Genomic DNA, 72,089 nt, shown 5'->3' on the forward strand with positions numbered 1-72,089 from the left:
TGATTCTAATTGCAGCATGCTGGTTGTTAAATCTTCCTTGACAGTGCTGCTGTCTGCTGATCTACTGTTCCCAGTTCTTTAACACATACCTGGAGTGGGCTTAGACTGCCCCCAGAGGAGTATTTCTGGCTCATGCTAGTGGCTGTTTGGTGCATCATTGCACTATTTTCCATCTAAAAAATATACTGAATCATCACACATTAAATTCATTCTCTTGTGTATGCATTCTACACAGAATGCAATTTTTGCTTGGGTTGTTTTCCACTGTAGAATTGTCTTTTAATGATTCAATCTGGACTCAAAATGCAATCCGGAACAATTGGCTTTACCACTGCTTGTTTGGCATTAGCTTACAAATGTCAAAAGTCGTAAAGGGCCTTCTACTGTTTAAACAGACTAAAAGAGCCAAGAGCCACAAACAACCAGTTCTGAGAAGCAAATTGAACTATTCTCCACGACAGTAACTCATGAGTCTACTCTAAAATCCAGTTCACAGGCAAGCGGACCCAGCTCGAAGCAGTCACAAGGAAGTCCCTCTTGGGCTGCTGCATCCAGATCCCATAAAAGCAATGGAGGGGATGGGGGAGCTGCAGGTTAGGATTGAGGTGTATGAGAGGTGCTGTGGGGCTGCAGCTCTGAGCGTGCACTATTTAACTTACATTGATCCATTCCTGCATGCCCTTTTGACACAAAGCAGCACTTCCCTTGTGCTGCTGTTATGCAGGCTGCCATGCATGCTTGTGCTTATGTCTAGGTACAATCCATGACAGAAACATCTGTCTTAATTCAGAGGAAAACCTGCATGGCCCAATGTCATGTTGGCATGCAAGTCCTACAAATGAAAAGTCTTTCACTCATGTGAAAGATGCGCGTGTCATTCTTGCCAGTTCTGCCTACCTACGGGAATGCCCCTGCCAGCCCTTCCTACTCATGCCGGGCTTTTTCTAACTGATGCCAGGTCTGCACATGTATGCGAGTTCTACCAGTGACAGTTCTGCCCACCTGTGCAATTTCTACCTGATCATAGCTGCTGTGCCCACCCATGCTGGATCTGTGTATTCCTCCTTGTTGTTCATATCTATAAGTTTGCTTACCCAGCTGTTACTGGTAGACAGAGCGAGCTCTACTTTAAGATTCCAGTTCTTTCTTTTCTATGCTTGCTGTAGTTTTTTTTAATGTCAGTTACATGCATCACTCATAGTTTGTTAATTAGTAGAGCAAATGTCTGAGCTTTTCACGCTGTTTCTCATCCATTTGTGCTTCATGGGGGCAGTCGAGTCTAGTGCCATCTGCCATACGACTTGAACTTACCTAAAACTCTCCAGGGACACAGTCGACTGAAAGAAAAAAGACAAGTAGTGTTAGGAATGTTCTGTCTCAATCATCCTCTTCATGGCTCAAACAAACATTTAATACTTTAGATAATTCCACCAAGAGGATGGCTGTGTGTGTGGGAGCAGGACTGGGAAGTTTCCTAAGCATGGGTGGGGGGAAGGGCCGAGTGTGAGGCACGTGCAGTCATGTGTTGCAAATCAGGCATACAATATGAGGCAAATAGTACTCCACTACTACACCAATATTACTACATCATGGGACACTACATCATCGGACGTTATATAGTTAAAAGCAAGTAACATACATAAGGGGTAAATAATTATAAAATAAGGGAAGACCATCTCCAGTAAATTCACTTGTTTTTTAAAAGCGGGTGTGGTGTTGGTCTACCCCCCCAAAAAAGATGTAATGTCTCACAATGTTAAAGTGACAATATGGTTGGCTACAATGTAGGGGAACTCAATATATTGACATTCAACCCTCCCCCTCTGGGGTAAACATAAGGAGTATGGATTCGAAGAGGCAATCTTTTGGAACCTCCCTTCATAACTGCAGAAAGTGGGGAAGTTCAAGCACCCACACTAAGGTGCCAGCCACCGTGGGGAATAGAGAACGTGAACCAAGGGTACCAGCATGCAGAATCTAGGTTGGCAGAGTGTGGGCTGGAGCAGGCACTCGCGAAGGTCCTTCCACACACTATGGTATGGCTTGTGTGCCTGTGATCTACTATTATCTGGCAAAGTAATCAATAATGGTGCCTGTGTCACAATGACAGCTCCACCTACTGGTAAACAAACTTTATGAGCACAGACTCTTTTCCATTTTAATGAAATATAGCACTGCATCAAGCACCATAACCTGCATAAGGAGCTGCTCTGTAGTGTCCGTGTCCCACCTTGAAGGCGTTTTGTGTATCCTAATGAAAAAATATAGGTCTAATTGGGAAAGGGTAGAAATATATAGAGAGGAGGCTCCTGTCATAAAATACTCAATTGAATAATGGGCCAGGACAATTCTGTGAACCAGCCCCTACCCTACTTGCCTTCTTCATAGCAGATTTACCTCAGACTCTCTTGAAGACTGTATTGTTCCTAATGAAAATAAGTGCATTCCTCTCTATGCAGTTGATTTGGAGATAATGGACCATACACAAATCAGCTTGCAGAGGAATATGCTTAGGGGGCATATTGCGAGGGTGTGGTGGAGCACGGCGTTAGCATCCTTGGCTTAATGCTGCACTTCGCCACTTCTGAAAAGCAGGGCTGCACCATATTTACAAGGATACAGTGCAGCCCTGTGTCTTTCACAGTGCCGGGACTCATTTAGCCACCTGGTGCCCACAAAGACACCCTTGCACCATTGTGCAGGGGTGCCTGTGTTGAGGGAAGGTTGTTTATGTGCAGAAAGGTGTCTCTTGTGGTGGAGATAGTGGCTTGCAAATATGCCCCTAGATATGTTTAATAACTACTGTGAGTCCAACCAATAAATAATAAATATGAAAATAAAACTAAAATCTTAGCATTTGGGTCTAAAGATAAGCCATTTAGTGGTACATCTGTAAATTAAAAGTTCATGAAGTAGCCACATACAAATAATTGGGTATGAAATTCCAGAAAACTTTCAACTGGAATACTCAGGTTGAAAAAGCTAGGCCCTGTTTTCACAGTATCCGCACTTAAGATGTTTAATGGAAATGCCACTGGACTTTCTTTCGCACATCTTTTAAAGGTGTATGACGCGAAGGCTCAATCTCAAAATGTATATAATCAGAAGTCTCCTGTCTAAATGGCAAAAATCCTTGAAACAAATAGAGGAATGCTTCCTTAAATCTATGTTGTCTCTTCGTAAATTCTCTATTGGACAAGCTGTAGTAATGGAATTTAAATTAACTTCCTGGTAACACAGAGCCATGCTTCTACCATTGAGTTATGGGAAAGAGCTACTTGTTTGTGGCCAATAAATAATGCTAATAATTGCAATAATGAGGATTTAAATTGCGAACTAAAATAGGATCAAGGTAGAAGAAAACAGATTATGAGAGTAAGAGGTTATGTGGAGACCACTCAATATTTAGCAGGGCTGTGCAAAATTCACTTATTTTGCTTTTGCGTTATTATGAAAAAATTACAGAAAAATGGCAGTTATATTAAATGAAATGCAAATCCATCACTATGGGCTAAATTTTACTGTGAAATGAATCCTCACATCAATTTTTGGCATTAGAATGCAAATAGGGAATCGCAATTTAATCTATTTATTACTTGTTAAGTGTTTATGTACTATTTTTAGAGACCTACGGTCTAAATAAACTATTTTCTGAATGTGAATCTGTAATGCCTGATTGGTATCACAGAAGCAAACCTTAGCTATGTGAGTCCTTCTTTCATCTCAGAGACTTTGAATGAGTAAACTCAGTATCTATCCTTTGCAAAAAACATCCTTGGGCTATAGCTTTCCACAGAGGACCGTTCTCACACCAATTTGTTACATGTATGTAAGTATCGATTGGCCCAGTTACTGTAAGGAAGTGGTCTGCAGAGTTATATACATGGAAACAATTCCAAACTCTTCATCTTGGGTCAAACTTTGTTGATGGCAGTGTCCAAGAGCACGGCACAGGTACCACACAGCGCTGCCTCAAAGACAGGTACTTCTCCTTTATGGCTAACTGGAGAACTGGATCTATGCCTTAAGGTTGCATGAAGGTCACCTAACTGGTTTAAGCATGACTGGCAGTAAGCTGGCTGTACCTTGGGGCTGCACGGAGGACAGCTAGCTGTGCCTTAAGGCTGCCTAGAGGTCAGCTAGCTTTTCCTTAGGACTGAGGATGCTTGGAAGGCAGCTAGCTGTCCCTTAACGATGAGAGTGCTTGCAGGACAGCTAACTGTGCCTTAAGGCATGTAGAACTGACGTTTTCTTTCTTGTTCTATTCTTTTCATTGGCTGTTCCATTTTACATATTGTCTGCAAAGGACCATAGCCCACCCTTTTCTCCATTGCAGAATCTGCAGATTATCTTTGATACAGAGTTCTTATTTTGTTATACTCTTCAGATATTTCAGATCCACACGTGGGGTAAAACTAATTTGTTGCAAATGGAAGCTTTCTAATTGTTTGGCTGAAGATACTTTGTGATCTGTGATCTACCTCCACAGCAGACATCTGCTCACCTGGCATCTATTGGTTTAAAATACATGTGTAAGATAACATGCATTTGTGGTCACTTGAGCTGCATTATCTCTATCATAAGTGAATTTGTTTTATATAAAACTGTTGTCTGGTCTTCTTGCTATGTTTGCCTTACCCAACAGTCTTTTTGTTGTATGACGCAGTTGTTTTCTGTGCCTTAAACCTGTATTTTAATGAAATGTTTCATAGTGCTGCTATGTCTAAGCATATGAAACAGTAAGTTATTATTAATCAATTTAATAGAGCTCAATTCATCGCCTTCAAAAGAATGAGTGGTGCTGCCCTCAAAAGAGCCATCTTTCCTCATTGTACAGCATTTTGTCACCTAACTAGTACAAGTGCTTGCATCCTTTGTATGCAGGATTGTGAGGCTGCCATTGGCTTCCTATGAATCATGCAATGGCTGTATGGAATTGACCAGCATGCATTATGCTTACTGTCTCTTGGCAGGTGTGTGACATCATTCATTGAGAGCCCAACTACCGGTATGAACATCTTGAAGTGTCCAATGGCTAAAGCAGGGATTTCAGCGACTTCTGGCTGTCTGGCTGCAAACAGAAATCAGGAAGACAAACAAAACAAACTTTATAATGGGTTCATTCACGACTTCACATGTCACGTAGCATACTAGTATAACTTACCTGCACAAAGAAAGTCATCTGAAGTTTTACATTTCACATTCTTACTACCAGTTAGAATTAGGATATTTGTATCTAATAGTGTGGAAAATGTGCAAATATTTAGGGTTTTCTATACTCCTGGATTTAGGGTCTTGGACGGTAATGGGATAGCATTCTGGGAGGAGAGTGAGTAATCAAAAAAAAATGTGTGGGTAGTTTACTACGCTACTAAGCAAACAAAACTACTCCTGTAAAATTCAGGATTAAGTGCATTCTCAAGTCGAGCGAGGATATTGTAAACCCTATATATGCACATTTCGGATATGCATTGTCAAAGTGGAATTCATAGCAAATGGAAAATCCATTTGAATATACCTAGTAGTGGGGGTTACAGGATTAGGTTTCGTTAAATTTCACAAATGCCTGATAATTTTGAAATTATGAAAGACGCAGCTGTGAGAAGACAATATGCAAGAACCAAAAAAACTAATTTGTTGAAAGAAACTAAGGCATGATGGACATGCCAGTCGAGCGCAGTTTTGGGAGCTTACACCTTTACAAGGAAATTAAATATGAAACCTAGGATTGCTTTACCGGGCCTTAATATTGTTAAAGAGAGAAAATTGTTTAAACCTCTTCGGTAATGAGAGCTACTGTTCATCAAGGACAATCATTCTCAGCTACTAACAAATATAGTACCTGTTACAAAATCACTCTTTCTCTTGCTCTGAGACTGACAGTGCCAGGGCCTGTTTGAGCAGGTAGTGTTACAGGAAGGCGATTGGTTATATTGCAGGCTTCATGCTGCCAGTCTTACTGAGTGTTATTGGATAGAGGGCTTTGCCATTGGTTGGGCTGACTGCCAATTGAAGAGTCTGCCACTCAGCAGTGCTGCCTTCTGTGCCATGCAGGAGGCCGCACTGCTAAGTACCAGACCTTGGTATCATTTACTAGGTATTACCTCATGTGCAAGAGATACTTACCAGCAGCTGGCTCCTGTGGTACCTGGTGGAGATCAATTGCTTAAAGCCTTGTGCAGTAAAAATGAATTGCTTGTTTGCTTATAGAAGTCAAAAGTCATCATTAGGATTGTCTCTTTCTTTAGATTGTTTCCAGCGAAATTAAGAAATGCTGTGGTTTTAAAAAAAGTATTTATTTGAAATGTTTGTAATATTACGGCGATTAATTATAGGGTGGTAGTAACTATGTGATCACAGCAGTGAAGGCATGTGGGGTAAGATGAAAGGTAGCTCTGAGTATGAGCGGGGTGTATTTTATGCTTCTGAAATTAATATCTAAAATGCTTTCCTCAAAGTAATGACAAAGTCTGAATACTGGATCACTCAACAAAGAGATAGGGATAGAACAGAAGTAGCAATGTGATTGTGGAAAATGGTGACGACCAGATTAGAGAGAGGTTCTTAAAAACGAAGCGGTCAGAATAAAGAATCTGTATGAAGGAATGTGGAGAGAAAGCGCATTCCCAAACTAAGGACTTAGGAATAGTCTAAAAGAACAGAAAAAGGATGAGGTCATGGAATGACTAAGCTGAGAAGTGATTCCTAGACAGTGTGCAAATTTGAACAAGAAAGGAGAAGCACTAAAGAGCAAGTTGCAAAGTGTTTTCCTTGTGACCATCTCATATTAATCACAAAAACTGCAAAAATACACAAAGGTCATGAGATTCAGTATGATTTGACTTATGCTTGAAAATGAGTACTATGTTTATGATGCTGTTAAGATTTCCAGCATCACATTGTCCCCATTGTGTATCCACATGTAATTTGACAGATCGGCCCCTGGTTAACTGTGAGGAGAAACTATGGCTGCTGTTACTATACCTGAAAGTATCAGCATAAAGTTCTATGCTATGGTACTGACGAAAGTAATGTGGGAAAATCCATTGACTGTGTGAAGGATAGTAATCAGGAACTGCACGCTACTTCACTGAAGCGAAAAAAACTTTGCACACTCCAAGCAGATAAACCTACAAATTATAAAAATTACGAAACAGGTACGAAACATTAACCTGGGGATGCGTTAGCCAGAGAGATCTCTTGCAGAATTAATAATGGATTAAAGGTACTAGAGGGCACAGGAAAGGATGCATGTACTCCAGCAGAGAGAAAATAGAATTTGGGTTCTGTTTAAGGAAGATATGGGAAGATTTTATTGATATGAAAACCTTTGAAGCATAGAGAAGATGTGCATAAGGGCAACCTTAAATGATCAAAAGTGATCTCTAGATGCTCGTGGGTGAGGAAAGAGATAGACAACACGGATGAAAAAATAAAGTGGGCTGGGTTGAAACAACAGGTCTTTTGAGCATGATAAGAGGAAAGGAAAGTGGGGAATGACCATTCAAGGTAAGGGACATGGTAATAGAAAAGTATTCAGATTGGGTTGAGTCTAGAGGATAAAAGGAAGATTCAGTGAAAAGAGAGGAGAATAGGAGTCAATGTAATGATAGGGCTTATTGTGAACTTCTTATTTGAGATACAGCAAAACCATGTTCAGAAGAGACAAAGAATGACAGTTAGGAGAAGAAGCGTCCAGAGAAAGTTTCATCAGTACAGGTAGTAAGATGGCACACTTGTAATATTCAGGAAAGATACCAGACAAGAGTAATAGGTGCTGTGAAACAGGCAATTAGCAAGAGAGAGACTGAGAGATTAGGATGGGAGGGAAGAAGACAGTTGAAGCTGCTGTAGGGTTTTTATAACATATGAAGAGGAGATTGAGCCCAAGAGAAATTTATTTGGCAAATAAAGAAAGGCGGACCTGCCTTTTGCCTACATGGACATACCATGACAAATACAGTGTTTTCTCTTTCCCCAGGAAACATGTTTTCCTAATTTCTAGGTATTCCTAACTTATGAGTCATCCCTGGCCTAACATATTCTTCTGACAGGCCTAGATGTGCGAGTTGAAATAAGACTGTTGATTGTAATGAACCCTCGGTGCGGGAGGGGACAGAGAGGCTATCAGTTGGTGTAAACGTATGATGGACAGAAAACTGAGGGGCAGATTTACTGGCACTTTACACCGAGTTCGCTTCACAAATGGCACTCAGACCAATGCAAAGTGTTGTACTGGAATTTACTTTCCAATACAAATGCTGATTTGTGTTGGAAAGTATCCCTTAAGTATGCAAAGCAGTTCTTTGTGCTACTTTGCTTCAATGGGTCAATGGGTCAAGATTTTAAAAGTATTAATCTACGACTAAGAAATAGTATGTAGTGCTGGAAGGATATCAGTCTAGTACAAAATCTAGGCTTGACATTAGGCACACACCCTTGCACTATGGTGCATGGATGTGTGCATTGGCACATGGCATCCAACAGTGTGCCACCACTAGGAGACTAGCCACGGTGTTGTTCTTGTCTCTCCTATTAATGCAACGCAGTGCCACAATTTAGTAAATCTCCCCCTGAATTTCACAACAAACTGCAGGAAGGCAAAAACATGCCCAGCACCATGAACATGCCTGTAGGGTGCATGGACTTTGACATTTGTTTGTATATCATGGCTGGTCATCATCATGTGTTCATTTAGAGCTGTCTGATTGTTCTGTGAGTGTTCAAGGATGCTCTCCTGAGATGCTTCAAATAGATACATACCAAACAGTTTCACCATCTTGCAGGCCTCACCGCTTTCTGAGACATTTTGGGTGTATTCCAGGACACTATGATCAAAGTCCCCATCAACAAATCGGATGTCACTGGTGTCGAGATCTGAAAATAAAACAACAGCAACTGCTTACTCACACTGTAGGAAATGTGGAGGAAAGGTTTACATATTACATGAAATGTATTAAACAAAATGTAAATGTATTGTAAAAAACATCTGAAAAATAGGTTAGCTAAAAATAATCACTATATCGGTACTCAAAACAAGCTAAAAACAGTGCCATTCTTCTTCCACTAGATAAAGATAATTAAGACAGTTGACAGCACCTTTTGGTATAGTCTTAAAATGATGTTCCCCATAGAAACTGCTGCGTTTTAACAATAGCCTCAAATAAGTATTTACTCATAACTTATTTAACTGTTTTATTAATCTGCATGTATCTGAATTAAAAAGTGGGAAATATATTAACTGTTGCAACCAAAATAGCATCTGACAATTTCTTATAATGGTATCAAAGTTTGTGTTGGAAGGACACTGATAGAGTTTATTATGGAAACGTATTAGCCTTTTGGCTCTGACTAACAATGACTGAGCATGAACAAGGCAGTGCTGGCTGAATGCTTGGCTGGCATCTGCTTTTGATGTTGGCATGGAGTATGTTTAAGCGTGGTAGTAATGGGCAGGAAAGTGTCTATCAACCTTCATTTTTGAACTGTTCTTAGTGCAATCTACAAATGTTTCTAATGTAATGGGAAGAACAATCTGAAAAACACGTTTAAGATCAATTTATAAAGTATATAAGTGGGAGGCCAAACATTAAACCATATGATTTTCACAATATATTAGGCAAAATAATGTGCCTCGAGTCAATAGTACTTGTATTTCACTTTTTAAGATGGAATCTGCGGCTCTTTCCACACCATAGTGCTTTTTGCTGTATACACAGGCAAAGTTGCAGGGGTGCTGGGGAGGCGTGTTGCAGCGACCCCTAAATGATGTCCACAATAGAATTGTGGACAGATACTGGTTTTGTTATTATCCACTTTAAGAATCCAGCAGAGCCAGTCATAGGTTTCTTCACTTTACTTCATGTTTCAGGTCAGGGCTGACACAACGGTTGAGTAGCTGACAGTGGCGGCTCAGCCATTAAGGCAGAGGAGCATTGCCCCACTGCAGGCAGCGGAGAAAACATGAAAAATAAAATGGTAATATAAAAATGTTATTATAATTTTATTTCTTGTCCTGCCAGCAGAGCCGAGCTTATCGGCGGGCGGTGACATTATTGGTGATGGACAGCAGCGGGGAGGAGGAGTGGTGGGCACTGTACGTGTGCATGCCGGTTTGGCTGACTGTCTTGAAACGTGTTGTACAGACAGGAGGGGAATAGGCACAGGCTCCCTGTCATGAGTGAGTGCCAAGGAAGCCCTCTGCAACCAATCCAGGCACTTCTCTCATTCTGGTTAATAGTATTGCCAGCATGAGAGCAGCGTCTGCACTGGTTAGGGGAGTTTATTAGACTCTGGGAACCTGTGCTGGAGCCATGGACTGCAGGCACCGGAGGAGAGGACCAGGCAGCTGGTAAGTACACTTTTAAATTTGTTTGTTTTCATTAAATGTTTCTTTTGACTCACTGACAGGCACTGTGGGAAACTCGCAATTCCAGAACTCTCAATCGTAGTCCGTTATAACCACTGGTTGAAATGAACCACAATTGAAAGTATTCTTCTGGGTCAAAATATTCTGCCTGCGCTGCTCCTCCACTTTAATTTGACAGCAGCCGCCTCTGGCATCTAAGGCTGTTTTACCTTTACCTGCTCTTTTCAGGGCTCTGCATGGTCATTGCTAAAGATATGTATTACATAAGCATACCCAGCCTGCTCTTGTGATATATGCTTAATAAAGTAGGCAAAGTTAGCTGCCACTAGATGGCACTGTAAACCAGGGCCCTGAATGTTTATGACTCAGGCTGCACAAAAGCTTTTGACAAGCCTGTATAAGGTTATGGGCAAAGGAACCACAGAAACTAGGCATGTTGCTCAGTCTCTAGTTTAAAATGCTTCAACGAAGGGCCTCGTTTAGACCTCGACGTGCAGGTTACCCAGTCACAACGGTGACGAATATCCAGTCTGCAAAAATACAAATCCCATTATATTTCCATGGGGATTTATATTTCGGCAGATGGGTTATCTGTCCCAATGAACCCGTCTGTCGAGATCTAAATCGGGCCCGCCAAGCACAAGCTCACTCATGGAGGGAGAAGGGAAGCACAGGATTCCACAGTTATGTTTGAGTTTCCATTGATATTTGTGCCATTGCTTTTTGACATGATAACAGGTCATTCAGGTGGGTAAAAAAGTGTATGGAGTAGACCTGGGTGAAATTTAAATTAGGCTGGCATAATTTGCATAACATTTTGAATTTTGCCAAATGCTTTATGTGAATTTGGCAAAATTATGCCATTTCACAATTTCGCAAAATTATGCTGCTACTTGCGGCACAAATATAGTACAGGGACAACTCGAGGAACCAGAATGTGGGTGGCTGTTGTTTGTTGCTGTTCTGTTTGTTGCACTTTTTAGTCCAGAAGGCATCCTCATGTCAAAAATTCATGCACAAATGCATTTTTTACTAAAATATAGTGCTAAATGACGGCTTTACATTTTGCATATTTATGTGCAATTTTTCCAATTTTACCCCTCAATATGCAAAAGCAAATTACACAAATTTCTCACACCCTTATTGTGGAATAGACACCCCTTACGGTTGATACTCACCACTTAGAGTGTATTGACCGTCTTTGACGGTATGGTATACCATATCCATCTTCATGCATCCTGAAGGTCTGGAAAAGAACACAAATAAGCTTGCATATTATTTAGTAATCCATTGTGCTGTAGACAAAGAACACATATGTACCTTGATATTTATTTTATCACATAAGTATTCATCAGCTCACTAGACTTAATGAATAAGATACTGTAGCAACATGCCAATGTTTTCAATAGTCATGGTGGAGATGCATCAAACTACCAATTAGGCCCAGTGATTAAATGTATACCAGATATCCCAGTTCACAAGTCATGATGTACTTTTTCAGTCCTCCTGAAAGGTATCAGTGTACTCGTTAGGGGTGGGCAGAGCTCGTGGAGTTGTACCACGTGGAATTTTGCAGAGTTGCATTAAAACTCTGTGGAATTCTGAGGAGTTCTGCTCTGCTCTACCCAACCTCAGAATAAAGACTGGAGGCCATCCGTTGCCCCTCAAACATGAGCCAGCGGCCTGTCATACCCTCATAGACCACAGCGAGATACACGGGCCAGTGCAATATCTTCCTAGCCCCCCCAAAAATGGGGCTGTAAAGTCGTGGCCCACCGACACATCTCTGGTGATAGTGCCCAGAACAAGCTAAAACATGAGCTTGAAAATCCAGCCCCTTCCCTCTTGGCTTGTTGTTGCTGCTGCCGCTGCTCAAAACTCCTGCGAACCCACCACGACAACATAGACGATGATCAGCCAGACAACACTACTGTGAAACACAATCTTAGAGGATGTGCGGTTGTTTTTAGAGGAGATCAGCCAGTAGTGAAATGAAAGGTGAGATAAGTTAGAATAACAGGCCTGTTAAAACAGTTTTTTAGGCACAGACCATTTTGGGCACTTGTAATATGGGGATCAGGTGAAATAATATAGGAGTAGTGAGGATGAAATATATATGTGGAACACTATCTTCCTATGTATGTGGGGCTTCAGATCACAGTGAATGAATGGGTCACAGAGCACTGCAGAAAACACAAACACTTCTGAGCTTATCTCATAACACCAGCGGAAATCGCATTAGTTGGTAATCAGCCCTTTTTCTTTTTCTTTCTTCCTTGCAGCAATGGTGGGTTACCTGATTAGCGCTGAGACGTTTTAAGGTTTGCGCAAAGTGGGCAATAGGGCAGGGTTCCCACCTGCCAAGAGGTCCTTTGGGAAATGAACTTTCTCTCTAGCTCACTTCTGTGTAGTTCTGCGTCTCAGCCTTCAACATATTATTCAATATTGCTAGGCACTATAGAACTTGAATTAGCAGAAATTGCATTAAAAAACTCAGAGTTGTTGCAAAAAGGGGTCCCGAAAATATTTCTTGGCCATGACCACAAAATCCTTAGGATTAAACTTGATTAGCACTGAGAAGGGCCTTCTAATGGTACGTCAGCACAAAACCCTTCCAGGTAATCATAACCTGAGACCATTTAAAATTACCTTTAATCGAATCTCATGTTGTCTTATATGTTGAGAAAAGTTCCAACTTGCCTCTTACATTGTTTTTGTTTCCTATTTTGGTTAGCTCACGCTTTGCACATTATTCTTTTAGTTTGTATTATTCATGTTAGTTTATATTTGTTGCTGTTCATTTAACTTGTTTTTCTCACCTAGTATTTTTCACAGAATTGGATGGTTCACCTGGTTTGTCATCTAGTCCCCACACCTCAGTCTTATTACTTTGTCTTTCTCACTTATACCGGACACAGATCAACTGACTCGTGCCATTACTTACAGGCTGCTTAATATTCCTACCAGAATGGCTGCACAGCAGATGCGAACCGTGGCTGATCTGGCAATGTGCTAAAGGCCAGCCCGTCCGCACTCATCCACACCAGGATAACGCGTTCCACGGGTCATGCTGCCAGTTCTTGTGTTCCTAACCATTGCCTAAGGCAAGCGCACTATTCTAAGTGAATCCCTCTGCATTCTCACTAACAGGTGGTAAGTCCATGTATAGACATTGCAGCATCTTTTCTTTCTGTGATGGGAACCTAAGTTAACCTATCAGATGAATTGCATTGACTTTACTGAAACCTAACAGACTCGCCCACTGACAAAGCATTAGCCATTCAGACTGGTTTTGAATTAAGACATAGCAACCATTCTTCAGCCTTGGGTGGTGGCATTTCTCTTCTTGTGCACTACTCATTTAAAGTATCTAGTACAACACTCTCTGCTTTTACTATGATTAATTTGCCAGCTTTTTCTATGCAACCCTCATCTCACTGCAGTATCCTGTGAGTCTTGCTTCATCAGTCCTAAAATTAAACTTTGGAGAAATCGTGTCCAATGTATTGGTTTCTAATAAGCATTCCAGGTGATGTTATTAGGAGAAGGAGATTGTAATATTTGAGTGTTGGTCAATGGCTTCAGATCAATACAACGTAAGGGTTTAAAAAATCACTCAGTGTGAGCAATTGGGCTGTTGATTGAGTGGGGTGTTATCCCTGCTCAAGCAAAGCCACAATCCCTGTCAGGGTGAACCACAAAAGTTACTAAATTAACCTGTGTTTAACCCTCTGGTAGCTTGGCACAAATGCAGTCAGGCTTAGCTTAGAGGCAATGAGTAAAGTATTTCTGCAGTTCACAAACAGTACTAACATAAAACTCAGATCATTAAAAGCCTCATAACAATTTAGAAACATAGAGGATGTTTTAATAAATTGACACCAAGACAACAAGGATCCAATCAGTAGAACCGGAGTTATGAATTTTTAAAGTTTAAGGTAAAAAATAGCACGCCAAAGATTAAAGGGATAACCGCGGACATAAAACCGCGCAAGACAGGATCAAAGTAAAAAAATATGGCCGACGGCGATGGAGCGCAAATCACATAAAGTAAGCGCTCACCTTTGGACTTAAAATACATTTTAAAGGAATGTTCTGAGAAAGTAAAGTTAAGAGGGCAAGGCTGCAGGCTGTGTCCAAGATGGAGACGTCTTCATGGGAGAGCCGCTGGACAAAGTTGCAGTCAAGATTTCTATGTGCGGACTTAGTATCTGTTTTGGAAGTCAAAAATCTTCAGCGGGATGCGGCAGGAGGCTCTAGCCGATGAGAGTTCAGGAGGTTGGATACCCCTTTAGCCAAAAACCGTTGAACAGAATTTGCTGGTGCTGAGAAGAAGGTAGCAGGACCTACTGCGAAGTCAGGCCGACCGGCTATGCACATTGGCAAATAAACATGCAGGTTGGCCTGTCCTTCCCTCAGTTGCCAGAGCAGTTTTTAGCCAAACAGTTTCCAAATCCCCAATTGTTAGATGTTGGCAATCTGGGCACCATTAGCAGCACAACCGTGGGGCAAGGATTGGAAGGGCCTGGAGGGGCACCACCTGGGGGCTTAGGACTCACTCAGGCTGTGTCCAGGTACAGGTTCCATATGGTTGGAGCCTTTGCTGTCCCTGAGGCTCTGATTAGGAGGCCAGCCCCCAAGGCCTTAGAGTGACTCTGGTAGGCCTGGCTTCAAGTGATGAGGCAGGGCTCAAGCAGTGGAGCTGGACTATGAGGCTTGAAGGCAGGCTCCAGGCAGCAAAACAGTCCATACAGGTGCAGAGAAACAGCCTTCTGGAGTACATAGCAGCAGACAGTCCTCTGAGAGCCCTTCCGCAGGTCCAAAAGGTGAACTGAAGAGTGGTTCTGAGGGTCCCATCTTTACACCTGGTGTCTTCTTTGAAGTAGAACAAGTTTCTAAAGTAATCCTTTTGAAGTGCTTGAATTTTCCTGACTCCTCTGCCCTGGCTCCAAGCTGGCTGCATGAACAATGCAAACAATGCAAGGATGACAAATCCTTTTGTGTGAGCACAATCTATTCAGTTGCAAGTTGGGCTGTGCCATCAAAGAGGAATTGTTTATTACAATCTCTCCGGCACCAAACATGAAATGCTTACTTGTTCTCAAATAAAATATAGCATCTATTACATTTAATAAGTCAACCCAATGCTATCTTACTGGAGAAGTAGGCCTCACAGTAGTGAAGAATGAATGTAGTAGTTTTTCACTAGCAGAACATGCAAATCTTAAACGTGCACGTCCAGCCTCCTAATTATAGTGCACCCTGCCCTGTGGGCTGCATAGGGCTTAACTTAGGAATGTCATATCTGCAATATAAGGGGAGTGTAAGGCTCGGCAAAGGGGTTATATTACCAGGTCCATTTGGCAGTTTGAAACTGCATTCAGACTACAATGTCAAGCCTGGGGCATGTTTTGAGGTGCTACTTAAGTGGGTGGCACAATACCTGCTGCAGGCCCACTAGTAGCATTTAGTATACAGGCCCTGGTAATATGGTGCCCCACTCTATAAGGGACTTATAAGTAAATTAAATAAGCTAATAATGTGTAAGCCAATTTTACCAGATTTAAAGGAGAGAGCACAAGCTCTTTAGACAGGTTAGCAGTGATAAAGTACACAGAGTCATAAGACAAACAAAAATGTATTCAGCTAAAATGGGGGGGGTGAATGCAAAAAGTTTGGGGGAAGGTCCCCCTAAGGCTGACAGGTCAAACACTTTGGTGAAAAATTGAGCAAGTCTAAACAACAAAGGCTAATCTCTTCAGCTGATGAGTGTGGAGAAAGGACTTCTCCTTAAGACTAGAGGTGTGTGGAATTTGTAATACTGCCTGTGGAATTGGAAGAATTTAGCAATTCCGCATTACTCTGTTACTCCTGTAATGAGGATTACTAATAAATTCCTCCACTTATTCTAACGGGTGAATTAATCAGCACCAGCACCATTTCCAACTTGAGCAATGGCTTCTTGCTTGACTCTGCCATGGACGCTACGATTGAAGGCATTCTTGCATATCTATCGAAACCATGCACAGTGAGTTGTTGTGCTCAGCAACCACAAAGCCAGCTTGGTTATTGGAGAGGGTGCAGCTATTGACAGAAGGCATCAACAGCAAGGCTGGGATTAACATTGGTGTTAACAATCAGAAGCTAGAAAATTCATACTGGAAGCCCTACAGCAAACAATAAAGTGTCTAGATTCTTCCTTCCCTAGTCAGCCTATCGAGTGATTCCCAAAGTCTGCCACACTTGCACCGCAGCCAATCGGCAGCTGTTGGTTTAGTTGGCGCGCAGGTTTTGTGTAAGTGTATTTGGCACTGGAGAAGTAGGGCAGACTGTGGCACCAGGTGAGATGAAAGGAGTAAGCTCAGCTGTGGAGACAAGACAGCTGATCCATGTTTGCAGCAATAGTGAAGTGAGTGTCAGCTACCGGTTGGCATTGGCCCTTGACCCTCCCCACAGATTCCAATAAAATCCAGTGTAGCGGTGTAGGAACGAAACCTCGCCATGCCACACCAAAGTGCATAAAATGGATCAACTCGTTTGACTCTGCCAAACAGAAGCTTCTGTTCTTGGAAGAATTGAACAGAGGGCTGTTTTTGAAATCTCTGAATGTGCATTGTGTGCAACAGAGGTGTCCAAAAACAAGTCATTGTCAAGGAAATGTTATACCTTTAACGGACAGATTTGCATCAAATGAGGCCTTACATGCAGGAACGTGCCATGAAGGGAAACACACCCATCCATAGTGACATTTTTAAAACATTAACTGCTTTGAGCTGAATTATGATTTTCATGTTCTCTCATTTTTTAATCGTATCAGAAACAAAAAAGTCTCTCTCTCTAAAGACTCTGTAATGTATCACAGCGTTGATGCTTGTTATTTTTTATAACAAAGATAAATTCAGCTCCGCTTAAATTTGGCTTCTTATCATCTGCAGTTGATGTCTCACCTTCATGTTGCGTGCACTTGTGTGACAAATGCTCATGTCATGAAATTGCAAAAGGGAGAAAACTTCTTGTTGTTTCTTCTCCCTGCCTGCTGAAAAACACCTAAGATTACCTGCGAACGAAACAAGGTAGCATGCAAAGAAATCTCTTAGTTTCCAATGTAGTGTACAGGATATTTCACCTTTGGTCCTCTCTACAAACCAGGGGTGGGCAGAACTCCACAAAATCTCACAGAGTTTTTGTGTAACTCAGTGAATTTCATGGAGTGAAACTCCACGAGTTCCACCCATGCCTACTTCAGAGATTGTTCTAATAGTAGGACCCCCGCAATAGCTCACCAATAGAGAAAGATCTGTTCTACTGGGTCTGTAAACTAAAGGTAAATACACCACTTTATTTTCATATTTTTATCTTCAAACTTTATCTAGCATAGGAAGCCCTGCCTTTCTGGTCTACTATGTGTACCAATATATCTATTGCTAATGGCATAGCTGTGAAGATATCATGTTTGCAGAACACCATTGTGAAAAATCCAGTTTTCAAACAACTTATGAAAAAATTAGGAATGTTCATTAAAATACTTCATACCTTTTTTATACTTACAAATTTTAAAAACGAGAAACTAGAGCACAGGAGAGAGTTCTTTGTTGATGAGGTTGAACAGAGGCTGAATATGTAGATGAGGTTAGTGTAAAATGCAGATGTGTCTACTACAGTTTTAAGTGTATTGTGTGTTCTTTTGTAGGCCTGCAGATGATGGAGAGTGTAGTATTTTCTCCATTTGCCAAAGTAAGGAATGGATAGGATTGGATAGTATTTATAAAGCGCATTTCTACCCACGGGTGTCAAGGCGCTAAGCAAACGTTTGAGGAGAAAAAGGACCAGCTTCCAGCTAAAAAGCAAATAACCAAGTTTTCAGAAGTTTCCTGAAGCCCGGAAGAGAGCCCGCCTTTGAAATAGAATGGGGCGGGGAGTTCCATAGCTTGGTCGTTGCCACATAGAAGGAGCAACCATCCCATCTGGACCTGTGAAATCTGGAAGAAACCAGTCTTCTTAGTGAGGAGGATCTCAAGGTCCTCCCTGGATTGTACCACTGAAATACGTTTTTTACGTGTGAGGAGCCATTGCTGTGCATAGCCTTGTCCACCATACTCAGGACCTTAAAGGAAATGCGCTTTGTTATGGGGGCCAGTGCAAGGCTTGAATTCCTCCTTGGCTGACTGATACTTCAGGATGTTAACAATCAGCCTTGCCGCTGCATTCTGTACCACCTGAAGCATGTTTAGGGCCTCTGTGCTGATGTTAAGGTACAGAGCGTTGCAGTAGTTCAGCCTGGATGGAACTAGTGCGATGATAGTAGGCCAATGTAGTTCATAGTATATATACGGCAGGACTTTCCGCAGGGCTTTTAAGATGAAGTAACAGGTGCTGACTGTCCAGCTGACCTGGGCATCGAAGGTCAGACCCTCATCTGACCAGATGGAGTTTGGTGATCCAAAGACTAGCACCTCAGTTTTGTCCGCATTGACCTTTAATAAATTGTCATGCATCCAGCATATAATGCTGGACATACATTGATTAAAATTTTGGGCAACTGATTGCAAACCATTTGTTATGGAAACTCTGCAAGTGGGGTAACAAAGAGGTTAAAAAGATTAGGGCTAAGCGAACATCCATGGGGGACCCAACAGAGAAGGCAGAAGGCCTTTGCTCTAAAGCACTATAGCTAACGATGTGAGTTCTGCTGGTCATAAAAGAGTGGAGAAGCTGTAGGGCCCTACCAGTAACTCCTGCTTCCAGCAGTCGCTGAATCATGCGCACTGGGGCAATGGTATGGAATGCCACTGAAAGGTCAAGCAAAATCAGCACTGCAGATCCGCCTTGGTCAACCTGCATGCGGATACAGTCGGTGGCTGCTACCAGTGCGGTTTCGGTGCTGGGACTGGCACGAAAACCATTCTGGGAGCTGTCAAGGATTTCCTGGGATTCAATGTGTTTCATTGGCTCAACATTGATGAATGAAAGTAACAAGGCGTTTGTCTGTAAAGACCAGCTAGGCTAGTGATTCTGTCTTAAGAACACTTTCTCATGGCCCCTTCATTGTTTCCCATGAGGAAAATAAGATTCCAGCTCAGATGTTTACAATAGACTACTGCGCTTTTGTGTCACAAGAATCATGCATCATTCCAATAAAGTGGTAAAGATACTTACCATTAAGGTAGAGGGAAGTAGCAGATTACTACTAAGAGTAAAACCAGATTGGATATGGCCTGATGCAATAAGTTAAACAAATAACAATTTCTGAAGCTGTGCTCAGAGCAAAAGGTTGAATCGATAGTCAAGTGATGGGGTAAAAAGGGTTTCCAAAAAATGTCTAAAAATTGACCCTAAAGTGAAAAATGTTGGCCAAAGTATGGAGAGTGAAATAATTTTCTAAATGTATGCACATACCTTAAAGTAAAAAAATAAGCTCTAATAGAAATCATTGCTGTATCTTCTGTATATTTCATGCTCATTGAATACTGCCTAGTAAATAGGCTACTAGCTTTGTTGAGTGCTTTGTCTAACACTTACCCGGCGACGCCTGTGGCAGCATATAGGGATCCGTCGTCAAGTAAGCTAAATATGGTGATGGGCATCTTCATCACTGACTTCATCTGAACAAATTCCGGACAGTTTGATGCAACTGCCACAGCATACCACTTCCCTAGAATCTGGAAGAGAAGGGACAATCAAAAGACTCCAGAATGCTGACACGCCTGTTGTATATAGAGTTACTGCCACGAGCCAGCTATCATATGGCGCGTGACAGTACTGGCATGTGAATCACCTGCACAAGAGCAGGCATTATGGTGTAGTACCCTTTTCTCCCTTTCCACAATGCCAGAGCTGGCAGATGAGAACCACCTCTACCGGTGGCCGTAAGACAGTATAAAACTGCTTCTAAATCAGAGCATGGGAGTATTCTGAAGAGACAGTACTCAAAAGACTGGCCCAACAGTTTAGTACAAGAAGAACCTGCATTGTTTTCAGAGTTCCTGTAAATGCTCCCCCATTGATAAACATTGCTTTTCTAGAGTTTAATGCAGATTTGTCAAGCTGTCATCAAAGGTGTTGAATGTTAGACATAATAATAACTACAGATGGGCTATCTATCGCTGCCACTGTATTGTCTATATAGAGAGAGAAAGGGAGATAAAGAGAAAGGATACATATTGGGTAATTATTTATTGTGGTCCAATACTCCCATTGTGGGGTTCTAATGAGAGCATATCAGTTACTCTTAACTTTTGAGTAACTTTAATACTTTTGACTATTCACCGAATCCGACTGTAAAGTTACTCAAATGTGTAAGAGTAAATAACAAATGTAAATTACTCAAAAGTTTAAGTTACCTTTGTGAATAAACCCTGCAGTTCATGAATAGCCCCAGGCCCTTCAGTTTGGTGGAGACATGTATGTTACACTCTTGAAGTAAATATAGACTCAGATTTTGTGAATACCCAAAAAAGTATTAAACCTACACAAAGGGGTAAATTATTCAAAAGTGTAAGGAACCTTTGTGAATCTGGCCCTAGGTTTCTAACTGAAACTGATGAAAGTAATACTGGTAGAGATTGTGTCACTTAAGCTGCATTTTTAACACATATTTTAAATAACTTTGTCACATAATATGATTATCCATGATACACATCATACTAGCCATGACAATTGTAAAGCTCTGCAGAGTGGTTTGTGACTGGCATTATGATGATGAGATCCATTTTTCTCTACGAATGGTAACATTTGTTTCATATTTCATGGTTCCTTGTGAAATATGGTTGTTGATACCACAGCATTTTGCGGAATAAAAACACTCAAACACGCAGTGCATAGTATTTATGCAGATGCAAATAATGTATTATCATATTATTAACACATTTGAATATGGGGAGGAACGAGAACTCATGAGAGGCAGCTTTAAATAAATCATGATTCCTGACCTTCCCTCAACAATGGCAATAAACAGCATGTTACGCTCTGTGCATCTGCATGTACAGATAATTCCATGCTATTTTTGATGTATATGCAAAACTAACAGATGTAATTGATTTCCCAAAAATATTTAAGAGAACTCATAGGTGAAAGTGATATCCTGCCACAGGAAATTGGGCATTTCAGCTATACCATTGATCTATTGTTAATCCCCATTATCTTATTAAAGACAGTGGGTGGGGTGGGGTTAATGGCCCAGTTGTTTTCTCTGTAAAGTGTCTGCAGCATTGTATCCATGAGAGTCAGCTGTGTCTTCATTATTTCATTTGCCTTCTGCTTTGAGCACTTTTTGTTTAGATGTTAAAACTTCTCTTATTCTCTAGAACTTAAAGTCTGTGGACAGTTGGGTAGAATATTCTTTAGATTTAGGGTGATTTTTATACTTCGAAAAAAATCACCTGAGTGTCAGGAGTTCATATGATTCTGCATCTAATTTTTTCCTGAAATAAATACATAACTGATGATAACTGTCTAGCAGCTGTGGTCACAGTGTAAGGAGCGCTCATAGGCTGAGACTTCAGAAAAATGCAGCAGTATGAACATCCTGTTTTGTTTTAAGAACTGTCTTTCGGTTTTTATTTTACCTTGCTGCCTTGGAGAAGTGAAATGAACTCTTTATTAGGCTCTGAACTGTGTTCGGTTTAGCTTTTTCTTTCACATTTATTTCCACTTCTTGTGTCATGACACTGTTATCCACTTCAGATAATTCTAGCATGGCTTGTATTTCCTTGTCATGTATATCATTTTTTTCTGAAGCAGTTAAATTGTCTGAAATCTGCCCTTGCCAGAGCAATTGGAGGATTAGTATGGGTATTTTTATTGATGACTATTTCGCTTGGGATTAAGAACAGCAGGGTAGATCTCAAGTTATTTAGGCCCGATTTAGAGTTTGGTGGACATAATACTCTCTCATGAATGCAACAGAGTTCCATGCCCGCACCTGCTTTTCACTGCTTCGAAGCCACAAGCCTTTGGCAGTAAGCGCTACATAAATACTGCAATCTCAATCCGTCATTTTAGGAGAGCCATGATACAGGCCGCTGGTGATCTCTCACAATCCTGGGCACCCCAGGCACCAGAATGCAGCTTTCAATGCTACTGCCCCTGTCAGAGTGTTGCAGCAGTTATTGACAATGCATGTAGGGCACGCCAGCACCCATGGGTGTGTGTGTGGGGTTGTGTGTGTGTGTGTGTGTGTGGGTGGGTGGGTGGGTGGTTGTGTGTGTGGGTGGCTGTGTGTGTGTGTGGGTGGCTGTGTGTGTGGCTCAGTGTGTTTGGGTGGCTGTGTGGGTGGCTCTGTGTGTGTGTGTGTGTGGGTGGCTGTGTGGGTGGCTCTGTGTGTGTGTGTGTGGGGGTGGGTGGGTGGGGGTGTGTGGCTCTGTGTGTGTGGCTCTGTGTGTGGGGGTGGGTGGCTCTGTGTGTGGGGGTGGGTGGCTCTGTGTGTGTGGGCGTGGCTCTGTGTGTGGGGGTGGGTGGCTGTGTGTGTGTGGGGGTGGGTTGCTCTGTGTGTGTGGGGGTGGGTGGCTCTGTGTGGGTGCAAATGCAATAGGTCTCGCATTTGAGTGATTAAGCTATTGACATTGTAAATAACAATGCTGTTTCTTTAAATGTTTTAAAAACAAAAACATAAACAAAAATAATGTCATGAGCAATGCCAATAGCTCTAACTTTAACAATGCCTAAACCATTGCATTGTAAATGCTTGTTTTGTTTTCCTGAAACAATCTCTTGCTTTGGAAGGTTGGTTCTTACAAAAAAATGTAAAAACCTCGTTGAATGACTGTCAAAACCGGCGGAGGCCAATCACTATACTTTTTGTACAGTGAAAGGCATCACTAGTGTCTTTCAGTGTACACAAGAGAGCAAAAGTGACCACTGGGCCAGCAGCAGTTAACTCCAAACTTGGCATACTGTGCCTTCTGATCAGAGGCATCTTTAATCTGCTCAAATGTAACCCTTGGCATCATGGTTTTAGTTGAATACATTTTCTTTAAACAAATATAACTGGAAAATATACCACAGTATAAACCATATGTGCAGATGTGCATATTGCCTCTCGTGAGTTATAGACTCCGTCCCACACACAACAAGGGGAGAGGATATAGCCTGACGGCTAGAGCGGTCAACTGCAAAGCTGGGGAAACGTGTTTGAGTCTCGGCAAGGGATGCACAACATCCTGCGATTCTGGGCAAATCACTTAATCTCCCCGTGCCTAACAAAATGAATGTGTCCCTCTGAAACGCAACTAGTGCTCGTATGGAGTGCTCTGATACCTTAGGGTCAAGTTTGTGCTATATAAAACTCTGAAGCAAAAAAAATGGAAATAAATTACATTTAATTTTCTCTGTGTATATAATATAAGACTATTCGCAGTCGAAATGCGGTAATGAAATACATTTTCAACTGCCATGCATATTCCCCCTGATTGTGCGCTTTATTTTGCTTGGGGGAAGAATATTAGCCAGCCGCTGAATCCAGATTGAGGACTCCAAAACTACAAAACTACCAAGGATATTGGTCGCTACTCCAGAGGTAAGCTTGGCCCACGGGGACGTTGCTCTGGTTGGGGGGCATGCATGCACTTGTGCTCGGGCGTACTCCCTCGTGGGTGTGGCGCTAGGGGTTCAAGTACTTACGTCTCTGGTTACCGGCTAACTAAGGGGAATTTATTATTTGAATAAGCATGTGCTGGATTGACAGCAAATTTAACCTGTGCTTCACGACTACATACTTGCCCCAAAAACGTTTACTGAACAACATAAAGAGTACAATGGCACCCTTGTAATGTACTCGTATTCTTCCACATATCTTTGCAACGCTCCAAATTTCTCAATGCAAAAACACCAATTGATGGACAGAATGCAGAACAATGTCATACATTCACCCCAGTATAGAGATCTGGGCCTAAATCCATCGTTTTTTTGCTCACCATGCTGTTCCAGTTTGAACCCAACCATATGCAAATCAGTCTTGACCCTGTGCCTCATGGGTACAGTCCAGCCTGAACTGCCAAGCCAGGTCCTCCCTGGACTGGAAACAAGCATCCTAGGACTGGTTTCGGGGTTTCACCCCTCTTCAGCCAGGATAGCTTGATTCCAGTGGCATGAAGAGCACGGGACCCACGTCTGGGCATACCCTTCCCACTCGGGGTGACAAATGCAAAAACACCAATTGATGGACAGAATGCAGAACAATGTCATACATTCACCCCAGTACAGAGATCTGGGCCTAAATCCATCGTTTTTTTGCTCACCATGCCGTTCCAGTTTGAACCCAGCCATATGCAAATCAGTCTTGACCCTGTGCCTCATTGGCATCGCTATTTGATTGTCTTTGGTGAATGTGGTGATGACAGCCCATATGGGTCGAATTGGTTTGCACTACAATTCCCAGAAATCACGGCGGTTGCCGTCCAGATTTTCCGAAGTATGGCAATTAAAGCGGTGCATTTGTTGTAAGTGCGATTGTAATTTGCCCCACATGATGCCTCTGATGAGGGCAGTGACCCGAAACGCGTCACGCGTCACGCGTCAGGCATGGTATGGCAGGGTAATGGATTCCTAACTACCGTTTTCTTTGAGGATCAACCGTTGAACTAACTATAACGGGAGAATTTCTATGGTTTTGTACGAGTGAAATGTCCAACTAACTATAACGCCCCTGAAACCTATGTTTTTTTCAGTGAATTTCGAAGGTTTTTTAAATGCTAATTCCTAACTATAACGAACCTGATGGTTTTTTTCAGTGAATTTCAAAGGTTTTTTAAATGCTAATTTGTAACTATAACGTGTCTGAAACCTATGATTTTTTCAGTTAATTTTTAAGGTTTTTGAAATGCTAGTTTCTAACTATGCCTACAGTGGTAGGACATGTAAAGAAAGAAGAAAAAACACACAGAAAGAAGAAAAAGAAATGCAGAAAGAAGCAACAGAAGTCCTCAAAGACAAAGAAAAGTGCAGGAAGAAGGAAGACGTGCAGAAAGAACAAACAGAGGAGCAGAAAGAGGCCTTGTTACAAAATCATCCTGTACCCTCAACTTTTTCAGATGGGTACTGGTGGTAACTGACTAATCAGTCCTAGAGCCAGTGCTATGCTAAAAGACACTTAGAATACCGTTAAAACACCTACATACACTAGGGAACACTATGCGTTGGGGTACCCCTGTGATTACCATGGCCTCCTCTGTAAGACCCTAGTACATGATAGGGCAGGGGGATTAAAACTACCGCTTAAAACACGCCACAGGGCACGTTTGCACACTGGTGAAGGGAGGGGCGAGCTGAGCTGTGGCCGTTTTAATTTGGTGGATAAAGTCCCCATGAATCCTGAGTGTCCCTTGGGTACAACTAGCCCACTAGGTACCTCCAGTAAGCGCCACATAGCTATGTTGCAGAGAGGTGTAAAAAGGGGCACGACCTGGACCACCTCTCTGCAACGCAGCGCAGTGGCGCTTACTGGAAGCACCTGGTGGGCTAGTTAGCCCCCAGGGGCCCTCAGGATTGAAGGGGAATTATTTCCCCAACTTAAAACGTGCCACAGGGCGTGTTTGCTCACGTCACCTCAGGCCCCGTCCCCTCCCTTCACCACTGTGTATACACGCTCTGTGGACGTTTTAAGTTGGGAGATTAAGTCTCCTTCAATCCTGAGGGTCCCTGGGGTCCAACTAGCCCACTAGGTACCTCCAGTAAGCACCACAGAGCTGCGTTGCAGAGAGGTGTAAAAAGGGGCACAGCCTAGACCACCTCTCTGCAACGCAGCGCAGTGGCACCTACTGGAAGCACCTGGTGGGCTAGTTGGCCCCCAGGGGCCCTCACGATTGAAGGGGAATTATTTCCCCAACTTAAAACGTGCCACAGGGCGTGTTTGCTCACGTCACCTCAGGCCCCGTCCCCTCCCTTCACCACTGTGTATACACGCTCTGTGGACGTTTTAAGTTGGGAGATTAAGACCCCTTGAATCCTGAGGGTCCCTAGGGTCCAACTAGCCCACTAGGTACCTCCAGTAAGGGGCACAGAGCTGCGTTGCAGAGAGGTGTAAAAAGGGGCACAGCCTAGACCACCTCTCTGCAACGCAGCGCAGTGGCACTTACTGGAATCACCTGGTTGGCTAGTTGGCCCCAGGGGTAGGGTGACCAGATGTCCCCGTTTTCCCAGAACGGTCCCTGTTTTTGGAGAAGTGTCCCGACACAGTGTCCAGGTTAAACACAGAAATGTCCCTGTTTTTCATTGTTACGGCTGAGCATGCGCGCGCATACTCTCTTTGCACTGTTTACAGCATGTGTTGTCAGTGGGCCTCGCTGTGCATGGTTCGTGCAAGATCCGTAGGCTGCTGCCCCACGATATCGGCCCGATGATAAGGCCGCGTGGCCCCCACTTCTCTAGGGTGGTGCTCCTCCCGCGGCTGGGTCGCCGCGTAAAAATCAAAGCTACCAAGTACCCAACGTACGAGGAGCACTCGGGCCTCAGCTGCACACAAGGAGCCAATCATAGGTAAGCACGCCTCCATCACAACGATTCCTTTCACTGTTCAAACTGCCCTGGATGCCTGACGCGTTTCGAAGTGTCCCCACTTCTCTTCAGAGGCTTTGGCAGTTCAAGAAGAGCGCGTAAGGCACCACCCCCTTAAATACATGGATGCACGCCCTGGATGGGCTTATGGGACTTGTAGTGCCTTACAATGCGCAAATGTTCAGCTGGCAACTTGTTCGAGCCCACAGATGGGCCTCGCTGTGCATGGTTCGTGCAAGATCCGTAGGCTGCTGCCCCACGATATCGGCCCGATGATAAGGCCGCGTGGCCCCCACTTCTCTAGGGTGGTGCTCCTCCCGCGGCTGGGTCGCCGCGTAAAAATCAAAGCTACCAAGTACCCAACGTACGAGGAGCACTCGGGCCTCAGCTGCACACAAGGAGCCAATCATAGGTAAGCACGCCTCCATCACAACGATTCCTTTCACTGTTCAAACTGCCCTGGATGCCTGACGCGTTTCGAAGTGTCCCCACTTCTCTTCAGAGGCTTTGGCAGTTCAAGAAGAGCGCGTAAGGCACCACCCCCTTAAATACATGGATGCACGCCCTGGATGGGCTTATGGGACTTGTAGTGCCTTACAATGCGCAAATGTTCAGCTGGCAACTTCTTCGAGCCCACAGATGGGCCTCGCTGTGCATGGTTCGTGCAAGATCCGTAGGCTGCTGCCCCACGATATCGGCCCGATGATAAGGCCGCGTGGCCCCCACTTCTCTAGGGTGGTGCTCCTCCCGCGGCTGGGTCGCCGCGTAAAAATCAAAGCTACCAAGTACCCAACGTACGAGGAGCACTCGGGCCTCAGCTGCACACAAGGAGCCAATCATAGGTAAGCACGCCTCCATCACAACGATTCCTTTCACTGTTCAAACTGCCCTGGATGCCTGACGCGTTTCGAAGTGTCCCCACTTCTCTTCAGAGGCTTTGGCAGTTCAAGAAGAGCGCGTAAGGCACCACCCCCTTAAATACATGGATGCACGCCCTGGATGGGCTTATGGGACTTGTAGTGCCTTACAATGCGCAAATGTTCAGCTGGCAACTTCTTCGAGCCCACAGATGGGCCTCGCTGTGCATGGTTCGTGCAAGATCCGTAGGCTGCTGCCCCACGATATCGGCCCGATGATAAGGCCGCGTGGCCCCCACTTCTCAGCCGCGGGAGGAGCACCACCCTAGAGAAGGGCTCGAAGAAGTTGCCAGCTGAACATTTGCGCATTGTAAGGCACTACAAGTCCCATAAGCCCATCCAGGGCGTGCATCCATGTATTTAAGGGGGTGGTGCCTTACGCGCTCTTCTTGAACTGCCAAAGCCTCTGAAGAGAAGTGGGGACACTTCGAAACGCGTCAGGCATCCAGGGCAGTTTGAACAGTGAAAGGAATCGTTGTGATGGAGGCGTGCTTACCTATGATTGGCTCCTTGTGTGCAGCTGAGGCCCGAGTGCTCCTCGTACGTTGGGTACTTGGTAGCTTTGATTTTTACGCGGCGACCCAGCCGCGGGAGGAGCACCACCCTAGAGAAGTGGGGGCCACGCGGCCTTATCATCGGGCCGATATCGTGGGGCAGCAGCCTACGGATCTTGCACGAACCATGCACAGCGAGGCCCATCTGTGGGCTCGAAGAAGTTGCCAGCTGAACATTTGCGCATTGTAAGGCACTACAAGTCCCATAAGCCCATCCAGGGCGTGCATCCATGTATTTAAGGGGGTGGTGCCTTACGCGCTCTTCTTGAACTGCCAAAGCCTCTGAAGAGAAGTGGGGACACTTCGAAACGCGTCAGGCATCCAGGGCAGTTTGAACAGTGAAAGGAATCGTTGTGATGGAGGCGTGCTTACCTATGATTGGCTCCTTGTGTGCAGCTGAGGCCCGAGTGCTCCTCGTACGTTGGGTACTTGGTAGCTTTGATATATATATATATATATATATATATATATATATTACCTACTGGCGATAGCCAGTAGGTAGTTATAGTTAGGACCACGTTTCCATAGGAAAACCTCAACATTCTATTTTGAATAACTTTGGCGCCGGTCGACGAATCCTCGCAAATGTTTCAAAATAGGTGGGGCGCTACGCTCCGCTCCTACCCTGAAAGTCTCGGGGGGATCCGTCAAGCGGGGGCTGAGATAAAAGGGGGGTCCCAAAACGCGTTTTTCCCATGCATTTTTCCATAGGACCTTTAGAACGAGCTACAGCCCGAACGGCTGAACAGAATTACTCAAAATTTGGCAGAGAGGTAGTCCCTAGGTCAAGGAAGTGCCTTTTGTAGGTTTGGTGTAAATCTGTTCAGTAGATTCTGAGAAAATAGCCTTTAAATCAATATATATATCTGAGCCAGCTTACGGTACGCTTACCGTACGCTTACGGTAAGCGTACGGTGGCGTGCGCGAGCGCGATTCTGATTGGCTCTTAGATCTTAGTAAACATTCGAATCGGCCGAAACCAGGAAGCGGCGGCCGCCATTTTGTCTCTCGCACTGAGAGTGATTTTTAAAATATCAAGCCCAAAAACATGTAAAGGGGCTGTTTTGACAACTCCCTCCCACATAGTCATGTTGAGGGAGTCCCCAAACATCCCCCAAGTGCAAAAACGGTTTTATTTTTTTTTCGGCAATTTCGCGGGGTACGCTTACCGTACGCTTACCGTAAGCGTACGGTAAAAAAATAAAAATAAAAAAAACACTATCCACACTTACCCCACCCCCTGTGCTTTTGGTGGCCGAAGGCCACCAAATGTACAGGGCTTATGTTAAGGGCAAAAAACACTATCCACACTTACCCCACCCCCTGTGCTTTTGGTGGCCGAAGGCCACCAAATGTACAGGGCTTATTATAAGGGAAAAAAACTTAGCATTTAAAAAACCTTGCAAATTCACTGAAAAAACCATAGGTTTCACACATGTTATAGTTAGCGGAAATTTTACTGATAAAAAACCAGTGAAATTCCCCCGTTATAGTTAGCGCAGGCAACTATAACTCACGCGACTGCAATCTTCTGCTGATGACATATGTGTCTTTATGAAAAAAAAATATTTGTAATATATGTATAGCTAAAAATGTATGGAAGAAGACATGGGCAAATAAGTGTCTAAATACAGTATTAGCATCAGCAGAGGATTGCGGTCGCGTGAGTTATAGTTGCCTGCGCTAACTATAACGGGGGAATTTCACTGGTTTTTTATCAGTAAAATTTCCGCTAACTATAACATGTGTGAAACCTATGGTTTTTTCAGTGAATATATATATATATATATATATATAATGACAGTAAAAATAAAAATATATGTCTCCTGATAATACACTTGTTTTTAGAGCAACTGTACTAAGGAAATACACATTAGCACATTTATTACTACATTGTAACATTTCAGTTCATTACCACAGCATATCAAAACTGACATGAAAAGCACCCTTTTACTTCTCATGGGTTGCATGTAACAATTACTTTAATAAGGGAAACAAATCTACTAATAGTCATGAGGTCTCTTCTGTGTGAATTTTCTATTCTGCACAAATGTAACCCCTTGCATCTTGGATTTGATTAAGTATCTTGTGCATAATATGTTAATTCCTAATATTGTTGAGGGAGTGGAGGGACATCATTCCTCACTCGAGGCTTTTACTGATATGTTTTGTGCCCCTCCACACACTCATCAATGAAAAGTTTACACGGGAGTTTGACTACACCCAACCCACCATGGACAGCCAAACCCACTGCATATGGCCTGTGCAATGGTGTTGGACACAGGGTCTGCATTGAACAAGAAAGTTCAAAAAAGACATTCAGTTTTCCTTGGCTAGTAGCAAAAATTTTAACGAATAAAGTCCTTGTGTAAAGTGGGTCCAGCAGCTTATATAATAGGGCTTTAAGGTCCCCGCTAATCTGCTTTCGATTGAGGCTTTGTCTTTCTTGCCAGCAGCTTACACCTTATGTGTAGCTTGTCCTAGAAACTTTTTCTACACAGCATGCATCTAAGATCTAAGAATACGAATTGCTGTATAGTAGCCTTGTGTGCTCAGTTGTCGACAGAGCGGTTTCAGCCGTTTTGCCCACGATGATTTGTACGCCGGGCAAGCAAACATTAAATGGGCAGTGCTTTCAATCGGGGCCTTGCAACATGGGCAGTTTTTCTCCTTGCTTGGGCTCCACTTTGCTGTCGCCTCACGAACAGGGAGAGTTCCGAGCCTAAAGTGGACGTAGAGTGCTCTATCTCTTGGTACTTTAATTGTGTCGAGAAAGGGCTCAAAATATCCAGTCTGCTTGTGGGAATAGAATTCTAGTGTTAGTTTGCCCATGCTGAGATTATGGTTCTCTTGTAGGTCCACCCATTCCCAGTATAGGCGTTTGAGTTCCTCTCTCCTCGGGGGTACCTAGCTGGCCCAGCAGCCCTGGAGACCCATAGCTGACAGCGTTCTTTTAATATCAGCAATCCAGCCTATTTTCCCGCCAGTTTCTAGACTAATAATCTCAGTCATGGCTTCTACATAGGAAGAGAGTTCAGGCGTCCGCCTAATGTGGGCCCAAAAGAGTAGGGGGCGCAACCTAGCTATGTCACCCAATGACCACCTACACATATCTAACAATAGGGGTGCAAGGTGGACGTACTTGGGTACCATGACCAGGTCTCTCAGAAATATGTATCCAGACCTGCAGAGATCATCAAGTTTTTCGAACCCCCAGACTTCTGCTCCATAAAGGGCAGAGCTGACTGCTTTTAGGTCGTAGATTTGGAGGGCTGGGGCTACGGGCCTAGTATGAGATATTCTTTCCCAATTACTCCAGTTATTATTTTATGTCCCAGCAAAATCTTTGCTATGTGGGGTTTCCAGGACATCTTGTCAGAAAATCTTACGCCCAGATAATCAAAGATGTCCACCTTTTCGAGGGGGACACCACCTAGCAAAGGGCCGCTTTTGTATGACCTGTGGCAATTAAAAGCCATAAATTTGGTTTTAGAGATGTTTATGACCAATCCCATGTTATTGCAGAAAAGTTGAAATCTATTATTAACATGCTGTAACCCTGCTGGGGTCTTAGATATCAGCAGGGTATCGTCTGCGAATAACAGGGTTGATATTTTGTTTTTAAAGTTTCATGCAGATTTATATGACTCACCAAAACCTCCCTGTGCTATCACTACTAGCAGAATCTGAATCTCAGAAGTGGTGCAGGCAGAAGAGAAGTATTGCCAACTCTTACTGCAACAAAATACAGTATTCAAAACAGTGCAAGTCTGGAATAGAGTTCTTTAGGAGTGTTGTGTCAAATCCATTTGTGAAAGAAACTGAAATGGTCAGGTGAAGATTGAGGTGCACTTGAAAGTGTGTGTTACACTCATACCCCAATATCCAAGGTCAATGATTATTGGATCTAGGTCCATTGGGAGGAGTGTGTTACAATGCCATATCAGAATACCTGGGGTGATTAAAGATTTGATTGAGTTGCATTGGAAGGAATGTGTCTGTAATGCTGGGGATACATTTGAGGTGCATTGAAAGGAATGGGTAGTTAATAACAGACTATTTAAGATATAGCGTGATTCTGGATTGAAATGAGATGTATTTGGAAGGGGTGTGCTATAATGCAATAGGGGAATATCTGAAGTAATTCAGGACTGAATTGAGTTGCATTAGTAGAGGTGTGTTTCCTGTCATACTAGATTGTCTGGAACAACTGAAGAGTGAACTGAAAACATTGGAAAATATATGTTAGGCCCCAAAGTAGAATAATGACGGTGACTAAAATCAGGGTTGCAGTGCATGACTAATAAAGATCTAATTTGCTGCACTGGAATATCAAAGTTATGCAGTTTAAAATGAACATGCATTGGAGATGATGCATTATGTAGTGTGTCCTGTGCACCTCTTTTATTCCTCACAGACCTGATAATTTTCTAAGTTTGAGATATATGCAACAGATTAACGCAATTATGAGAGTTACCTTCTGAGGGTCAAAGTTGCTCATTACTGGAATCTCCATAGCCTGCACCTGAAGCAGGCCTGAGAAGAGCAGACCAAGGCTTATCCACATCGCAGACATGATGGTCTTCAAGGTCTCAAGCTGTCTGTGACTCTGGGTCTTTTATGGCTGGACTACTCTGTCTCCTGAGGCTCAGATGTTTGCTGCACCGGACACTGAGCATTTATACATCTCACTACAGGAAGTAAAGCAGGAAGGTTATTTGCTGCCAAGACTTTGTTATGTAATACATTGCACCACTGGAGATACAAGAGATATCTTGATGATCTAATGTCACTTTTATGCTGTCAAATACTTGACTCTGCTTGATAAAACTGGCTTAGTTTCTGGTTGCATGCACTGATTAACAAAAGATCTTAATTTACGGTTAAGTAATCTCCTACATTGGTTTCCTGGCATAGCTATTCTAGCTTGCTTGCTCCAAATGTGGGAAGAAGATAAAGTGCAAGCCAACTGTAGGTCATGAGGTGATCCCTAAATCTTAATTGCTGGACATCCATGTGAGACACCGAAACATAGGAGAGCAATGTGTGATGGTTTTCACATAATGACATGTTGCATGAGTTTAAAGTGATCACCGGGCATGACAAGGCAGTAGGGAGATTCATCATATTATTGAGGTGCAAAGGTCAACTTTACTGAGTAGAAGAAAGCAACTGTAGTGTATGCCATTAATGTCATTGCTAAAACTCATGCGTATTCACATGGGATGAGATGATATGCAGTGAAAATGATGTATTACTCTCTAAGGGCCTCATGTACGTAGCCCAATACCGGTCGGTAACGGCCGATTTTCGGTAATTATACCGTTACCGACCGGTATTTAGGCTGTTGACATGTAGGGGGCTCATTTCTGTAATCGGTAAAATTACCGAATCGGTAATTTTACTGATTCGGTAAATGCCGAATACAGTAATGAGATGTAGGGGGACTGTGTGGTGGGTGTGGGGATTCGTTATTTACCACCAACTAATAGTTGGTGGTAAATGACGAATAGGTGTGAAAATGCATTATTGTGCACTGTGAAGTGTGCAATGTGGCAGACATACATGCCCCTAGGGCATGTATGTGCGCCACATGTGCACACATGGAAGAATCAGGAGTGCAACAGGGTGTCAATGTGACACCCTGCCACCCTTGAATGTGCTCCCCCCATTACCGAATCGGTATTTACCGATTCGGTAATGAGGCATACCTTCCCATTGATTCAATCAATGGGAAGGCATGCCTCATTACCGAATCGGTAAATACCGATTCAGTAATTACCGACTTACTCCGATTCGGTAACATTTACCGAATTTTTACCTACATACACTTTACCGATTCTTAAATACCGAATCGGTAAGATTCGGTATTTAAGAATCGGTAAAGTGTATGTCACCTACATATGGCCCTAAATGGGCAGACTCAATCCAAGCAAGATTCCAAAAAACTGTTTCCTGATCTGTACTGGACAAAGCAAGTCATACTGTGTTTCCCCTTTTGTCTTGAAATTGAACAGATGCAAGTTTGGGTCTTGTCTTCAGCCCTTTTAATCCTCTAAACCTCTAGAAATTAGGGAATTTATTGGTAATGTTGCTGTCTGTCCCTTGTACTGCTTTAGTGCGTATTCCAGACCACTGCTACCCCATCTTAAAAATAAGAGCCAAAGCATTAAGATTACTTTCTATTTTGCCCGGAATGGCCATGTCATGAATGCAAGAAAGGTATTCCACAATGTCAATAATATAATCTACAAACATGTTCCCCACATTCAATGTGTGGTTCTATTGTCTTTCTCTATGTATTAGATGTTCTTCTTCCACGGAGTGCCTTTAGGCGTAAATCCACCAGCAAGTCCAGGAGTGCCCAGCCTCTATTATTGTGTCTTTTGTCATTTTTTAGAGTGATGTGATACCAGAATATAGTTGTTAGATTATTCTTTAACAAAATAGTGCTAATTGCAGTTAATAATGGAAAATCTACACCTAGTGTGATGATTTCTTTGTAAATACTATTTAGAACACAATATATATGTACATATAAATTACTGAAAAAACAAATGGTTACACTGGCGTTATAGTTAGGTTTTGTAATAAGTTCTTACTTGGCATTAAAAATAACCTTAGAAATTCGCTGCAAAAAAATAATTTGAAGGGACGCTATAGTTAGGTGAACATGTTACAGTTTCAAACTAACAAAACAACTGAAACTCAGCAGTGATAGATCTCTCAAGTAACTATAACTCGTGCCCCAAAGTATCTATGACCCACGCCCCCACCGTGTACAGTTTTGTCATCAATAATGTCATTTCAAATGTTTCGGTAATGTTATCTATGATATCATAGAACATGTCATGAGTGATGTAATATGTGGGGTAGTTAGCAGTTCACGGTGAGGGCATGAGTTATAGTTACTTTCAGGCATGAGTTATAGTTACTTTCAGGCATGATTTCAATACATTTAAAAGTATATGTGCTTTGAGACCCGCGAGGTTCCCTCTGGGACCACCCCCACCAGGCTAGTGCCAAAAAAAATGAGCTCACTTAATGGCCAAAGATAAACATATTTCTAACATCATAGCACATTTTGAGCCCCATTAGGCATATTCCGAAATATTATGAAAATTCAAATGAAACAAAACAAAATTATAGATATCTTAGCTCTTCCACGTTCCCTACAGCTCCCCAACTGCTCAGTGTACATTATTTTCAATTCCAACCTATAAAAGAAAAAATATAACATAAAACAACAGTCAGTGCCCTAATGTACCTGTATGCTCAGAACATGCAGCAATTAAATATTCGAAAATATCAATAAAAACATATAGGCAGAGAAAGTATAATTACACGTACAAAAATGTGTACATTTCCTCATCAATGTTCAACCCAAGGAGTTCTTTAGTTCCTATCCTTAAAATGTACTTTCTTCTAGTTGTCTCAATTTGGCTTCTCTATCTCTTCCCCTCATGGACTGTGGTATTTGGTCTAGCATGCTGTATGTTAGAAGATCAGAGTTGATCTCTAAAGTGCCTACCAACTGAATAAGTATCATCAATGTTTTTTACCGCCCGTATGTGCTGCAAAATATGTATGTGAACCCTAGCGGTCTGGATGCACGTCTTACACACACAGCAGCTACTGGATTGGTTTTGTTGACGTGCCACCCCCATAATTACCAGGAAGACTGGTTTTAACACATGAGCGCGCTGCGAGGGGAACCGTAGGGCTTTCCAGCAATGTGTCTTACCCGTATTGTCCGGGATTACCAGTTTAGTGGGAGCCAGCGTGTGGGAAAACCCATCTTTTGAGTCCAAGCAGCATCTCAGTCCATGACAAAATGCTATAAGATTGTTTACTGAATGTCACAGTGCTCTAAATTGGCATGGAGAGAATTTTTATTTGTATTCATTGAGCAGATTCATAGTCTCAATATAACTTTATTGAGCACTTGCACAGATTGCTTTACACAATAGGGCCATTATACCAAAAAAGGTGCTCATTGTTTCAATATAACTTTATTTAGTACTTGACGTATATAGGTTTAACCAATGGAGCTGAGATGTACAAATTATTGTGAGCCCAGCGTCCGTTTGATTGTTTCTGAATTATTGTTAATCTAATGTTTTGAAACATTGCCTAGCCCGGAGTATAAGTAGAAAAAAAGTGTTTAACCAATACAGTGATATATTATACATGTATGTTCCAATATGGCCGCCATTGCCGCTTCAGTGGTTTGTCTGCCTTCAGTGTCGGATTTCTGTGTAAATAGGAAGCTCAAACATGTGCAGGCATCGTGAAAAAGGCCTTTGTAGTTATTACGGGAGCTGTTATTTTTATATATATATATATATATATATATATATATATATATATATTATCTACTGGCGGTCGCCAGTAGATAGTTATACTTAGAACCGTGTTTCCATAGGAAATCCCTAACATTCTATTTGGAATAACTTTGGCGCCGGTTGACGAATCCTCGCGAAATTTTCAAAATAGGTGGGGCGCTCCGCACCGCTCCTACCCTGAAAGTCTCGGGGGGATTCGTCAAGCGGGGGCTGAGAAAAAAGGGGGGTCCCAAAACGCGTTTTCCCCATGCAATTTTCCATAGGGACCTTTAGTCCATGGTACAGCCCGAATGGCTGAACAGAATTACTTGAAATTTGGCAGAGAGGTAGTCCTCAGGTCAGGGATGTGCCTTTTGCAGGTCAGGTGTCAATCTGTTCAGTAGTTCCTGAGAAAATCAAAAGTAAAATCATATATATATGTGGGCGGAGCCTAACCACACATCTCATCCAGAGATCTGATTGGCTGTCAGCACTTAATCCAAGAAGTGTTGGCAGCCATCTTGGGACCAATATACATGATAGCACCTCATTAAAAAGCATTGCAGTTAATAGAAGGTTTTAAGACTTTAGTTACATTATAAATCATTTGTTGATGGTACCATACTCATTTTAGGAATTGTGGTATGTTCTAAGGTGATCTCACCATGTGAAAAAGCCTTCTGCTGGGATATCATGTTTTGAGAGAAAAATATTTTCTCACGCTTTTCCCACAGAGGTTTGGAAGGTGATCTATAAGCTAAACTGAGAGCTTATTTTCTGTAAATTCACATTATCTTTCTCAGTCATGTGAGAATGAAGTCTGACATTCTCAGTAAAACATGTACATCCAACAAGGGCAGAGACTGTCAGTTGATTCCTTTGTGTTCTACTGCAGCTTCCCAGAGTGTTCCAAAGAACTACTAGAGCACTAACAGTCCTACTTATGATAAACGTATGGCACACCTGAAGCCATCTTGCTTGGATTAAAGTGGTAACTCTTAAAACATTTAATTTAAAAAGGAACAAAATGAGGGGGTTCATTTTTCCATAAAAAGTATGATTAGTGCTGCAGAAAGAAAAATTAGGGCACATTTTGAGTGACTTCTCAAATCCTCTTCTATTTCATTAAAAAATTCTGACATGAAGACTGAAACATGCACTTTCAATACCAGCAGCAGTTTTCCCTGGTGAGCAGTAGCTTTACTACAGTGATCTAATGAGCAAAAAGAGTGCTAACATTCTGAATTCATGGCAAATGTGTGACACAATCTGAATGCCTTTGGAATCAAAGTAAAAAACTGAAAGTATTTCCTACTGAGGAGACTGCAGTAAATGAGGAAATTAGGAAACTTCATAACAAATAAGTCTGCCAAGAAGGCCACCAGAGACAAAAAAAAACAAATGTAGCCCAAATATCACCCAGATGTAGCCCAAGTATAGCCCAATGACAGAATGTCCCAGAGTGTTCTAAAGAACAACTAGAGCGCTAACAGTCCTACTTATGACAAAAGTATGGCACACCTGTAGCCATCTTGATTGGAATAAACTGGTAACACTTAAAACATTTAATTTAAAAAGGAACACAATGAGGGGGTTCATTTTGCCATAGAAATTATGATTAATGCTGAAGAAAGAAAATGAGGGCACATTTTGAGTGACTTCTCAAATCCTCTTCTATTTCATTAAAAAATTCTGACATGCAGACTGAAACATGCACTTTTAATACCAGGAGCAGACTTCCATGGTGAACAGTAGTTTTACTACAGTGATCTAATGAGCAACTAGAGTGCTAACATTCAGAATTTATGGCAAATGTGTGACATATCTGAATACCTTCATGATGGAATCAAAGTAAAAAACTGAAAGCATTTCCTACTGAGGAGACTGCAGTACATGAGGAAATTAGGAAACTTCATAACAAATAAATCTCCCAAGATGGCCACCGGAGACAAAAGAGCCCAAATTGAGCCCAAAATCACCCAGATGTAGCCCAAATATAGCCCAATGACAGAAGTGTGCAAAACACTTATTATTTTGTGTTTTTGCAGTGTTATATAGTGCAGACTTGTCAGGTATTGGAGTGCTTTACATGAGCATTGGTTACATCACACAAGAACAAATTCCTTTTGGTTGTAGACATGGGGAGAGTAAGTGATTTGACCAGAATCACAGAATGTCGAGCTGAAGCAGAAACTCCAACCTGGTTCCCCAGTTGCAAAGTCTGCAGTTCTGGAAGTAACACCACATCCTCTCCCCTAAGTGCAACATTTAATCAAGTGGTCAACTGGATAAAAAAACATAAAGGTAACAAATAATTTAAAAGTGCTTTCTCGCTATTTGAAAACTCAGAAAATATGTCCTTATTTTAGTCTTTCAGAGCACTGACCATAATTTTGATGCCAATAAGACCCTCTCATATATGTAATTTCTAAAGGAAATGCTCTAGGTATTACAGTTTTGATTGCATCAAGATGACGTCAGGCGTTCCACACTTTTGTAATAAATATAGAATGTTAGCAATCTAGTTGTTCATTAGGATACTGTTGAGAGGCAGAGGCCAGGGGCACGGACTCTGAAAATTGAAGGCAGGTAGGAGGGTGCAAAGGCAACAATTTAACCACACTGAGCAGGCAGGAAGGGCTGTGGCAGCACAACAGACTGTGGAGGGCAGTGGAAAGGGGGGCAGGGGCAACAAACCAACAATACAGGACTTGCAAGAGAGGCTGTGGCAATGTAATAGACCATTGTGGGCAGAAGGAAGAGGCAATGGTAGTACAACCATACATGCCAACAGACCCGATTCAGCCAGGAAACGTCCAATGTTTTTAAGCTCAAATGGGCTTTATTTTATCTGTCTCCTGTCTACAATCTCCTCTTTTTCAATGTAACTCAAAGGGGAAAATCAATACCCCAGTTTTTTTTCAAAATCTCCCTCTTACCAAGTTCAAAATGTTCGCAAGTATGGTACATTGGATCATGGAAGGAAATGGGGTAGGGACATGGACTTGGATAACAGAGGACAGGAGGGACATGGAGAGGTGCACCAAACTGACCCTGCAGGGCAGGCATCAGGGTTTGTAGCAGCACAATACACCACACAGGGCATGCGGGACGGGAGTGCTGCACAACAATCCATAGAAAGCAAGAGGGAGGGGACAGGACCATGCACATGGACAACAGAGAACAGAGGGGCAAGAGGCAGGACCATAATGGACAGACAGGAGAGAAAGCTGCAGCATAACAGACCATAAAGGGCAGGAGGGATGGATCAGGGGCATTACAATTGGACAGAGAAGCCAGGAGGGAGGGAGTAGGGGTCTGCACATGTAAACAGAGGGCTGGGGGCAAGGGGGCAGGGCAGGAGCAGCAAGATAGCCATGGAGGTCAGGCAGGATGGGCACTAGAAGCAAGACACACCATGAAGAGCAACAGTGAGACTGTGATGGCATACACACAGACCATGGAGGGAAGGTGGGAGGGGTTCAGGGGCAGCTAACTGACCACACAGGGAAGGTGGGAGGGGCCATGGCAGCACAGAAGACCATGCATGGCAAGTGGGAGGGTTAGTGATAGCACAATGGCTATGATGGGCAAGAAGGAGGGTGCAGGGGCATGCACAAAGGACGATGGAGGATAGAATGGAGGGTCAGGACCTGTGCACAGACAAGAAAGTTCAGGGGAAGGGGCCTCACAACAGACCGCACGGGGCAGGCAGGAGGAGCAGTTGCAGCACAACAGACCAGGGAGGGCAGAAGGGTGTGGCAGTACAATGGACCATGTAGGACAGGAGGAAGAGGATAGGGGCATGGCATGTGGACAGGCAGGGTAGAGGTGGCAGGGACAGGTTACAGTCATCTGACAATGCTAGGCAGGTGGGAGGGGAGTGGCAGCTCAACAGAACACTCAGAGTAGATAGGAGTGGCAGGTCCATGGAACATGGTGGGCAAAAAGGATGGAGCAGGGGCATACACAAAGACATCGGAGGGCAGGGGGAAGGAGAATAGGGGCAGCAAGCTAAGCACAGAGTTTAAGCAGGAGGTCAATGATGGGGCATAGAATTGGGCAATGGAGGGCAGGAGGAGTGGACTGGTACATCATACTAAATTGAGGGCAGTCGCAGCACATCAGACCATGCATGGCAGGAGGGAGGAGGCTAGTCCATGGATTCACACAACAGAGGATAGGGAGAGGGGGGTGGGGCAGCAAGCTAACTGTTCAGAGAAGGCGGGTATTAGGAACTTTATTGTTTTTAAAACGTGTGTCTGTGCGAACTACTTAAAATATGAACAAGTATGCAGCATAATCTCACTTTTATTCAGGAAGAAGAGGACGTTTGTGACTGTGACTCCGGGCTCACTTGGCAGAAACACCCCCTGACCCTCCACCCCCTATCGCAAAATGTAATGCCCGTGAAAAGGGTAGGTGAACACAGTGTTATATAGAACATAGTCCTGAGAGCACGATTGAAAATGAAAACTAGATATAGTGTATGGTATAAACTATGCACCAAAAAGTGTGATATAAGATGAACCGGGCGTGAAATATAATATGCAATACATTGTGCGCAATGACAGATTCATTGGAGAGCGCGAGATAGCACAGGCACTAGCGCGTGCTATGCGATATGCGCCTTGGAGTGTAATATGCACAGGGCAGTGTTGTGTAACCTAACTAGTCTCTAAAGTTGTAATGTAAAATATGTGCTGGGGAGTGTAACATTGCATATGCACTGTGACAAAGATATGGATCCCAGATTGTAATATGTATGGCATAGCACTGTGCGTTATAACATAGGCATCGAGGAAGGCACGTTAGATGGGGCAATATAACCCGTGCGAAGACAAGTGTGGCATGACATATTCACGGGGTGGTGTTACAGTGCACATGGGCTAGAGAGTGTCATAGCATATGTACTAGCTAGTGGAATACAACACAGAGGTGTGTGGCACTCAGCAGGCAATGGTGGGTGTAACACAGCATTGGGCTCTGCCAGGAGCGCGCTGTGACTCTCAAGTGATGTTCGTCCCCTTTCCAGAGAGTAAAATAAAAAGTATTACACATCCGGCAGTGGATGTGTGTTTTATTAACCGTGAGGGGGGTTTCTTGCATAGTTTTGGTCGAATTTTTGTCGAATCCCCTTTGAATGGCTTGGTGTGCATGTGTATTAAATGTGCCCGTCAATAGCTACCCATGTTTGTATAAATAAACAACAAGGGTGTCTACCGGGATTAGGCACGGTAGGGCATCAGACATGTCAGAGCTTCACTAGTGTTGTAAATACATTCCACGTGGATTCATTGTATGCATAGTCGCCTTTTAATGAATATCACGCAAATCGTCATGGTGATAGGTACGTACGGTTTGTCCAGCATGTCCTAGGTGTGTCTATAAATATATATTTTTTTAAAATAATAAAAAACAGTGGCCGGCCTTGGGGATTAGGGTAAAAAAAATATAATTAGGAGACAGGCCCAGGGGGATGGTGTCATCAGGGCCAATAAATTAGAATAAGAAGGGGAACCACACAGCCCCCCTTCTTAAAAAATTAAAATAAATAAAAGACTGGCATCGTGCACTCTGCAAACGTGCCCCCTGGCGAGTTGTAAGTTGGGGAATTAATTCCTCTTCAATACTGAGGGTCCCTGAGGGCCAACTAGCCCAACAGGCATCTCCAGTATGCACCAGGGAGCTGCGCTGCAGACAGGTGTTCTGAGGCCAAGCCCCTTTTTACACCTCTCTGCAACGCAGCTCTGTGGCGCTTACTGGAGGTACCTAGTGGTCTAGTTTGACCCTAGGGACCCTTAGGATTCAAGGGGACTTAATCTCTCAACTTAGAACAGCCACAGGGCGTGTTTACACAGTGGTGAAGGGAGGGGACGGGGCCTGAGGTGACGTGTGCAAACACGCACTATGGCACATTTTAAATTGGGGATATAATTTTCCTTCAATACTGAGGGCCCCTGGGGGCTAACTAGCCCACCAAGTGCTTCCAGTAAGCGCCACTGAGCTGCATTGCAGAGAGGTGGTCCAGGCCGTGCCACTTTTTACACCTCTCTGCAACGCAGCTCTGTGGCACTTACTGGAGGTACCTAGTGGGCTAGTTGGACCCTAGGGACCCTCAGGATTCAAATGAACTTAATCTCCCAACTAAAAACGGACACAGGGCGTGTTTACACAGTGGTGAAGGGAGGGGACGGGGCCTGAGTTAACGTGTGCAAAAACGCCCTGTGGCCTGTTTTAAGAGGTAGTTTTAATCCCCTTGCCCTATTATATACTAGGGGCTTACAGAGGAGGTCATGCTAATCACCGGGGGACCCCAATGCATAATGTTCCCTAGTGTATGTAGTTCACTGTCTTCTAAGTGTCTTTTAACATAGCACTGGCTCTAGGACTGGTTAGTCAGACTCAGTTACCACCAGTATCCGTCTGAAAAAGTTGAGGGTACAGGATGATTTTGCAACAAGGCTTCTTTCTGCTCTTCTTTTTGTTCTTTCTGCACGTTATCCTTCTTCCTGCACTTTTCTTCGTCTTTGAGGACTTCTGTTGCTTCTTTCTGCACTTCTTTTTTTTCTTTCTGTGCATTTTTTCTTCTTTCTTCACATGTCCTATCTCTGTAGGCATAGTTAGAAATTAGCATTTAAAAAACCTTTGAAATTCACAGAAAAAACCATAGGTTTCAGGCACGTTATAGTTAGGAATTAGCATTTAAAAAACCTCAGAAATTCACTGAAAAAACCATAGGTTTCAGGGGTGTTATAGTTAGCTGGACTTTTCACTTGTACAAAACCATTGAAATTCCCCCGTTATAGTTAGTTCAGCTAACTATAACTTGCGCGCCCGCAATGCACTGTTGATGACGTTACATATTACATCACTCATGACATGGTCAGTGACATCACTCATTACATCACTGATGACATCTCAAATGACATCACTGATGACATCACTGATGACATCATCCTTGTGATAGAGTGGCAGACCTCCTCTCACCCTAATATAACCTTTGATACACACATTCAAAAATAGAGACTAAACTTTTCAAAACAATGGACATACCAATACCAGTTACAACAACCTCTTCAGTAATTCTAAGATCCACATACACATCCACTCATTCACCAACAGTCCTATACAGTCACTCATACATGTATTCACTCATCATATGTACTCATACACCTATACATCCTGTTACACAATGCCACTCATCCATAGAGTTACTCACACTCATGCTAATAAAGAATCAAACATACATTTATTTGCATATACAGTTATACACACACCACCACACTTACTTCTACGGAAACTTACACATACTTAGTCTTTTAAACAATCACTTATAGAAACACATACTTATTCATACAGGAACTCTTTCAATCTCTCACTCTCACATATACTCACTTATATACACCAATAGTCACATATACTAGTTTAAAACATATGTAGTTACTCATAAAGACACTATTGAGACAGTCATTTACTCACTAACACACCCATACACACACTCATCCACCCATACAGTCCTGCACACATGCTGTCTTCAACACATACAAAGAGAGAGTCACTCATTCATGCACCTATGCACTACGTAATACCCCCCACGGAACCATGCAGACACTCAGACTGATACTCAAAAAACCAACTAATAACCTATATAGACACCCATGTAGCTACTCACCAACCCATGCAGCCACTTATACACAAAGTGAGAGACTGATACAGATATTTACATATTTAAACATTACTCACTAAGCCATGTATTCACTATGATACACTTAATCAGTCAGTTACACAATCAATTTTTCAAAAACAAATCATCCATTTAGACACTTATATACCCATTTATTCTTCCATCGACCTTGAGATATACATATATAAAACATATTTAATTTTCAGAAAAACACACATTCACTGGATGATGTCATCAGTGATGTCATTTGAGATGTCATCAGTGATGTCATGAGTGATGTCACTGACCATGTCATGAGTGATGTAATATGTGACGTCATCAGCAGTGCATTGCGGGCACGCGAGTTCTAGTTAGCTGAACTAACTATAACGGGGGAATTTCAATGGTTTTGTACAAGTGAAAAGTCCAGCTAACTATAACACCCCTGAAACCAATGGTTTTTTTCAGTTAATTTCTGAGGTTTTTTAAATGCTAATTCCTAACTATAACGTGCCTGAAACCTATGTTTTTTTCTGTGAATATATAATTACTTTAAAACAATTAATACATTATTAATTTTAATTTAGTTTATAATTTTGAAATTACATAAATATATACAGATTTGCATTGAAGAATGAGTGGATATATAAATATAAATATCTGGATGGAGGATTTAGTAGCAGTGTGATTGACTGTTTACCTGACTATATTTATAGTGTCTCACTAAATATATTGGATAGTGACTAAACTGTGTGAATATCTGTATCACTTTGTCAGTTGTTGTGTAAACTGCTGTACCAGTTGGTTACTAGCTATATGAAAGTCTATATTAGTTGTTGATTAGTTAACTGAGTATTTGTATGGGAGAGTAAATGTGTGTGTGGTTCGGTGGGGGGTGTGTGACTGCCGAAAGATGTGTGAATAGTTGATTCAGTAGGTATATGAGGTTAAGACTACATGTTATAACAGTTGTTTGGGTGAGTGAATATCTTTATGGGTGTGCTGATGAGCAAATATATCTCTTAATGGTACATGTCCAACAAACTAGAAAAATAAAAGGCAGTGTATGTGACAGTTGTTGTATATAAATAAGTATACATAAGACTCTGTGATTGTATGAGTGACTGTATGGATAACTGTATACTTGTAATTGTGATTTTATAACACTAAGTATGAGTTACTATCTATATGAATAAATGAAGTGGTGTTTGTATATGTGTGTAGCTGAGCAAATGTAAGTAGGATTTGTTGTTAGCATAAATGAGTAGGATGAGTGCATAAGTGAATAGGATGTCTGCTGGTGTGTAATGTCGATATAGGTGTATAAGTATATTTGATAGTGTTCTATTGAGTATTGATCATTGACAGCATGTATGAGTGATCTATAGGTAAGTGATTAGATGTGTGTGTAGATCTATGAATCACTGAGTGGGTTTTTGTATTGGTGTGTCAATGGATTCAAATATGGTACTCTGTATTTTACAGTGAGTGATGAAAGGTTATACTAGTGTATGATGAGGTGTATGATTGTCACATGGATGATGTCATCAGTGATGTCATTTGAGATGTCATCAGTGATGTCACTGACCATGTCATGAATGATGTAAGATGTGACATCATCAGCAGTGGATTGCGGGCGCGCGAGTTATAGTGAGTACAACTAACTATAACGGAGGAACTTCAATGGTTTGGTTCGAGTGAAATGTCCAGCTAACTATAACAGCCCTGAAACCTATGGTTTTTTCAGTGAATATATATATATATATGTATTTTACATCGTTAATTGCCCTTCAGGCAACCATGACATGGTTTTATCAAATGTATTTTGCACCTATACATGGCTACCTTGTGTACATACCCCGTGTGAATATCTGTATTTTGCACCTTATTGCGTATTTTGTACAACAGTACTATTGCAATTTGCACTTCAATTTGCGCTTTTTGCACAACAAGCATCTGCACTTTATAAAGATTAATGTTCATGTATTTGCACGCCTTCACAATAATGTATTATGACAAGCAGAAAGAAATATTTTAACTCAAAGCAGACATTTTTGCTATAGATTGGCCATGACCATCTATAATTCTTTTATGTCGTTCATCACCAATTATCACGTGATCACAAAGTGCTGTGCATATAAGGATGTTCAGTATGGTTGTTACCCTATGTGATCAAGGCCACCTGGTGGCCGAAACGCGTAATGACATGTCATGCCGATGCTGACTTCTAAATAAATCCTCGTGAAGCACGACTGGTGTCCGTGTGCTTTCCTCCTCGCCTGCCTGGAAGTGGAAGAATGCGCTAGGTACTTATATATATATATATATATATATATATATACATATATATATATATATATATATATATACATATATATATATATATATATATAAATGAACACTCCTCGCTCAGAAAAGGAATGACGACGCCACGTCTTGACAATCTACATCAGATTTTAATCTTCGGCAGTGTCGGACGCGTTTCGCCTGAACCAGCAGGCTTGTTCACCAACAAAGTTTTGTAAAAAAAAACACCATTTTAAAGCTGTGCACATGACAAGTCACATGATAAACTACAAATAAAGTGCAATGAAAAACAGACTCGTAGTTCATTTAAGATTCACCATCAAAGCAAGAACAAGCATAGCGGAATTGGTGTGAGTTAAACTCAAAATAGTGCTTATACTTTTCCTGCGTGAATACCCAATGAATGCTCAACTCCTTATTATTTAACACACCAAACCGTAAATGTTGCCCTAGTGGGCATGCACAATGGTTCTTGCTACCGTCTGTCAAATTAAGCCCTAGTGGGCAAGCACTACACATGATTCTGCAACCTATGAAAGCAAATATGGATTTGTCTTATTCTATATAATACAGTGCTACCAAGTGTAAAACTAACAAAACATTACAATTACACAAACATGTTTAAAAAAGAGATTACGGAAAGATAGCAGCAATGGCATAATACTAATGGCCTAATTGGAAACCTATCTCAAGCCCTTATAGATGTGTATACAGGTCCTCTTTCATGTTAAGGCCTGACGGGGCTCTGCTGTTTAGTTCTAAAATATAGCGGGATTCCAGTTTTCTTAGATCTTTTTCCCTATCGCCCCCTCTAATATTGGGAGCAATTGCATCAATGACAAAATATGTGAGACCTAGAACATTATTCTCATGGTATTTTGCAAAATGACGAGCAACAGGGTACGTCTTATCCCCATTTTTAATAGCTCGAAAATGCTGCAGGATTCTTTTATGGACTGGTAGAATGGTACTGCCCACGTATGATAGATTGCATGGACAGTTCAGTACATATACAGCAAAATCAGTTTTGCAATCATATTGCCCTTTGATGTTCTTTTCAATTTTAGAGCAACCCGTTACATATTTTGAGGTATTTTTACCATAATGACACGCTTTTCACTTAGTGCATTTGATAAAACCATTCTTACGTTGCAACCAAGAAGCTTTGGGGCGTGTAACTATGGGTTTGGGTGCCATGTTGCTCACAAGCATTTGTTTAAAGGATCTAGCTCTTCGGAAAGTTATTAAAGGTCTGGCTGAAACTAACTTGTTTAACACAGGATCATTACGGATCAAATGCCAATGTCTTGCCAGAATATTTCTTACTTGACCATGTTGTTTATTATAGGTTGTTATCATTCTACACTCATTTGATCCATCTTCCCTGCTCTTGGCTTTCTTGCTAGACCCTGTTCTTTTAAATAGAATATCTTCCCTTGTTTTATCCTTAACTTTATGGACAGCTGCTTGAATACATTCATCCCCATAGCCTCGAAATTTGAAGCGGGAATAAAGATTTGTCAATTCAGTCTCCCTGACTTCGTGCTCACTACAATTGCGCATAGTTCTCAAGCATTCCCCATAGGGGATGCTTCTGATCAAATTGTGCTGATGAAAACTAGTTGCATGAAGCAACGTGTTTCCTGCCGTCGGTTTCCGATAGATTTTGGTATGTAGCTTGGCATCTTTTACATATACTGTAAGATCAAGGAAATTGACTTCTGTATCACTGATAGTACTTGTGAATTTCAGATTTAGACTATTAATTTGCAGCTGTTTCACATATTGCCTGGCTGATGATTCAGAACCTTTCCAGACGACAAATAAGTCGTCTATATACCGACTCCAATGTAGTATGTTGTTGTGCCATACCTCCTGGTACTCTTGCCGGATCACCTGCTCCTCCCACCAGCCCATATGCAGATTCGCATAGCTGGGGGCGAAGCAGGTGCCCATTGCAGTCCCACACAACTGGTGAAATCGTTCCCCATTGAAAAGAAAAAAAATATTCTTTAAACAGGTACCTAGCATGGAAATCAGCATTTGTGTCTGTGCCCATAAAGAAATTTGCTGTGTGCCTAAAAAATGTTTAATGGCATTCAGGCCTTCTTCATGCTTGATACTTGTATACAGTGTTTTGACATCGATAGTTAATAAAAGCATATCTTTTTCCCGTGGTAAATCATAAATGCTTTTCAGAAAATCGCCTGTGTCTTGTATAAAAGAGGGTAACAATTTTACCATTGGGCATAGAAAGGAGTCAATGAATTTGGAGGTATTTTCCAAGGCACTTCCAATGGCCGAAATAATTGGCCTCCCCGGCGGATTATTGAGATCTTTATGCACCTTGGGTATAAGATAAAAAACTGGTACTATTGGATTGTTGATCTTTAAATACAAAAACTCTTCACGTGTTAACAAATTTTGATCAAAGCATTGTTGCAATTGTGTATTGTACAGCTGATGCCTCTCTAACATGATATTGGAGGGGACTCTAACATAATTAACTTTGTTGTTCAGTTGTTTATATGCTTCGTCCAGGTATTTCTGTCTACCCCACAGGACTATATTCCCACCTTTATCAGCATTTTGCACAATACAATTATCATTCGTGGACAGTTTTTTAATCAAGTCCATCCACTCTTTCTGCTGTTGTGACCATTTTTTATATCTTGCGCCAGTACATTTCTCCAAGTTTTTCAAATCATTCACTACCAATTCATTAAAGACGTCTATCAAGTCTCTTGCAGACATGGGAATGAATTTTGAACGTGGTCGAAAGTGCGTGGCCTCACTTGCACCAATATTGATCCCTTGTTCATTGGCAATTTCTTCTGTGGTTAAATGCCCATCATCTGATGGCATGATTTCGTCGTTGGTACTACTGGATCCCATTTGTTCCAAGTCACACATCAAATCCATATCATGTACTTGTAAATTGCACAGTTCTCCTTGCTCAGCCACACTTCTGTGTACACCTGTTGTTTTATATCTCCCAGGGTCTGACGCAAAATGTTTTTTTAACTTTAACAGTCGTGTATATTTAAATGTGTCAATTCTTGTTGACACATAATCAAATTCTTGTGGTGGGCAAAAAGACTATCCCAATTGTAAAATCTTTTTTTCTTTCTCAGATAGGGGGATAGGCGTTAAGTTGATCACTGCTAATTGATTCATACTTTGTGATTCATCAATAATTTTATCTTGTTCTTCCCATCTATACTGGCGTTGTTTGGCCCCTTTCCGCCTCTGTTTCCTCTCCCTCTTCCCCTTCTTGGTCCTCCGTAATTCGTCATGGTTCTTGGTCGGAGGTTGAACCTCCGTTCGTCTTGTAAAAAACCAAACTCTTCTATAACGGAAGGTATTTTATTGCCCATACTACTGCTTGCCCCTTCATCTGCTGATGTTTCCACCTCTGAACGTAGAAGACTACTAATGCCTGATTGCATTTCGCCTGTCAATCCGAGTTCAGGATTCAGTTTTTGCCTGCGGACATTTTCAAATTTCTTGGCGAACGTGTAGATTTGTCCTCTCTCATTGGCTTAATTTGACAGACGGTAGCAAGAACCATTGTGCATGCCCACTAGGGCAACATTTACGGTTTGGTGTGTTAAATAAAAAGGAATTGAGCATTCATTGCGTATTCACGCAGGAAAAGTATAGTCACTATTTTGAGTTTAACTCACACCAATTCCGCTATGCTGGTTCTTGCTTTGATGGTGAATCTTAAATGAACTACGAGTCTGTTTTTCATTGCACTTTATTTGTAGTTTATCATGTGACTTGTCATGTGCACAGCTTTAAAATGGTGTTTTTGACAAAACTTTGTTGGTGAACAAGCCTGCTGGTTCAGGCGAAACGCGTCCGACACTGCTGAAGATTAAAATCTGATATAGATTGTCAAGACGTGGCGTCGTCATTCCTTTTCTGAGCGAGGAGTGTTTATTTATATTACGGACCCAGTTTGCGAGGTCTGCTCGACGACGCACCCACTGATTAGGAGTGCGGTGGCTGTTTGCAAACATTGTGGAAGTATATATATATATATATATATATATATATATATATATATATATATATATATATAGCCACACAGTTTGGCTCAACCGTCACTCGGACCCCAGGCGCTTCTCATTCCGGTGCGAGATTCTTGGCAGAGCCACGCCGTAATTTTATACAACACACTTCCTTATGGAATTATATGAAAGACGCACTCACAGGTTTCTTCGTTCCCCAAGCTTTATAATATACAGTTTACATCAGGGTAGAGGAGACAACCGACACGTTTCGCTATACACGATAGCTTGATCACGGTTCAACTTCCGTGATCAGGCTATCGTGTATAGCGAAACGTGTCGGTTGTCTCCTCTACCCTGATGTGAACTGTACATTATAAAGCTTGGGGAACGAAGAAACCTGCGAGTGCGTCTTTCATATAATTCCATAAGGAAGTGTGTTGTATATATATATATTACCTACTGGCGGTCGCCAGTAGGTAGTTATAGTTAGGACCACGTTCAATAGGAAATCCGCAACATTCTATTTTGAATAACTTTGGCGCCGGTCGACGAATCCTCGCGAATTTTTCAAAATAGGTGGGGCGCTACGCTACGCTCCTACCCTGAAAGTCTCGGGGGGATTCGTCAAGCGGGGGCTGAGATAAAAGGGGGGTCCCAAAACGCGTTTTTCCCATGCATTTTTCCATATGACCTTTAGACAGGGCTACAGCCCGAACGGCTGAACAGAATTACTTGAAATTTGGCAGAGAGGTAGTCCTCAGGTCAAGGAAGTGCCTTTTGTAGGTTTGGTGTAAATCTGTTCAGTAGATTCTGAGAAAATAGCCTTTAAATCAATATATATATCTGAGCCAGCTTACGGTGCGCTTACGGTACGCTTACCGTACGCGTACGGTGGCGTGCGCGAGCGCGATTCTGATTGGCTCTTAGATCTTAGTAAACATTCAAATCGGCCGAAACCAGGAAGCTGCGGCCGCCATTTTCTCTCTCGCACTGAGAGTGATGATGAAAATACAAAGCACAAAAACATGTAAAGGGGCTGTTTAGACAGCTCCCACACACATAGCCATGTTGAGGGAGTCCCCAAAGATCCCCCAAGGCCAAAAACGGAATTTTTTATTTTTCGCTAATTTCGCCGATTACGCTTACCGTACGCGTACGGTAAAAAATTATATATAAAAAAAAATTATCCACACTCCCCGTGTGCAATTGGTGGCCGAAGACCACCTATTGTGCATGGCTTATAACAGATGAGATAAACTATAATATTTAAAAAAAAAAAAAAAATTATCCACACTCTGTCCACCCCGTGTGCAAATGGTGCCCGAAGGGCACCATTTGTGCATGGCTTATAAAAATTACGAAAAATTAAAATATTACCTTTCAAAACGAAGTGCATCATATGTCCTCCATGTGCGCACGGTGCGCGAAGCGCATCGTGCGTACATGGCCCATCTAGCGTAACGTGGGCACGCGGTGCGCGTAGCGCACCGCGTGCCCACCGTGCGTGCACGGCACTAACTGCGTAAAGTGGGCGCGCGGTGCGCGAAGCGCACTGCGTGCTTACTGTGCGCGCGCGAAGCGCACCGTGCGCGCACGGAACGAACTGCGTTAAGTGGGCGCGCACGCCACGAATGGCGTAAAGTAACTTAGCATTTAAAAAACCGTACAAATTCACTGAAAAAACCATAGGTTTCACAGACGTTATAGTTAGGAATTGGCATTTAAAAAACCTTGCAAATTCACTGAAAAAACCATAGGTTTCACACATGTTATAGTTAGCGGAAATTTTACTGATAAAAAACCAATGAAATTCCCCCGTTATAGTTAGTGCAGGCAACTATAACTCACGCGACCGCAATCTTCTGCTGATGACATATGTGTCTTTATGAAAAAAAAATATTTGTAATCTATGTATAGCTAAAAATGTATGGAAGAAGACATGGGCAAATAAGTGTCTAAATACAGTATTAGCATCAGCAGAGGATTGCGGTCGCGTGAGTTATAGTTGCCTGCACTAACTATAACGGGGGAATTTCATTGGTTTTTTATCAGTAAAATTTCCGCTAACTATAACATGTGTGAAACCTATGGTTTTTTCAGTGAATATATATATATATATGTTCACTGAACAAAACAAAGGTTACAGAAATGTTATAGTTAGGCTCCAGTTTCACTCTTGCAGAACCAGAGAAGTTCAGCAGTTATAGTTATCTGAGCTAACTATAACTCGCCCCCCCGCAATGCACTGCTTATGAATTCACATTTTACATGGTCAGTGACATAACTGATGACATCTCAAATGACATCACTGATGACATCTTTCACAGGATCTCTGACACACCCATTCACACCCCAATATAACATTTCATACACCCACTCCAACTTTCAAACTACCATTGGAACTACTTGTCCGAGCATGCCACTAAACTGCACTATGCAAAGCCTATTAAGGAAAACAAATGATTAGACATGCGTAAATAAACATAAAAGAAAGCCTTTCCTGTGGTAAGTTATGCAAGCCTATGAGGAAGATGCTTTCTGCATCGAATCGCGCCAGGCTTCAAATTTTCTTTTTTGTTTTGCAGAGGAGAGTCAAGAATGAAAGCCACATGGCTGGATTGCTGCGAATGCCCTCCCGAAGCTCCAGGGCATTTGTTTGCAGAAATGTTATAGTTGGGCTCCAGTATCACTCTTACAGAACCAGAGAAGTTCAGCAGTTATAGTTATGTGCGCTAACTATAATTCGCCCCCCGCAATGCACTGCTTATGAATTCACATATTACATGGTCAGTGACATCACTGATGACATCTCAAATGACATCACTGATGACATCATTCACAGGATCTCTGACACACCCACTCACACCCCAATATAACATTTCATACACCCACTCCAACTTTCAAACTACCATTGGAACTACTTGTCCGAGCATGCCACTAAACTGCACTATGCAAAGCCTATTAAGGAAAACAAATGATTAGACATGCGTAAATAAACATAAAAGAAAGCCTTTCCTGTGGTAAGTTATGCAAGCCTATGAGGAAGATGCTTTCTGCATCGAAACGCATCAGGCTTCAAATTTTCTTTTTTGTTTTGCAGAGGAGAGTCAAGAATGAAATCCGGAAGGCTGGATTGCTGCTGAGTGCCCTCCCGAAGCTCCTGGACATTTGTTTGAACAAAATTATCCACACGGCGGTCCGGTCGTGGGGAGGTGCACCAGCTCAAATAAAGGCAACAGAGAGGCTGTGATGGGAAACCATTCCTTGACTGTGCAACGCAGTGATCCGGAAAACATAGAAACTTTTCCCTGCATTCAAAGTCCTACCAAGGAAAAGACATGCATTTTAATATTAATTACCGACAGGAGTCCACTTGGGGGAGACTTTTGCTCGTGATGGAACTACTTGTCCCAGCATGCCACTAAACTGCACTATGCAAAGCCTATTAAGGAAAACAAATGATGAGACATGCGTAAATAAACATAAAAGAGAGCCTTTCCTGTGGTAATTTTTGCAATCCTATGAGGAAGATGCTTTCTGCATCGAAACGCGTCAGGCTACAAATTTTCTTTTTTGTTTTGCAGAGGAGAGTCAAGAATGAAAGCCACATGGCTGGATTGCTGCTGATGCCCTCCCGAAGCTCCAGGGCATTTGTTTGCAGAAATGTTATAGTTGGGCTCCAGTATCACTCTTACAGAACCAGAGAAGTTCAGCAGTTATAGTTATCTGCGCTAACTACAATTCGCCCCCCGCAATGCACTGCTTATGAATTCACATATTACATGGTCAGTGACATCACTGATGACATCTCAAATGACATCACTGATGACATCATTCACAGGATCTCTGACACACCCACTCACACCCCAATATAACATTTCAGACACACTCCAACTTTCAAACTACCATTGACACACCCACACCAGTACTTACACACCTACTGATTCATAGGTGTACACACACATCCACTCAGTCACCCATACATTCACTCATACACCATCTCACTCACTAATACAGCCCCTGATATATTCACTCATACACCCATAGAGCCTCTCACACTGTCAGTCACCCATAGGCCTACTCAAAGCGGAGAACACTGTTTGGTCCCACCATGCCATAGCATACTTCAATATCCTGGGGGTGGGCACCCTGGGACATTACTATAGCCAGCCCTGGAGGGTGGTGGTTCCCAGGGCCATGCAGGGCTCCCGGAGGGGGGGCACACAGCCCCCATCCTTTGTTCACATTTGTTCTGGGGAGGTGGTGGCCCCGGGGGTCCACAATGGACCGCATTAGTTATAGGATTTGAGCCCCAGAGAGGCGGCGGTGTCCAGGGCTGTGAGGAATGGCATAGGGCCTCCCCCGCTTTTTTTATTAAAGTATGTGCCCCAAGGAGGTGGGGTCCCCCGGGCATCGGGGGAGACCCTACGCCCCCTCTTTACATCAAAAACAAAACTGTGCAAGACCCCATGTTATTATTGAAAGTAGCCCAAGGGAGGTGGCGGTCACCGGGGAAGGGGGGTCTGCAAGTCCCCCCGTTATTGTTGAAAGTAGCCCCAGGGAGGTTCATAATCAAAAGTGCACTGGGGAGGTGGTGGTCCCCTGGGGCTTTGATAAACCATAGGAGGGGGACCCCCGGCTCCCCCTCCTAAGTGTATCATATGCTGCGGGACCTGGCCTGGGGATTATTTTAAAGCAAGCGTGGGAACCCGCACATGCTTCTTTTTTTTATTTTGCTGCAGATTCGCAGATCCCTGGCATCATTTACAAAAAAAAACTTTTTAGCCCTGACAGGATCCCTCAGGGACCCCCCAACATATCTGGGGAGCCAGGGCATTCCTACCCTGCCCCCGTTTCTTTTTCTAAACTTTTTTTAGGGACTCTGCTTCAAGTCGAGTCCCAAGATGGCTGCCAACACTTCCTGGTTGAAGTTTTGACAGCCATCTTGGGCTCCCAGCGCAAATCACCAAGGTCCTCAGGTGGCGGCATGTCTGCGACAAGGGGGAACAAACTAGACTCCTGCCAATTTACTCCGAGGCCCGAGAGGGAACCAAACTTGTCCATCATCCTCCGTGCCCCCGATAGATCCTCCCCTGTGCGCTGTAGGAACAGTAGTAGGTCATCTGCGTACAATGCTATATTATGCCTCTGCCCCCCCAGCTGTAGTCCACAGTAAGCCCTGTCAGACCGCGCCACACATGCCAATGGCTCCACAGCCGGGGCGAACAACAGGGGGAGGGAGGATACTCCTGACGCGTGCCCCTCTCCACCGCTCTGATATCGTGCGCCCCGTGCGACCCTCGCCACTAGATCCACATACAGCAACTGCACCCAGCACAGGAACCCTGGCCCAAGGCCCATCATGATCAAATTCAAAACTACATACAAGAACCCCCACTGAAGGGTATCAAAGGCCTTTTCTATGTCGATGGTAAACACTGCTCCTGCCTGATCGCCCAGTGCCCCAAGCTCAGTACCGATAGCAGGCGGCGTATATTCAGGGTCGTATTCCTGCGGGGAATAAATCCCTCCTGATCCTGCTGCACCAAGGAGGTCATATGCGGTAGTAACCGTAATGCCAGCATATTACTTATAATCTTAAATTCAAGATTCAACATCGACAAGGGCAGATACGCGGCGCACTCCACGGGGGACCTGTCGGGCTTCAGTAGCGGAATCACCGCTGCCTCACTAGTGGTGTCTGGCAAGTGCCCCCTCTCTCCTACCTCTGCATACATATCCACAAGTTTGGGGGTCAGTTCATCCACGTAGAATTATTTGGGGGACCCATCTGTGCCCGGGGACTTCCCTCTGGCCAGTGCCTTAATGGCCACCATTACTTCGCTTTCAGTGATCACAGCTCCCAACTGGTCCGCATCCTCCACCGCCAGGGTAGGCAGAGGTAGGTCCGCCAGAGTAGACCTCTATTTCCACTTCTCCCCAAGGTCCCAAGCTCTTGTAGAGCTGTTCATAATAGCCGCGGAACCTATTGTTAATGGAATCTTGTTGATATAGGGAGTGCCCCTCAGAGTCCGCGAGCTCTATGATGGTATTCCCCCTGCGGGTTGGGCTAGCCAGCCACGCCAGAAGTCTTCTGGCCCTATCCCGCTCTGCATGTGTCCTATCCATGTAGGTCTTATAATCAAAGCACCTCAACCTTTCCTCTTGCAGGACCACTTCTTCCTTCTTCTCAAGCAACTCTTGGTGGAGTTCTGGGTGGTTCGGGTGGTGAAGTTTCACCTCTCGCAGTGCTCGGTTAGCCCGGTCTACGTCTGTGAGTAGCATCTATGAGTAGCGTGTGCCTCACCCCAATGGATAGCGCCATGCATCGCCACCTGATTAAAGCTTTGAAGGGCTCCCATTCTGTCACTGCAAACATTGAATCAATCACACTACCATCAACCTATCATAACCTCATCAGCTTATTGTGGCCAACAAAATATGACCAAAACAATGTGCATGTCCTTCAATTAATTTCAAAATAACCCTCCACAAATACTTAATAGGCCTAGCTAACTCATCAACCTCATCACAGATGTCCAGACCCACCTACAGGACCTCAACAGCACCCTCCAGTGAACAGCTAACCGCCATGCTGCATTAAAACCCCTTTGTGTTGCCAGATGCTCATTAACAGCAAACAAGCCCCCAGATGCCAGGAAAAGAACTGGAAATGGTCACAACAGGTACATTCCCTTGCACACTGAAACAACTCTAACCTCCTACAATTTCTGTACTTGCACACATTCTCTAAAGTCAGCCCTCCTGTGCTTTTATTCACATCAACATTTCTCAGTAGCATTCGTACTCCTTTCCCTATAGTCATCAATCTGACACTTTATCCAACGAACATCCTGCACCTTACCAATTCTCGCTGCAGAAGTTTGCAGGTCTAGGCACCTTTCCTCACAGTTATCAGTCATACCTTCCCTAAGTGAGTTCTTGCATCCATCTCACAGGTAGTGCATTTACACCATACTTCATTAGTCTGTGCTATTAAACTATATCCAACAAACTATATTCCTATATTGCTCCTCTACAAAAACTGTTATGAAATCATCCCTTCAGAATCAACACAATTTTACCCCAACAGTCAGCGATCCGACAACACTGACCATAAACGTGTGGTGCCCATCCATGACTCTTATGATCAGTGTGAGGTTCCACACAAGCCTCCCTTCAGCAAAATAGGGAGCCCCATGGACAGTCTGCCGATCCCTCATCAGGTGACTCATCACAGCTTTCACATCATGATGTGATCCTACACAGCTTTACCCTCATTAGGTGATACTACATAGCCTTCTACTCCGCAGTTGTTCATTCACTGAGTTGAGTAGGGCAAGTATGTCAAGCACAAGGGTACAATGACCCGAACAGTGCTAGATTTCCAAATAAACTGTAGACTATTTAAAGGATTGCTTTTTAGATTCAATGTCAGGAAATTGATTGCATATTGTATTTCCTAAAACTCTGCCCTGGCTTCAGACTTTATGGACCAACATTACATGTCCCTGGTCTAACTATCATTGCCTTATGGACTTATTACATAACTGTCCTAAAAGGCAGTGCAAAATTTTTATGATAGTTGGAACCAAGGGCACATGTTCAAAGCCATTTTCTCAATTACAAAATTGCTTTTTGGTATGTTTCAGTAACATTGTTCATGTTGAAAAAGCATTTCAGACTCGCAAAATGATTTTACCAACCAATTTTGAAACAAAATGAGGAAAGGGCGTGTAAGACTTCCTCCCTTCTAATGGTGATTTGGTATGCAATGCAAAATGCATTGCATTCTGTGGTTGGAAACCATTGAACAGTTATTGACACCTCAACAAAGGGTCTAGCACATTTACAAACGGAAGCTGTTACCGTTGGACTGCTTCAACTTTGGATTCATGTTGGGTGAATCCTGCGGAGAACACACTGGCCCACTGCTCCCAAAATTTGTTCCCAAACAAAATGTTTGTCTTTTTAAAAAAAAAACAGGACCCGTTTCTTTACGGAACACCCTCTGCTTTTTGAAAAAAAGATTTCCCATTTGGGAATTAAAATACAGAGATGGTGTCAGCTATTCCTTGCAGGCCACCATCCCAGTGTTTGTAGCCAATCACAGAGTTTGCAAATAATAACCTTCACAAATTTAAAGACTCCTCAGAAAAGGTTGACTTACAGTTTGCTACCACTTTTTGCAACCAGTCTTTTATTACATCTGGCCCTAAAGGTTTAGAGGTTGGGCCAAAATGATTCCTAAACACGTTTTCTGCTCTTGAGGGAGCGCTACCTTGACTTTTCTATTCTTAGGGTGATCAGCCATAGTTCAGCAGAAGTGAAACACAAAATGCTGCAAATTTGCAGATGAATTTAGTGGATGTGGGTATGCCTTTAGGGACTTTGGTAGGTATCTTTGTACAGCTGAGCATCAAAAAAGTCAGGGCCGCACATTTTTTTAATGAATGTCATAAAAAAGAAAAAAAAACACTAATGGATGGGCCAGAAACAAGGAAGCAGTGACTATCTCATGTCATGGTGTCTCCTTTGTAATCCAACTCTTCTTAGCCATATCTGGTAACTGCCAGCTGCTGGCAGGGAAACAGACCTTCCCTTGTTCAAAGTCTGGTTCAGGGCATGGCTCTTGGCCTTAAAAGATGTAATTTCAGGTATTGGCACACAAACCGTCATGTGATGTTCTGGGAGGCATATGATGTTCAAGTGGGGTTGGCCAGCTAATCTCTACTGATAATCCACTTCTGATGTAATAAAGAGTGCAAGACGTTTAACTTGTGTTGACACCTTTACCTGGCCCATCAATCAGATACCAACACTGTGAGATAAGAGGAGGTGGAAGAGCATACATTGGAAAACAACAAAAGTACAGAAGACTTTATTGCTGGTTGTAGGTTACTTCCTGGTTCTGGTGCAGGAGGCTCCTCCTGGTGCATTGTGTGTTCAGACATAAGGAGCTGAAGCTTGAGCCCCGTCTGAGCTCAAGATTGTATTTGAACTTCACTATAATTTACCTATTCTGCGTCTCGTATTAACAAGTACTTCTACTTAGGTGGGGGCGGAGGGCTTCCGTAAGTACTGAAAGCTAGTGGTATAAGCAGAGTGCCTTGGGTTCTAATGGAAACAAGGAAAATGAGACCACAGCTGCCTGTTTGATGGTAAAGAATAGCACCTGAGAAAAGCAGGCAGAGGGTTTTGAACCTTGACTTTACCCTCATTGGGTGTGCTGTTGAATTGTGGTGCTATTATGTTACTTTTTGTAAACCTAACAGTGATTAAATATTCTTCTTCTGTTTTAGCCACTGATCCTCTTTTGCAACTAGAACCTTGCCATGCCATCTAAAGTGTGTCCAATATAATTACATCAGTAAACTATGGTGACTAATCTTCAAAAATCAGATATGAATAGAATGTGGAATACCAGCATGTAATACCCAGAATAAATACATACCGACATGTATGAAGAGTAATTAATAACAAAGAATCAGTTTTCATGAGAATAGCAACATGGATCATCTGGCCTATGTGAAATATTTTAGTAAAAACACCTGTAACCCTGGACACACATGCAATTCCCAAGTTACCAATTTGATTCCTTTGTGACTCCACCAACTTCATGAATCAGTCACTGAAAGTGTTACACTCAAAGCAACACACTCACGAAAAGAAATTCAGCAATTCTGATGCCCCAGAAAACTTGTGGTTTCCCTGCTGCATTTAGAGCAGGGGAACCACTGATTGATTACTGAGAGAGCCACTGCCAGTCCAAGTTCAGAAGGTACCCGCTTTTCAGTTATCAAGGCATCTGCTCTGTTTAAAGCAGTCCTTCAACTTTCATTATCCTAAGGTTGTAAAAAGGGTTCAGTTTGCACAAAGCATTTTTATTTTGCATGGTTTTATATGGCGTAGTTGTATTACGGATATTATCTTGATACCTGGGATGGTTGTACCTGTGTCTCTCATGTAGTACCCCAGGGCGCAATTATTTGCAAACTGTTAATGTGTTTGTAGACAGTGAGCTACGCTAAAGTGCATTAGTATTTTCTGCTGGAAAATGTAACAATTGCTAATGTGTTATTTATTAGAGCTGACTATAAAGCAAACCTGTCTGTTCTACCCACCACAGGATCTCCCAGAAATAACATTGTCATAAGGAAACCCCTTGCCTTTCAGCAAGGTATAGATATTTTGTATTCTATAGTCCTGAACCCATTGCTAGCAGTAGTGTCTCAACACCTCAGTTTTTCTAATTGTATCCCTATGTATGTGTGTTTTTACAGGTTATGACATAGAGGTTCAAATGGCTGTCAATGCAATACAGCAAATTCTAGAGGTTCAAGATGCAACGCGCAGCGTACAATAGCGTACAACATAATAGAGGTAAATAAAAAGGGCCCTGGTGTAAAACGCTGTGTAATCATTAGTCCCTGATAGTACACAAACCCCATAGCAGTCTTGTGGGAGGGGTTCCTCAGAGAGCGGGCCGAAGCCTTGTATTATACTGTAAATATGATATTTATTTCTCTTTTTTTCTTTACCGTTCCAATTGAGCTGTGCAAGGACAGCATACCACCACAAAAGGTAGAACAGCTATCCAAAAAGGTTTTTTCAAAAAAGAAAGACTTCAGCTTCGAAAGACGGTCCTGCTACAAAGAAAGGTACACAACAAAGGAACATATTAGGTGTTTTTCTTAACAAAATTTAGTCAAAATAACCCTAATGTCCTGTTTTCTCAAGCACCTTGTTCCTCAAACATATTGTAAGAGATATAAAATGTGCTATAGATGTTAGACATGAGTGGGGGCATGCTTTGGGGTGGATTATAAACAGTTGTAAAGGCTGTGTTTTATTTTCTAATATATTTTTATGTTTACATCGTAGAGCCAGCACAAAAGATCTTTGAAGCAATTCCCCATAAGGCAAGCGGACATCAACACCACTGAAGGATATAACAAAGACTCCAAAACATCCAGATGTCAACAACTGGTGAGAGCTACATTGTGAGTCAGGACAAACCATGCAATGGATCTGCAAAGAACTGTCATAGATCAGGTACTGAATTTAACCCACACACTGCTTTACAAGTGAAGCCTACTATGCATTGAACACATCTACAGGAACTCCATTTCTGCCTAGGGCTGGAGAGCCCCAAAGGGTGTCTACTCCCAGCCGCCAACACACTACAGCAGGGGCTGTTTAAAACCATTGAAGGGGCTCGGGAGCTATGCGAAAAAGCAAAAGTGAATCGAATTTCCTTAAATAATTAGAAAAAGAAGCCAGCAGTCTCTGAGATACAAACAGTTCCTTTAGACCTGCCTTTAATAAATACGTTACACCTCAGACATGTCCCCATAATCAGCAGACCTCCAAATGCCTAACGTCTGAGATGTCTAATGTAGATGTGCTCCTCAGAGGCCCATCCTCAAAACTTTCTATAACTATCCGCATAGTCTTTGAGGCTCAAGGCTTGAAAACAATCCCCCCATAGAGGACCCTTATTCTGTGTACATAGGCCTTCTCAGGGCACTGACAGGGGTGGTGGAGAGTTCTGAAGCACCAGCCAAAGCAGCTCACAGTGTTCCTTCGGTGTAGACCTCAAGGAGCTGCAATCAACTGTACAGGAATCACCTCTTTCCAGGCCTGGAGCTTCCTACACATCTGCAGCCCTGAGCTATTACAACCAGCATTTAAATTCTCCATAGTCCATGTCCTCTGTTCAAGTGCAAATATACCATCACCCGCACCAACACACACAACACTGCACCACAACATTCCCTGATATTAGACCAGGATGGAGTGGGTGTGAACATCAAAGTTTTGAATCAACATCTAGTGGGGAATCGTCCTTCAGAGCACCTAGGTGCTCGCATTGGAACCCTGTTTTTTTTATCCCCCCAATTCCTGACCTTCAGAAAGGTGTTAGCGGAGGTAATCAGAAGACAGTACCAGGTGTGCTTCATGGTAATATACACCCCACCCCAACGGCCTCCGCTAAGGCCCCCAAATATGATGTTTTGGACCAAAAAACTGTAGTGGGAACATATATCAAAGGCATACAACAGGCTGTCAGCTAAAATCCAAGCTGAACTCTAAGACCTTTAAACTGGGGAAGGCGGAAAGCGAGAACAGACCCATGACGGATGCCCAGAGGGAGATAATTCAGAGGGTGAAAAGGTATAGAAGAGAGGTATTACGAGCGTGTGAATCAGCTGCTGTAGACATAGGGGTTATACCAGCATGACTAGGCCTACAGTGCTCACTAAACAGTGACGGTTCCACATTTATTAATAAGGTTGTCTAGAAGTCAAAATATAAAAAGAAGGTCCAAGGTATACTTACTAAAGCCCTTCAGTTCTTGTGAGTTCTCAAGAAGGAAAGGCAGCTAGAATCCCACAACCAAGGCCACAAAGTTCCAAAATTAGGCCTCAAAACATAAATTTAGGAGAGATCCTCACGAGCTCCATACGTTTGAGAAGCTCACAGGGTAAAGTTGGGAGACTCCAGTAACCTGAACACTCAGAAGTACCAGCTGATGGGTCTGTAGTCGGGGAAGCAGCGAGGACATCCCTTGCAACTTTAACTGCGTCCGTTCAAAAAGGCTGCGGGAGTTTGCCCAAAAACAGGTGGGTTTAAAAGAAACAAAAGTGGAATAAAAGCCCTAAGTAGGGCAGGCTTTTAAAAAGTAAATTACAGAAACCCAGAATATGTGCTACACGGAGGCCTAAATAGCTTAAAATACACCTGGTCAAAACCATAAACAGCCATCCCAAAATGATTCACATGAGAGCTCCTCATCCAACACCAATCCCCAATCTCAGGATTCAGAGCCTGTGTTTATTAGGGAGCGTTAGAAGGTAGAGGCGTACTGTACAGAGATTTAACGCTACAGAGCATTACGAAGAATTCAGGTTTGTAAACCTAGATCGCATAAACCTCTCTCATCAAGGGGTTTTAGCTATCCACCAGGCTATACAAAAGCACATACAATGGTTATTACACGATGTGGGGCCTAATGATTCCTTCCAACTACAACTACGCTTCTACGGGTAGGGCATTGACAGTCCCTTGTTCACCAGAATGACACACCACGATGCCTTTGACGCTGTGGAATTTCTAGAAAACCTCACTAGTCTGTTCTAGAGTAAGGCTGAAAAAGTAGCATATGGGACCTTCAGTGGTATAGTACTCGTTGTTCAGGCTGTGCGGGGGGGTGTTTCCAGACCTTTAAAGAGTATCATGTACAGTAAAATCATTGGAAAGAAACAGCGTTGGTTGCTCAACTGTAACACCGGAACATCCAACACGAGTTTGGTGGATAGCATTGCCAGGTTACTGTTGGATCGCAGCATCCCAATGCTGTCATTATGTCTAGAGTGGCTGAAGCCCATGCGGCACTTGAAATACCGCACAACAGATTGGAAGGCTTTGGGGACTTAGGACTGTTTGATAAATATTGTGAAGGTTCTTTACCACAATGGTTCCTAGAAGTAATTCACAACCGGAGCCTATGTGAGAAACAAGACCATTTATGTTCTTCATCATGAAAATCATTTTCTGGCATCTTGAACCTAAAGAGTTTTTTAGGAGCCAAGTATGTGTGTGCCCATTGCGACCTCATCTACAACACGCAGTCAAATCACTGTTGTGAAATGCACTGTAAAATGTGTCAAAGGTACGGCTGTGTCGTAGTCACTGATCAGAAGGTGAGCTGTCACACCTGTAATCTGTTTTGTCGTTCGCAAAACCGCTTGAGCATACACAACAGGGTGGCCCAATGCATTCTTAAAACAGATTGTGAAGGGTGCGGGCACTACATGGCCGAAGATCACAAATGCAAAGGCATGAAAAGTCCCAGGTGTAAGGCATCTTTTCAGTCTGGGACAGAACACATGTGTTACATGGTTAAAGGTTGGCCGCAGACCAAAACAGAAGAGTACATAGTGTTTAATATAGAACGTACACAAGAGACAGGTGTACACCAACCTAACAATATTTAAACTCATCATCTAACTTCCGAGGACAACTGGGAGTATGAAGGCTGCTCATGCCTGAATGATTTCCTCCGCACTTTCATTAAGCCAAAATTAAAAGGGTATACCTTCATGGCTCATAACTCAAAAGCTTATAAATCACTCTTTCTTTTGCAAAACATGATTTGTGCAAAGATGCCCATAGAACTTATCACCCAGGGTTCCAAACGGATGCTGTTAACAACTGGACCTTTCCAAATAAGGTTCATAGATACCTTGATTTTCTGCCCATGAAATTGAGAAAGTTACAAAGGCATTTGGTTTTCCTGAGTGTAAAGGTTATTTTCCCACTTTTGTAACACCTGGGCGAATCAGATTTATGGGGGCCCCATGCCATCGCCCGACAGCAACAGTGTTGAGTATATGTTGTCGGCAAAGAAAGAGAGATTCCTACAATTGTATGGTGAAAACCATGAAAATGAGTTCCATTTTCAAACAGAGCTATAAGCGTACTGTCAAGCTGATGTAATGATCTTGCGAAATGCCTGAAATCTCTTTAGAGATATTGTGGTAGAGATGACAAAACAAGAGAAGGTTTTGAAACCCAACACACCCAAGATGAGAAAAGCCATAGAATACATAGACCCTTTCCAACATGTTACACTGGCTTCCATGTGTATGTCTATCTACAAGCACATATTTTTAAAATCTGAAAGCATACCTCTAGTACCACCTGACCGCTATAACGGTAAACAGAAGTGTTATTCAACACCCTCTATCCAATGGCTCATATACGTCTGTGACAACAATATCATCTTCATTCAACACGCCTTGCAGGGTGGTGAGTACCTTTTGGGGCCTATTACCTAGAAGGGTACGCCATAATTAACGGCGTGCCAATGGCCTTTTAATACAACTTGGTTTTTTACCACGGTTGTCCACGTTGTTACAAACCCCATGAGTTTAACAGGCTCTTGGATGCCAAGTTTGAACACTTACACGTGCTTACTCTGGTGAAGGCTCAACATGGTAAAAAAAACGTGGCTCTGTTCTGCTCTCCCTTTGGGAGCAGGATTAGATTGAAATGCTAACAACTGATGCTGAACTCAGTTTTTTCCCAAGAGCTGTGAGTTACCCCAACCTTTGAAGCCCTGCAGCGCCTCATTTGGTGGTCTTGCAAATGCTATACAACTGTCCAGGGACGTGGGCGAGGGTGAGAAGATACACAATTTGATTACATGAGTTTGTATCAGTTTGTGAACAAACTGAAGATATAGCCCTTAGGCCATCCTACCATCATATATAGGGACTTTAATCCAATAGTTGAATACTTTGGGCTCGTTAAATGCCTAATCTATCGACCCTGTAGGCTTTACTTCCACATGCTACCCTACTGAGTTGATGGTAAGCTGATGTTCCCACTATGTAAAACATGTGCTGAAAGTAAAGAGACTAGCTAGTGCAGACACACTAAAACTCGAAGGGGGTTGGCTGGGACCTGGTGTAGCATCGTCCCTAGAGAAACGATACAGACTTGGTAAAATATTGGAAATTTGGCACTTTGAAATGACAACACCCCAGATACTTTCTGAGTGTATTAACTTATTCCTCAGAGACAAGCAGGAGGCCTTCTGATATCCAGAATAGTGCAATAATGAGGCCTCTAAGCACATCAATGATTACCTCGCTCACAATGGTATAAACTAGAGACCAGAGTTCTAAGAGGTCAACCACGCCAGACGCCAGTTAGCCAAGCTCTGTCTCAATTGCTTATGGGGTAAATTCACCCAGCGTACAAACTTGTCAAACACAGCCATCAATACGGATCTCGAAGAACTGTTTAAGTACCTTTTTGCACCCTGAAATGATGTGTCGAGCTTTGAGTTTATCAATGAAGAGATCACATCTCTGTGTTGGAAATATACTAAAGAGTACCCCCATAACGTGTAACAATGTAAACATCTTCATAGCCTGTTTCACAACCGCTCATGCTAATTTAGAGTTTTACAATGTGATGGATAAACTTCAGGACAGGTGTCTGTATCATGATACTTACTCAGTTATTTTTGTGATAAAGTCCCTCCACTAAGGGATTATCTAGGGGATTTGACAAGCAAACTCAAAAAGGATGAGTACATTGTTGAGTTCACCTCATCAGGCCCTAAGAGCTATTCTTACAAAAACGACTAACAACAAAGTACGCATGAAAGTCAAAGGCACCATTTAATTTGTTAACTTAACAACACCCTCAAAATCTATTTTGAAAGTCTGAAAGATCTAGTGAACTAATACTTTGTATCAAGCGACCGTGAAAATGACAACACATTCTTTGTAAAATAGGCCTAGCACAGCCCGGTCCAAAAATGGAGAGAAATTACAACACAACTCTTACATAAAACCTTACACGCAGTGTTTGATAATAGGAACCTAACTGAGAACTACAAAATCCTGCTGTCCAGTTATTAATGGTACATTAAGTCAAGAATCCCTACCACTATGGGCACTAAATTGCAGCATACATTCTCCGGCGTTTTAGCAGGTTCCTCAAATTGCGGTAAACGTTATTTTATAAAGAAGCTATTAGAAAATGCTCCAGGGGTTTTATCCCAAACCCCTAACAATAATGTATGGCTTTATTCATGCTGGCAAGATCTTTATACTGAACTATCCGTAAAGCACCCACACATCAAATTTATCGAAGGCATGCATAGTAATCTAAACTACGATGCATTGTTACCTAAGGACATTTTTGTTGAAGAGCTTTTAAAAAATATAAGTCAAAGTTATAGAGGTATAGCTGGGTAAAATTACAGCTTCTAAAGACCTGGCCACTTGGCACAAGAGAGGCAAATTTCTCTGCAAAGGGCAACCGTTGCTGGCTCACACGTGTACAGCTTAGTCAAGGGTCTTACGCATGCCAAAACACTATCGCCCTAGAATGCTCATAGAGGCTGGGAACAGTTTCTGCATGCCTCAGCAGAACTCAACATTCCTCCGACAATCGTCTGTAATGTTAACCACAGACATACACTTGAAAGTTCGAAAGCCCCATCCCCCAGTCACCAGCAGTATCTTTCTTTACTCAGTTATCCCCCTCCTGGAGCACACTGGCTAAGTCTGTGGAACCTAAAAAAAGATCCTGTCAAAACCACACACTTGGATTACCTCCAGATGTTTTTTCTGACTTTTGAACACATGTATATTTGTGGATATTTTTATGTGTATAGTTTAGTCATCGTTAACATTTTGGCATTTTTCTTCTTTTTGTTTCTTTAGCAAGTTTATCAGTGTCATACTTGAACTGAAAAACTGCTTGTAATGAACACTTTTATCTCTTCAATTGGCTTCTGACATCTTTTAAAAACATTTTAAATGTGTGCCCTGGCGTTAGAATAAAGATGTGTAATCAGGTTTTTTTATTTTTCATTTTAGACAGTCATCATTACACATACAGGTGTTACACCGCCGTACAATTTTGACAAGAGCTCAACGTAGACCTGCCATTTATTTGACATATTTCACAACAATACAGTCATTGCTAACAAGGTCATTCAAAAATAATTTCTAAACTTCATACCCTCTGACATTTTAAATATTTTAAATATATACAGTGTTCCTTGCATATAATGGCTAGAGAATCCTGTACCATCTTGTTATATTCTACCTGATCAGCAGCTTTTTTACATACTCAAAAATTGGTTTTGTGTAGATGCTGTGTTGGGGGAACGCCACTGAACTGTTGAACAGTGTAACCTTGTAATTATTCAAAAACAGGGCTGGCCAGTGTGTACTGTCCTTGTAATGTTAAAGATGAGCGTAAGTGGCCTTTCTAACCCTATTTTCCCAGGTAGCCTATCGCTTGGAAAAACACCTAAAAAGTATTTCTTAGTATCTTTATGACGGCTTAAGAGCTCTTGCTTCTGAACCATGCCCATTTCACAATATTTTAAAGATAGTCAAAAAGAATCTGTGTGGCATGGTTGACATGGATGTCGCTGTCAAATACAGAGAATGCAACTATGTTCGAATTCGTAGTCAAGAACTGACTAAACTGTATTTCAGCTTTTAGATTTCCGTTTTTGATCAAATTATAGTGGTCACCATCTTCCATCTACCACGTCCAGGGTCAGATAGAAACCAAATAGCATGTAGCCAGCCCCATATTTGTCTCTTGACACAATGACTTCAGAGTCCTACAGGTGTTTCCCAGTTGAAACCAGACCAAGATATTTACTGATAAAATTAGCTGATCCAAAGCTAGGGGGCCTATTTGCAAGTCCCTCGTGTGGCTGGTTTGTCACTTTTCATATGGGAAAAAGTGACGTACCACAGCGCAAGGGGCTTGTAAATAAGACCCTAGGTGTGTATGGCCTTGCCGTAATTACAGACCCCCCTTGGCCAATGCAGCGTAGTTGAAATTGAAACGGTTTGAGATATAGAGGCTGCTAAAAGTGGTATTGTCCACAAAACCAATAATAATAACTTTGGGTAGCTGCCCCAAAATAATTGTCGCTGTTGAGCTAATCTGGTGCCCGTTTGGATGCTAAGTATCTTCAGATCTAGCGTTTCAATGGTGTACGATAGCTGTGAAGCGTGAAGCGTCGGCGTGAGCTAGTCTGATGATTGGTCACACTTTTACTCTCTTTACAAACAGGATAGCGGACAGTATGACCAATATATACTGTTCCGCATCACCGCTGACGAGACAGAATGAGTCCTTGTTGCGGTTAAGTTTGATCTTAAGATCAATACCATTGATCAGCAGTTTATTTTGGAAGAAGAGGTCTGAATGTATATGCCCTCAATCAATCTATCAATCAAGGGCTTGTAAAGCACGTCTACTCACCCGTTAATGTCTCTAGGCACTGAGGGTCATAGGGGGGATTGCTAGTTGGACTGAGTGGAGGATCATTCGAAGAGCCAGGTCTTCAGGTCCTTCCAGAATTGGGTCAGGGAAGCTGAGGTGCAGGGGCTGAAGGTTCTATGTCTTGGTGGGTAGGTAGGAGAAAGATCTTCCTCTGGTTCTGGTCTTGTGGATCCTGGGGATGGAGGCATGGGCAAGTTGGGATGATTGGACTTGTCTGATGGGTATGTAGAATGTGAGGCAGTGGTTCAAGTATGCTGGTCCTTTGTTATGCAAGGATTTGCAGGCATGAGGAGCTTGAAAGTAACTCCCTTGCTGATTGGGAACCAGTGGATTTGTTGAAGGTGTTGCATGATGTGGCTGCGGCAGGGTATGTCGAGGACAAGTCTGGTGGCGGCATTTTGGACGTACTGTAGTTTCCTGAGCTGTTTCTGGGTGACCACGGCGTAGAGTGCGTTGCCGTAGTCAAGTCTACCAGTGATGAGTGCATGGCTGACCATCGTTCTGGATTGTCTGGGGATCCAACTGAAAGTCTTTCGGAGCAGGCAGAGCGTGTGGAAGCAGGCTGAGGAAACTGAGCCGATTTGGTGGTTGATCATGAGCGAAGCGTCCAGTATATTGCCAACGTTGCGTGCGTGGACTGTCAGGGTGGAGAATTGCCCCTAGAGACTGGCCACTAGGAGTCGTCCCAGGCTGATGCAGTGAGTCCCAGGATGAGAACTTTGTTCTTGTCCGAATCCATGAAAAAACTACTTTCTATGCTGGTCTGTGTGGGCTTTAGAGAAAACAAAACTAACTCTGATTTAGCATATTCGCCTGAAGCACAATGTACGAAGTTCATGTTTCAAACTGGTGCTCTTCAAAAAGTATTTACGTTTGCAGACATTCTCTTCTTCTTTAAGGCTCTCTTCTGTTCTATGGATCTTTTTTTTGTGAGCGCTTTTGGAAGAGCTTCGTCTTTTTAGGTTTCACCTGCACAGCGCTTGCACTGTGCCTGAAAAATCTATTGTTTTTAATATAAATCTTTAAAGGGGCTTACATCCCACCTCCTCGCTTTCCTAGCTTTCCATTGGTTCATTCATGTACTTGCAACTTACTTTTCCTGAATTTCTTTTGGCTGTAGCATATTTTCCTGCATTTACCAGTGCTTGTATCTCCTTTGCTTTTCTTATCAGTTTCCCATATCCGAAATACTGTTATCATCCGCTTTGGTGGAACTATTTTTTTCACAAAGTTTTGCTTCTTTCTGATTTTTAGGCTTGCAGCAGATTTATATAGCTTATCACCCAGAGGGATTAAGTTGAACTGTCGAGACCTACTGGATGTTGTGCAGCTGAGACTCGAACTGGGATCTTCAGCTCTCGGGTCAGCAGCTCAAACCCTGTGCCACATCATCTGCACTCCCTTGATACTGTTTAGTGAATATTGTTGCTATAAAGAGAACTGGATTTACTTTTGTAGAGTGCCATTTTAAGAAGATGCTAGGGGGTCTGAAAGAGGATGAGCACCACTATATTCACTGTCAAATTGGGAACTTTGGTAACAGGAAAAAATGCAGGGTGAAAATTCTTAATGATGATCTTACCATGCTAACCTCCTGACACCCTATCTGCAGGCAGTGGTAGGGTTTTTATTGTCCTGGAAATAATCAGTTTACATGTTTCAGTTAATGATTTTTAAACTCGTCATTTATATGGCACGTGCAAATGAAGGAAGTTTATGATTGGCATGGTTACTTATTTTGCAAATTTGAACAATTTAAAAAGGAAGTTCTCCACAACAAACATGTATTTTGGGCATTGATTGACCCACAATCCAAAGTCTAAGATTCAAACGCTTGTTTCATATTTTCAAGTGTAGCCTATGACCCCATTCCCATCATTAGTAGCTGAAAGTTAACACTTGCCAACCACCTCTTTCCTCCCTCGCATATTTTAGGTGGAAGAGATGCACTTGCTATTATATTCTTTTGCAGTCTTGTATAGCTAAACATGGCACAAGGGCATAAGAACCAGATGGTAATTTTTTTTTACATATGGTTAATTAAGTAATTTGTCCAAAGTCACAGGATGTTGAGCCCAGACAAGGACTCTTTTCTCTAGTTTCAGTGTTGGTGGCTCAGATGTTGGGCCATGTCTCCTACGCTTTATGTGAAGCCATCACGTCAAAGTTTGCATGTATTTCAGTGACTAGCAAGGAAGGAGGAAATCTGCACCGTCCCACTGATCGATTTCAGTTGTAAAAAATGGGCAAGTGACAGAAATTAGAACCACTGCATAAATCTGTAATTTTGTATTGTGCGACATTCGGATGGCCAAAAACGCTTTCGGTGGACCTTCTCATTTAACAAGCTTACAAACAATTGTGCCACCTTTTTTTTATTGAAATTACTCCTGTTTGTGTTCTACTGGCAGAGGGAAGTCCAATTAACCACACAGTATTTTACGGGGTATTCCATTCCTCTAGTTCTCGCCACCCTCAGTTCCTGCCCCCTGAGAGACATTTGTTGAATGCTTCCTGGAGGGGTCTCATTTCGCCATCTCTATTCAAAGCCTGCTCTAAACACTTAGGGTTAGATTTACAAGCCCCTTGCAGCACTTTTGCACTG

At 42.6% G+C, this 72,089-nt stretch overlaps 1 protein-coding gene across 1 annotated transcript; it reads right to left on the reverse strand.

Annotated features, from left to right (window-relative positions):
- Nucleotides 1–1,311: 1,311 nt before the first annotated feature.
- On the reverse strand, nt 1,312–32,904 carry LOC146868515 (olfactory protein-like). Its single transcript, XM_085615649.1, has 6 exons — nt 32,806–32,904; nt 19,889–20,028; nt 11,548–11,615; nt 8,764–8,877; nt 4,961–5,071; nt 1,312–1,337 (listed from the first exon to the last, which is right to left on the reverse strand). The coding sequence occupies exons 1-6, from the start codon at nt 32,902–32,904 to the stop codon at nt 1,312–1,314; spliced, it is 558 nt and encodes a 185-aa protein (XP_085471775.1).
- Nucleotides 32,905–72,089: the final 39,185 nt, after the last annotated feature.

Source organism: Triturus cristatus, chromosome 1_2, assembly GCF_964204655.1.
Source record: "Triturus cristatus chromosome 1_2, aTriCri1.1, whole genome shotgun sequence".
Lineage (NCBI taxonomy): Eukaryota > Metazoa > Chordata > Amphibia > Caudata > Salamandridae > Triturus > Triturus cristatus.

What these genes read in the sequence shown, in the direction of transcription:
- LOC146868515 (XM_085615649.1), bottom strand. Translation starts at nt 32,904, where the DNA reads ATGTCTGCGATGTGGATAAGCCTTGGTCTGCTCTTCTCAGGCCTGCTT. An exon ending in GCAACTTTGACCCTCAGAAG is followed by an intron (nt 20,029 to 32,805) that starts GTAACTCTCATA and finishes CTTCTCTTCCAG; the next exon opens with ATTCTAGGGAAGTGGTATGC. An exon ending in GCTGCCACAGGCGTCGCCGG is followed by an intron (nt 11,616 to 19,888) that starts GTAAGTGTTAGA and finishes GTTCTTTTCCAG; the next exon opens with ACCTTCAGGATGCATGAAGA.